Source organism: Hydra vulgaris, chromosome 08 (assembly GCF_038396675.1).
Source record: "Hydra vulgaris chromosome 08, alternate assembly HydraT2T_AEP".
NCBI lineage: Eukaryota > Metazoa > Cnidaria > Hydrozoa > Anthoathecata > Hydridae > Hydra > Hydra vulgaris.
Window position 1 is genome coordinate 25,141,939 of NC_088927.1, and position 72,089 is coordinate 25,214,027.

Sequence of the window (72,089 nt, forward strand, 5' to 3'; positions counted from 1 at the left end):
TAAAACAAGCAAATAAGATTTTTATGGTAATACTTACCGTCGGTAAATTGATTAAGATCGAAAAAAATAAATCAATTGAAATTTAGAGTATAAACTTTTACTTTTATTTTCAACGTTTACTGTTGTTAAGGTTTTCCTTCACAGTTACTTAACTTCAACGATGATATTAAATGCGAAAGTGAAGATTTAACGTAAATTAAACAAAAAAAATCTCAACGGCAAAGAGTGTATATATTAACTTAAATTATCAAGGGAGTAATAATAAAAGAAGTGGAGTCGTTAAAAAGTCTTTTAAAAAAATCGTTAAAAAAAGTTGAGAATCGCGGTTCTTACGATTTCTTGAGAATCGGTGGAATCGGGAGAATCGAAATCGGAATCGGCCCATCTCTAATATTGTACTTACAAAGGAGAGTCAATACGCATTATTGTGTTACATTAAAAAGTGCCTTTAAAAGCTTTTTCATTAATAACTTAAGATATAAAATAGTATAGAATTATTTATTTTGTTTAAGAAAAATCTTAATTTACATTTTGTGGAAAAAGGCTAAAACCATTAAATATTATTTAATTTTCTTTAAAGAAAAGTATTACATTTACATTTTGTGGAATGAGGATAAAAATCATTAAAAATTATTAAATACACTTTTTTTTTTTTATTATACTTTAACAAAAATCTTACTTTCACATTTTGTGAAATATTGCCAAATCAAAGACACCATAGAAACTTCTACGTGTAATGGTAAAGTAGTTGCAATTATTACAGATGGAAATAAAGTTAACCAAAGCTTCTTTTCTAAATTCATAACAGTAGAGGGAAAACCTTGGTTATGTCAAAATGGTTCTTATATTTTATATGACTATGTTCATCTTTTGAAGTCCATAAGAAACAATTGGCTAACAGAAAAAGTCAGTTGCAGTTTATTCATAATGAAATAACTCAAATTGCAATTGGAGAGATTTAATTAACTTATATACACTTGAAAAAACCAGTTAATAAAGTTATCCAGATTGACTGAAACATCAATAAATCCTAAACCAATAGGACGACAAAAAGTAAGCACTTGTTTACAAATATTTAGTGAAGAGACAGTTGCAGCTCTAAAAACTCATCCTAAAATAGAACAAGAAAGTGTCAAGGGTACTATTATTTTTTTGGAGTTAATTATAGAATTTTGGAAAATAGTGAATGTTAAATGTCCAGGTGCCAATGCTAGATTTAGGGATGAGTCGCGTAATGTAATCAGATCTTCAGATGACATTAATTTAAAAAAGTTGCTCGTTATTGCAACAATGGCTGAAAATATGAAACCAACATCCGGTAAACGTGTTCGCCAGCTTATGAGAGATACAAGCAATGCTCTTTGACATACTTGTCGTGGCCTAGTTGATTTGTCATCTTTTATTAAGTGGAAATGAATATGTTATTTTAGGTTGGTTTTCTAGTGATCCAATTGAAAAATGCTTTGTAAAACTAAGGCAAGGCTCTGGTGGTACTTACTTTATAACAGCTAAATCAGTTATCGAAAAGTACGTATTCAACATGCTAAGCTGGTGCTACAACTGAATTATTGATGTAAAAGGAAATGATGGCCATGACTGTCTTTTATGTCTTGAAGATTTAAATGATAGGGAAGTTGATATAATTTACAATTTAGCAGATCTAGAAGATACTATAAATATAGACATTTTATATGCTATTGCCTATATTGCTGGTTATGTTCAAAAGTGTTTTACTGAAGAAAATGATGAAGATACAACTACATATTATGAAAAATATGGAACTTATTTGAATACTTTAAATAGAGGAGGATTAACTATTCCATCAGATATTCTATCTCAGTGGTCCTTATTTTGCTACATATTTTTTTCTTTATTAGATAAAAGAGTTTGCCGAACATTTCTTATACGACAGTTTGCATTTATTACAGAGTTGTACAGTTTTTCTATTGCAAAGAAACAATGCCAAACACTGGCAAACATTTTTTTAAAGAACTTTGCATTACTTCACACTCCCAAAAGTAATAAAGAAACCAAACTAAAAGAAATCAAGCTTATGTAAAAAATTTTTTTCATGTTTAGTAAAAAAATAATTTGGTTTTTTATTGGTGTATTTTTCTCATTACTTATTATTTCTTATATATTATATATATAAAATTTTGATTTAAAATGTTTTTATTCATTTTAATAAACAATTTAAGCTTATAAAAAAATTGTTAATTTAACGTCAAAAAACTAATTTTATAATAATGCATCAAAAAAATGCAAGTAGAATGTTTACTAATTATATATTTAGTCTTAGCAAAACTATACAACATTTTTCTATTTTACTAAACCGCCATATTTTTTTTAAATCGGCCTTCAGTCAAAAAAAATTGCGCACGGTGTCGAGGCCTTCTATAAAGAAGGCCATTAAGGTGGTTCTAAAAACAACTTTTTTGAAAAAAATCTGCTCCCACCCCTTAAATGTGTTCTATATAATTCGAAAACACTAGGTTTAAATTTTTTTTGAAAAAAACATATTTATAGAGGTCCCCCAAGACCCTTTAATATTTAACGGGTCCCTAATATTTTCAAAAAAAAAGTTTCTCAAAAATAAGTCAACCTGGTACTCAAATGAAGCGCAATTATATAAAAATTTCAAAAATAATATTCATTTTGAAAAATAAATTTGAAGTTTAAACTTATTTATCACAATTATCATGAAAAATTCACTTATTTCATTTTTTGCTAAAAAACAAGATTTTTACGTAGTAAATCCTAAAATAACTATATTATTTCAAAATGAATGTTATTTTTGAAATTTTTATATAATTTCGCTTCATTTGAGTACCAGGTTGACCTATTTTCGAGAAACTTTTTTTTTTAAATATTAGGGACCCGTTAAATATTAAAGGGTTTTGGGGGACCTCTAAAAATATTTTTTATTCAACAAAATTTTAAACCTAGTGTTTTTGTATTATATAGAACACATTTAAAGGGTGGGAGCAGATTTTTTTTGAAAAAATTGTTTTTAGGGACACCCTAAAGGCCATGGCTAAAACTTTGAAAAATTTTAAAAATTTATTGATATTATAAACTACACGTTCGACGTCGTAGCGATGTAAGAGACTCGGCATGAAACAGAAAGTCCGATTGAATCAAGCTCTAATTATAGCTTGCCAAATTTCAAAAAAGTTAGCCAAACACGAGGAAATCTTAAAAAAGGTGGAACACTAGGAGTTTACATACTTGAAAAATGTATATTTAAGATAAAAAAAACAACTATCCTTAGTAAATAAAAACTATAAATATCTTTTTATAATTAGTAATCAATACTACTCTACTCTACTACTCTACCCACTACTCGGGGAGATAAAACCTCAAAAACTGCAATTCATAATATACTGATAAACAGTTACTTTGAAACGGCATTTCAGTCAGGCATTTTTAAATTAGATAAAAGCAATCATTTCCCGATATAGATTACCATAAACAAAATAATTAAGGATATTCAGCCAAAGTTTACAAACTTAAAAAAACGTAACTTTCCCATTACTAATACAAATGAACTATCGAATAAATTAAATATAAAAAATTGGAGTGATGTCTATAATTGTCATAATACAAAGGAAGCTTTTAGTATTTTTTTTAACTAAATATTTAGCGATATTCGACAATAATATATCTTTTTTGTTCTCTATTTGTATTTTTAAATATGACATCTTCTTTTTTACTTTTTTTTGGCCTAATTTTCTACTTGATTTATTTACCATATTTTACTATTATTGTTATGATCTGTAGGGGCTCTATGAAAAGATTAGGTTGGTATTTTGTCATCCATATCTTTTTTTAGCCCCTGTCTGTTTATTATCTATATTTGTAGTTAAACTTTTTTTTTGTAAAAAGGAATTGTAGTTTATATAAACTGCAAAAAAATTAAAAATTAAAAAAAATTAAAAAAAAGTTATATAGTTTGTGATTTGGATTATTTATTAACCTCAGTTGTTTAAATCAATATCGATTCCCAGGCAGCAAGCTTAAATTGGCCCAACGTTTTAACATTGGTAAATTTATTCCGTTGGGTCAACATTTAGCCAATGTTTTTTTTCGGCGTAATATTTTAATTATCCAAATCCGTTTTTTCGCAAATGTTGGGCCAACATTTAGCCAATGTAGTATCGGCTCAATATTTTGCTATAAAAATCTGTTCTTACACTAATGCCGTTAGTGCTGTTGAGCCAATATTCGGCCAATGTAGTTGAGGATCATTTTACTGGTATATTTTAAAAACTTGTTGTACAACATTTTTATAAAATGGTATCGTTTTACAAAATAAAGAAAGGTTTTAATACTATTTTTCCATTTTTTATAGTTATAAATTAAGAAAATAGGCTATATTTATTAATCTTCTAAAAATCTTAGAAGGTTACCTCATAAGAAGTTAACTTCAAGAGGTTCTTGAGGTTCTTCAAGAGGTTCTTTATTCACCGCGTGGTTCTCGTTAAAGATGGCTGCTGATATAAAAGCTCGGTTCCTGCCAGTTATCTAACCTTTTTTAATATCATTAGTTCATCCTTATTTGTGAAATTTATAGTATTATTTTTAACTCTGGAAAAGATCATGAGCATCACGAAAAGTAGACTCGTTGGTTTTTAAACCTACGCAAAAATAAAATTATCCAAAGTTTCGAAAACAGACTCGAAGATTTAACAACTAAAAGATACCTAAAACACCCTTATTACTTATGATATGGCAGTAAACAATGAAAATGAAAATCTTCCTTTCAAAAATCAACTTATCTCATATCAAAAAGAATATCTTTCTTTAAAAAAAACGAATGAGAACATTAAATCAACTTAGGCAATTATTGAGCATAAAAGTGACGATCAAACTAAACGAAATATGAGAAATACTCTTTTATTTCGAGGTATGAAAGATGAAAATAATGGAAACTGGTCAACTGCAGAAAATAAACTTATAACAGTCCTCGATGATCACATTAAAATACATCCAGATAAATCAACTAGAACGGTTGAGCGAGCACATAGAGGGAAAAACAACAACAACAACTCTCCTGCTCACATTTATGCGAAGTTCTATGACTGGAAAGATGCCCAACATGTTATTCATACTTTCAAAAATCTACATAATTCTATGTTTATGGGTATGAGTATTTATGTTAATCAAATGTACTCTCCCTTATTGACCACTCGACGTAATAAAGCTTTGTTGGCTCGGAAACAACTCAAAGCAAACAACGAAATAACATCTGGTTTTATGGCGCCAATTTACATCTCTACCCCCCTATTTTTATTTTTGATTATGATAGAAAACTTTATCCTGATTAAGAATCGTATAAAAACATAGACCTGAAAATCAAAGGAAAGTTTTCTAATTTGATGTCGAAGTGTCAAAAAAGTATACCAAAAACGCTAATATTTGCCATCTTTTTTCATAACACTTTAAAATTTCACTATTTAATTAGGCCGCCTGGTTTCTGTAGTTTGAAAGTAATTAAAATCCTCATGAAAATTCAGAAAGTATTCATGAAAATTCCAATGCAAAAAATTTGCAAAAAACAAATATGTAATTATAAAAGACTCTCTCTAAAAGAAATGCTTTGTATTTCTGAATTATTGGAAATGTGGATACACTAAAATTCTTTTTAACAAATTCAAAATACTCAATGTATTTCAAATTAATCTATATCATATTTTTATATTTATGTTCAAAGTGGATAATAAAATGGCATCCATTTTATTTAACTAACTTTTTGAAAAAATAAATCATTTATACCCAACATGATTTTCAAATAACAATTATATTCAACCAAAAGCATATTATTCTGCGACTAAGTTCTCGATTGCAATCAGAGGACCAAAATCATGGAACACGCTATTGAATGCGTTAAAAAAATTTCTTCCCTTGATCAATTTAAAAATGAAATAAAAAATTAACTTTTGATAATTGACAATTTAATTATTCTGAAACTTTTAAATAGGGGTAATTACTTGTTTTTTTACTTGTTATTTACTTTATTTTTGCTTATATTTATTTTTGATTTTATTCTGAATCTTTACCTTTCTTTGATATTCATTTTTTTATCGCATTTTTATTTATTTTTAAATTCGAAATCCTAATAAATAAAAGTTTAAAAAAAAAATTATGTATATATACATAAAGTATTTTTATGCTTGCATTTATATATGTACTATACAGGCCCGTAGCAACCGGGTGGGCAGAATGGCATTTGCCCCGCCAATAATTTTTCAAATGAATAAATTTGAAGGAATTGACTGAAAAAATGACTAAAAATAAAAAAAAAAGGTCCTTAATACTATTTCGGAGTAGTAATGCCCCCCCCCCCCCCCCCCAATATACCGGTTTTTACATCCATTTAAAACAAACATGACATCCATTTAAAACAACCATGACATTCATTTAAAACATCGTGCCAATCAATTTAAACAATCGTGATTTTCAATTAAAACATTTAACGCATGTGCAATCTCAACATTCTATATTATTCAAAAAAAAAGTTTTTATTTATATATTTTTATTCATATATTTTTTATATATTATTTATATTATACATTATATTATATATTATATTATATTATATTATATTATGTTATATTATATTATATATTATATATTATATTATATTATATATTATACTATATTATATATTATATTATATTATATATTATATCATATTATATATTATATTATATTATATATTATATATTATTTATATATTATTTATATATTTTTATATATTTTTATTTTTTTTATTCAATTTTTGAAAATTCTTTAAAAATTTTTTTTAATATAAAATAAAATTTTTATTTTCCAATTTTTCTGACTTAAGACACGCTTTTTTGAAGCGGTCTTAGGTCAGATGACATACCTCGACAGTAATTGGAAAATAAACATTTAATTTTAAATAAAAAATAAATTTAAAAATTAAATAATTTTCAAAAATTGAATTAAAAAAATAAATATATAAATTAAAATAAAACCTTTTTTTTGAATAATATAGAATATTGAGATGGCGCATGCGTTAAATGTTTTATTTGAAAATCACGATTGTTTTAATTGATTGGCACGAAAAACCGGTAATTTTTGTTCCTACGGCCCTGCTATATGCATATATTACATTGTGATAACGGTAATTTTTTTTTTTGTTATTTATATTCTTGTTTTGAAAGGGCTTGGCGATAAGACTGAATTTGTCTTCTTCTTGCCCCAGTCGTGTATGTACATTTTATTCAAGTCTAATTTTGTAAATATTTTCTTTATGGCGAAATACATAATATTAATTACAAACTAGATACAGTACAAACTAGATAATAGTACAAACTAGATTTGGATCCACTTTTCCAACCTCTTTTTGTACAAATAAAATACTTATATTTTGTATAAAAGATGAAAATAATTTTAATTTACCTAATTCAAAATTTTTAAACCCTCCAACCTAAGTTTTTTTTTAGAAACCTTAATAACCTTTTTTCGTATGTGTTTCTCAGTTTTTATAATTTTTTTTTGGGAGCTTTGAGCAAATAGAAAATAGAGATATAATATTTTATTTATGTTTCATTTTTAATTTATGGTCACTTTTGCTACCGCAGAAAATTTGATCATTGATCAATTGTGTATTTTTAGTTGTATATGATTTTGAGTTGTATTGAATGGCAACAGGAGTTACAAAAGAATCGCAAAAAAAGGCATTATTATTGCATTTAGCGTGGCATTAAGCGAAAAATGTAAAAGAAATTTACAAAACTCTTAAAGAAAAAGATAACAATCAATACAATGCCATTTGTGAAGAAGTTGTTCAATTTTTCTAAGAAAGAATATCACGTATGAACTTTATATTTTTACGAGCAAAAAACAAAAATAAGAAGAAATTACTGTAAGTTTTGTACAAAAGTACTGTAAGTTTTTATACTAGATTACAAAAAAAGGTTAATACCCAGTGAACATTGAATAGTTGGTAAGTAGTTGGCCCGATCCTAATAATTAACTGTTAGCTACAGCTAGGCCAACGGTCTGCTATTTAGTTGGTACCGTGAAAAAAACATAACGCTTTTACCAACACTTAGCCTATTTTTTTATAAACTGTTGGTACCAATAACGGCCCAACACTAATAAAACAGTTGGCTAACAGTTGGTACCATAACCGGCCCAACTATATGATTTTTTTGGCGATTTTTTAAATTCGCTTTTGCACTTTAATTGAAAGTGCAAATGTTATAAATGTTTACAACTATCTTTACAACTTGACGTGATGGTGAAAAATGAGTTGCATATTTGAAATCATAATGAGAAATGCTATACAAAAAACAAATTGTTTGCTCGGCACCAGAAAATTTTTTTTTTGTTTTTTTGTTTTTGTTGTGTAACAATACAGTAATAATAATTGTAATAATAACTGTAGCAATAACAATTACAACTACAATTATAATAATAGCAGTAGAAATTTACAACAGTATAATAATAATAAAAAACTAGCAGTAAACAATCCCTAATACCCGTATTAGAGATTGCTTACTGCTAGTTTTTGATTTTTACTGTTGGAGCCATTCTCAAAGGACATCATACAAATAGGGAGGAGAAAGGGAGGGGTCCAGATTAAAAGGAAAAAAAGGACAAGGGGGAGGGGGTCATCAGAAAAGGACGTCAATTTTATAATTTTTTTTTTTATGTAAACATGTGTTTTTATGAAGTTAACGTAAGGGAATGTTATGCTTTTATTTATCGTAATATAGGAAAGAAATTCATGTTGATATTTTTATAAATTTTTTTTTTGTATATATAAATGTATTAAATATATATCAATTAATTATATATTGCTCAATCTTTGGTAGTTTCTCGTATCATATATATCATGAGTTGATCGTCATGGGTTTTTGTGCTAATACTTTCTGCGAAATTCGTCCCCAAGGACTTAGTGTTGATACCATTTATGATTTTTAAATAGAGTTTTACAAATATTTGTCCAAAGGGACTTGCATGTGAAGCAATTAATAATGATTGTCTAAAGCGAATATTACAAATGATTGTCCAAAGGAAATTGATTGTGCATCAATCATAAAGCATATTTTTTTTATTGTTTTTTCAATGTGTTGCAAAAGTGTCAAAGATCATTGTTGTCTGTATATTAAAAGATGGATAAAAATAGTCTTCTAAATTCGCTTATAAAATCTTACAATAATGCTCATCCGTTAATACAAATTTATCTATAAATACTACTTTAACTTTGACTCCCTATCAGCAAAGTCATTGCTTATAGTTAATGACATTAAGACCGCATTAAAATCTGTTAAGTTCTTTTAAAATCTGTCACAACACAGGTACCAGAAAAAGAAAGTCAAGTAAACCCTGCCAATACCTAAAAAAAGAAATGAAAAAAAAAAATTACAATTCTTAATTAAAAAAGTATTATTTGCATTTTATTGTTAGTAGAATTAGGATAATAATATAACATAAAATTATCATAAAACAGATTATCATAAAACAGAAAATATAAAGAATAAAAAAATAGTTATAACAGCCTAGGTCTACTAACACAAAACACAGTAACAATAGCGCATAGCATAAAATATTTGTAAGCACACATTACTGTGTCTCCAGAGTAATTAAAAAAGAAAAGATTTTAAAAAGGCTAGACAAACACAAAGTTTTATGAATTCTCCCTCTCATCTAAGAGAGAGAGGGAGAGAAAGAAAGTGTTTCCAAAGCAGCATGTTAAAAATAGTAAAAAAAACACGCAATAAATAGTAGTAACTGGTTTTATTATGTTACCTGTAAACAAAATTATTTTTACCTTGACTTAATTTCTTATTTAAGCTCCAGCTTCTCTTAACTGTTGACTAATGATTAATTTGAGTAAATTTCACATCATATTAAATTAACAAAATTAAAACCATGTTTCAACAGTAAGCAAACTAATCGAGTGATGACTAAGACAACTAAAAAAAAAAAAAAAGAACATAATTATGTTTGAAATTAAAAATAAAATTTAAAATCATTTAAATTTAAAACTGTTATTAATTGTTACTATAAATAGTAAAATTCATACTTTGCTTTGTTCTAAATTGTCTAGAGTAAAATCAAATTAACAGACATTAACCATAGTCATAAAAAGAATAGCCTGGAAACGCAGGCCATTTTTATTGTTCAAGTTGAAAATCGGGTGGTCCGCGTAAATAAGGTGCAAAACAAACTTTAATGATGGTTGAGAGTTCAGAAGTTTTGAATCATTTTGAGCCCATTTTTGAGTTGCATCAAGACAAGCTTGATTCTATTTTTACTGTTATTGACCAGGATTTGTTAAATGTTATTGCTGAAAAACAACATACTTTAGATATACCATAAATAACATATTTCTTTATACTTATTATATTGTCACATCAGGTGTTCAGATATTTATAAGGAAGAATACTATCAACAGTATATATCTATTTTACTTGTTGCTCAATATCAAGAAAGCAATGATTTGCCTGAGCACAAACTTGTTAACACGCATAACAGATCAGGCTTGTGGAAAATGAAAATTGAGACAATATGTATTTTTATTAGTGCTGAAACAATCTTTAAAAATATGGTTAGTAAGTCTATCAATAAAATTGACAGAAAAGATATTCTACCCTCACTTCTTGAAGATACAAATGTTTTATCAAATTTTTCAAAGATTAAAAGTGAAACTGATACTTTTGTTAATAAAGAGGTTTGTTTAAATGTTCTTGAAGACATCTTGAACTTGTATGTGAAAGCAAGGACATTTTCCTATGTCAAAGATAATCTACAGGCTTACAAAATTAAAGTTCAACAACACAAGTCCAAATCACTGCGAACATCACTAAAAAAGAAGAGTACTTATTAATAAGTATATCTATATAAGATCAATGATATGTTAATTTTGCATCACAATCGGAAACAATTATGTGATATTATCTTAATTTTTAAAACAGCTATTTCATAGCTACAAATGGACAAAAGCATTTTTGTGGTATCGGAGTATATAATACTAGTTTTTTATTAAATTGTTTTCTTTTCATTAGAAAAAGTTTTCTACAATCTAATTTATCAAATAAGTATTATGCTTAAAATTTGAATATTTGGGAGTTGAAATCAAAAGATAACTATATAAAATTTAGAAACACTTCATTTTGTGGGGATTGGAAACTTTACATAGTTAATAGTTTTTGATAGTGTTTTAAAATTTTTTTTGGCTAACATTTTAAAGTTTTTATTACCATATTCAAATTTTTTTGGAAACCTTCCCTTTATTCTGAGCTTATTGAGTCTGTTTATTAAATTTTTTTATTTAATAAAATTATTAAATTAAAAAATCTGTTTAATAAATTTTACTTGTTATCAACAAGGAAATTATATCTTAATAAAATTAATAAACAAGAGCATTTATTTGACACCTCAGATGATTTTTGATGATTATATATTTTTGAGAATATATAAAATAAGCAATTATCAGGGAGGGTTAAGGTTTAGTTTTCTCAAAAATCTTTTTGAGAAAACTAAACCTTAACCCTCCCTGATTTTTTTTTGTTTTGTTTGCTTTTTAACTTATATTTATTAACTTGAAATTTAACTACAAATTGCATATTTAAAACTCTAAATCTTTATGAATTAAAAAATTGAAAAAATTAGATAGTAAAATATTTTACATGAGTATTGAGCTTTTCTATAAATTAATGTCACACTTAAGCATGCAAATCTACTTCATCATTTTTTGAATTTTGTAATCAAGTCTAATCATTCAGTAGACTCACTCTAACTTCAATTATCAATTAAAATTCTAAATCAATTATTTAGATACAAATATAGATCAAAGGCGGATCCAGCATTTTTTGATCTTAGAAATAGCTAACTTCAAACATGGAGCAAATTCCAAACATTTGTTTATACTTATGTCAAATAAGGATGCTTTGCAAAAAATTGTGATGATTAGAGCCTGAGAACAAAAAATTCACAAAATTTTCATATCTCTGCCTCAATAATAAGAGCAACAAGTTGGTAAAATATTTTTTATACTATTCTCAACTAGATTTATATTAATGGATAAATTTTAAATTTCATAATAAAATATTTTAGCATTCAAAAATTCAGACTTTATAAAGTTTGAACCTCCCTCAATTTAAGGGGGTTACAAATTTTATGCAGTCATTTATATTATACTATGAAACTTGAAATTTATTGATGAATATAAGTCTAGTTGAGAATAGTACAAAAAATATTTTGTCAACTTCTTGCTCTTACATTTGGGACAGGGGAAGAAAATTTTGGAGCTTTTTTGTTCCTAGGCTCCAATCATTGCTATTTTTTGCAAAGCATCCTTATTTGACGTAAGTATAAACATATAAAAGTTTGGAGTTTGCTTCATGTCTGGAAGTTAGCTATCTCAAAGACCAAAAAAGGCTAGATCTGCCCCTGAATTAGATAGAAAGAGTTTTTCAGTATAGTCTATATTTTATGAAAACAGCCAAAAAAATTCAATGTTTGCTTTCAAAATAATGCTTAACAAGGGACCTTTTTTTAGACAAATATTTTGTTTTAACTAAATATTTTAAGCAACTATATAAATAAAACTGTGGCTATTATCTGTTAAAATTTTTTAACTTTGTTAATAATTATGATTTAAATATTTGAAAAATATAATGATAAACTATTTTTAATAGTTAATAATTATCAAATTTTAGCCTTAAATTGTATAATACACTAGTAGTGGCCCTGCTATAATGTCAATCTATTCAAGCAAGAAAAGAAAAAAATTTTTATATAATTACAACCTAGTAAAATGTTACTAAAATGAGTTCATCTTTTGTTGATCAAATCAATCAATATTAGGTCATAAAGTATCTGCTCATTTAACCAATAACGTGTTTTAACAATTTGTAGCTATGGAAATAGCCATTTAAATAGGTATATTATAAAGACGTTTTTATTTGCTTTCTGCATGGTACTGGTTCTTCATTAATCTCAAAGTGAATATCTTCTTGGGAATTACCATCTTTCATAGGTCGGAAAACATTTTGATTTCAAATGGTATTATCATCATAGCCAAAATCACAGATAGATGTATTATCCTTGCGATAACTAATTTGGTGTTGATGTCCAAAATAATTTTCAAGTGGATCTTGACAGAATCTTTCTGTTAATACATAAGACACATCATTAGAAAGTAAAAACTTTATAAATTCAACAGTAGAATTAACAGTAATTTTAATTGCTTCGTAGGTTTGCCATGATATAAACATTTTACTTCTATCGTTTAGAGTAAAAATACCTTGACAGCTATTGATGGAATTTAACCACTTTTCAAAATATGGCAAAAATTCAGTAAAATGGGACTAAGAATGGCTTTGACTTTTAAATTTATTTCATATATTAATATTCATAATATCAAAAAAAAATGTCAATCATTGAACCTAAGTTAGCTGTCAATCATTGAACCTAGCTGTCAATCATATATTAAGAAGGACTTTACTAACAGTAAAGTCCTTCTTAATATATGCTTAGAACTTGAGCTGCCAATTTGACATTCATAGTAGAATATGATTACTTAATATCTTCATATGATAATTTTGGAAGTAGATGTAAACCACATGTTTGGTCTTCTTAAAAATGTCTGTCATATGGCTCAGTTTCTTGTTGTTTTTAAATATGAAGGGTAAGATATAAAGTAAATATACCTTTCAGGACAATGTAGATTAACAGTTTTATGTGGCATCTGCATCCTTTTTATCATTAGAATTAGATAAGAGCATTTAATTAGAGCATTTAATTAGAGCATTTAATAAAAATTTTGGTTAGGAGCAGCACCATCACAAGTTGTTGCTATTACATTTAACTTGCATTCCAGTTCACATATACCAACAACAAATTTGGGCTGATGATATTCCAAGTGTTGCAAAATTAGCTAGTGTCAACTTAAAAGGATTCACTATACTGCATATCATAAATACAAGAACATGAGTTGCTATGGCAATTTTTTGTAAAGTAGCATAGTTTAAGTCAAATCACCAAAGTTGACAAATCTCTTTCCTTAAGGCCATGGATAGAGTACTGAAAGTCTTAATATAAAGTTAAGTAAACTCTCGATATAAAAACGGAATTTGTTAGTAATTTAAACTATTTATGAAAAATTGTTTGTTTTGTGTCTTAAAGTAGGTTGGGTACAAGAACTAACATCAACGCAAAAACTATTGTTTCCAGGCCGTGTTTCCAGACTGTTCAATTCTTATGACTATGCATTAACGCTGCTTGACACTGAATTCTAGCAAGTAAATTTTCTGCTTGCTGAGCAGCATTTCTCACATTTCAACAACGATTAATTTCATCTTGCCTAGACCAATCTCTTTTACTTGACAACAACTATTTTCAAGTTGCCTATAAGCATTTACATTACTAACTTCTTTGAGCCCAATATTATCCACTTCCATTTCGCTATTATTATTTAACATATTACCAGTAATATTATTATTGTTACACCTGAATAATTAAAAATATAAAAGAATCTTACAAATTGTAATCTTTTCTAATCAGAGACAATATTTAAACTTAAGATTTATTGAAATCCATATCTTTTTATGTTTATATACATGAGTCGTTTATCAAAAATACTAAACAATATTTATTTACATTAATTATTTTTAATTTAACAAAGAATCTAGACTACAATGCACAAAATTATTTAAGTAAGTGATCAACAAATTACTGCATGTAATTTGTTGATCACTTAATATCACTTATAATTAATGTTGATTACATAAAATATATAACTAATATAAAATAAATCCAATATAAAATTAAAAAAAAATAGTAAACTTACTCAAATCAGTACCAGTTATACTGTGTGAAGTGACTAAAAAACACTTCAGTTCTTTCCAATTGCACTAAAAAATAGCTTTCAGCTCTTTCCAATTGCACTAAAAAATAAAACAAAACTTGCTTAGCTAAGTTGCCTAGTTCTTAAGAATCTGAAAACAAATAAGTAAAAAGCCAAAAACAAACAAACATTTATTTATTAAAACTACTATATTTAAACAAATTAAATTAAACAAGAACAACATCAATTCTCCTTAAAGGCTAAGAAAAATTTTTCAGCTCAAATTTGCTTGCAGACCTTGCTTGTAAAACCATGTGAATAAGAAACACATTCAGAAAAGCCTAGAAACTACTTAAAGATGACATATGCAACATGGAAGTTTAGACGTTGACTGGACTAACTATTAGATGCTTTTAAAAAATTCATAAAAATTTACAATACTCTGCTCTTCTATATCACATAAATCCATCATATGATAAATCTGAAATGAAAAAATGTAACAAATAAGTAAATACAAAGAAAAACATCATATATGAATCGAAAACCAATGTATCGATAGATTATTGTCAATTACAATAAGGGCATAGAAGTAGTCATTTAAGGAAGTGCTAAAAAAAATACCATACAAGCTATACCTACATTTATAGATTCTGTCATTCGCAAACCAAAATCCATACATATAAATTATTATATTATAACATATATATATATATATATATATATTTATATATATTTATATATATATTTATATATATATATATATATATATATATATATATATATATATATATATATATATGTATATATATATGTATATATATATATATATATAAGTTTGTTGAAAAGTTGTAATGGTATGAACTTGTTTTGCTCTGTTATTTTTTAGAAATATGTATCAACATAGATATTTTTTGAATACTAGTATTATGGAACCTTAATTTTGCATGGATTTCTTCAAGTTAAAATTTTATTTATTATGAATTTATTGTTGTTAAAAAATTGCTTGTTTTTTGGACATCAAGCATATATCGAAGGAATGCTGGTTCATTTTGCTAATATATTCTCTCAACTTCTCTTCTCATTCTGCAGCTGATTTGCTAACAGTAATAACCAATAGGTTTTATCGTGCATTAGATAAAAGTGGAGAGGTTAAGGCCATCGCTCTTGACATTTCTAAAGATTTTGATAAAGTTTGGCATGCTGGTCTTCTCCATAAGCTTTGTTCTTATAGTGTATATATCTGGTAATATCTTTCAGATTATTGAATCCTTCCTTTCCAATTGTAGTATAAAAGTTGTTCTCTATGGACAGCACTTTTCTTCTTATTCTGTACCTTCAGGGGTTCCTCAAGGTTCTATCCTTGGCCCTATACTCTTTTTAATTTACATTAATGATCTTCCAGATATTCTCACATCTAAGGTGGCATTGTTCGCTGATATACCATTTATTCTTGTCACGATAAGAAGCCAACACTCTCTGATTGTTTGGAGGGGGCATTTGAGCTTGAGATGGATCTCACTTCTGCTACAGCATGGGGCTCACAGTGGCTGGTGAACTTTAATTCAGATAAAACTCAATTTTTTTCAGCCAACTGTTATTGCAATAATTTAGATCTTCCTATATTTATGAACGGTAATGCACTCGATGAGTCATCTACCCTTCATCTTCTAGGATTAACTCTTACTTCCAATCTTTCTTGGAAACCATATATCAAATCTGTTACATAATTAGCATCCGCTATGGTTGCATCTCTTTATCCAGCTCGACACTTTCTTTCTTTGGATTCTATTCTCCATATCTATAAATCTAAGATCCAGCCTTGTATGGAATACTGTTGCCATATCTGGGGCGGATCTTTTAATGATGCTCTTTCTTTTTTAGACGAGGTGCAAAAATGCATTGTAAACATAGTTGCACCTGCTCTTGCAGCTAACCTCCAACCATTATCATATCACTGTAATGTTGCTTCTCTTTCTCTTTTCTACAAATACTCTAATGGGCACTGCTCAAAAGAGCTAGCATCTCTTGTGCCATTTACTAAAATTCATTCTCGTGTTACTCATCATTCAATTAAGTCTCATCCTTTTTCTGTGACTGTTCCTAAGTGCTCCAAAAACTCATATTTGTCTAGTTTTTTTGCTTGAACATCAATTCTTTGGAATTCTCTTCCTTCATCTTGCTTTCCTGATTCATATAATTTGCAATCCTTCAAGTCGTCTGTCAACCATTGTCTTGCTCTACAATCTTCATCTTTTCTCTTCCAGTAACTTCCAACTTTAGTTAGTGCTTGCAGCCTTGTTGGAAGCGAAGATGTTAAAAAAAAACAAAAAAAAAAACAACTTTGAAAACCTTTTTTCTTACTGCCTGCCAAATTTCATTGAAAAAAAAGCATACTCAGGCACCTTAATACTATACTCCAATTAGGTAAAAATTTGTTGTTGTTTGGACATCAAGTATATATCAAAGGAATGCTGGTTCATTTTTCTAATATATTCTCTCAACTTTAAAAACCTTTTTTCTTTCTACCTGCCAAATTTCATTAAAAAAAAGCATACTCAGACTTGATACTATACTCCAATTAGATAACTGTTTTAAGCTTCAATAATGGGATACACTTGCAGTGGGGAGGGGTAGAATGTACTATTAATAACAATAATGATGTTGGATATAGATTATTTAATAGTGCTAAATATTTGTAATGTAGTTAGCAATTGTAATGTCATTATATTTACCATTATTTAAATATGTTATTTTTTTGTTTATAAAAATTAAAATTTTTTTTTTTAGATATCATGGGGCCAAAAAGGAATTTGTGTTTTATGGTGAATGCAAAAAGTATTTAACTACTAATTTTGAATTGTCACAAATAGACATTGAGTGTAATACATACAGAGTGTAATACAGTTTGTAGAAATGGACATATTTTTCTATTATTTTCAAAAAATAAAGATTCGTTTCTCAAAACATCTCAACAATTCACTAAACATTTTAAGATAGAAACATGTAAAAATTAGGCTAGGAGTCTCATAAATAAATCATTGAATTGGGCTAGAAATTTTAACAGGGGCTGAGGACAGTAAGCATTTTTTTGACTTTTGCAATAAACTTTTTTTAAGCTATATATCAAGTTTGCCTAACATTGTATTATCATTGCCTAACATTGTATTATCCTCAGATATTTCATATATGAATATGAATGTTTTATCACCTTTAACTAGTGGACCGTCAACATCTGCAGGTTATTGCGAACGAGACGTAACTAAACAAATACTTAGAGAGAAATTAAGCCTTATAAAACAAAAACTAAAAGGTAAGCTATCTTACTTGTCTTCTCGGTTAGCTAACTTTTACAAAGAACGTTGGAGCAAGATAGCACTATTAAAAGCTGAATTAAACAGCATGCCAAATCAATTACGTGTTTTAAAACAAAATGTTAAACAAAAAAAAAAAAAATTAAATCTTTAAGGGCAGAAATACGAAATCTGAAATAACTCGCACACAAAAAAATTACAGTGATCAGATTCATCACTTTAAAGCTGAAATTATATGAAAAGCATAAGTTAAGACAACTCAAAACTAAGCATAATGCCGCTGTTTTGACAAGTAACAGGGTAGTTGCTAGTTTGGAGAATGATTTGGTCCAGATTGAGGAGGAAAGAAATGTAACTATGCCAGATGATAAAAAAACATATTCATCACAAATAAGAATGATAATTTATAATATGTTGTTGTGTAATGTACCAACAGGTAACATATATTTTATGAGCAAAATAGGGCATTATATGGGTGTTATTTTTAATAATATTCCTTATTGAAGTACTGTTGAGCAAATGGCTAGTGAACTTGGCAGTATTTCAGATTTGCAAGCAGCAGAGTGGGCTATGCATAATAATAATCTTACTCTTGGGTTTGATGCTACAACACAAGAAGGTGTCCACATTAATAGCATTAACTTAACATTCAAAGATAAATGTCTTGTTATTGCTCTAGATCAGTTACTAGGAGGAACAGCATTTGATTATGAAAGTCATATATGCACTTCAATTTATTATATGGCATTTGTTTATTTAGATTTTTAAAAAAGTAGCTTTAATGAATGTCGTAATTCGATTATAGAAAATATATCTAACACAATGTCAGACAGAGCTGCAGTCAACCATCTTACTATAAGCAAAGTTTGTGCAACCCGGGGCAAGAATTTGAATGAGCTGAACTGCCATTTGCACCCTCTTGACACAATTGCAGTTTCATATTGCTCAGTGTTACAGTCTCTTGAGAGTGAGAGTTACCAATTATTTGGAAATGATTGTATGGCAGTTAAAATTGTTTTAGCCATGAACAAAATAAGCTTTATAGTCATCAAAGTTATGTACAGTTTTTTTTTTGATTTTGCATTGGCATTGACATTGATTTGGCATTTTTGTGTAAATTTGATCATATTTTCAAGTACATGTACATATTGAAAAATTTTGTTTTGAGAAAATGCAAAAATGAAAGCAAAAATAACTAACAAGTTACAAAAACTCAAATTCCTTTACTCGACTAACCCTTTCTGCTTTTAGGATTTTCCCTCATTTTAAATTTTGAGTAAAAACTTTGCTTGAGGTATTTTTGTTTACAGACACCAAAAATAGTTAAAGATGCATCAATGAATTCAATGAAATAAGACAAAACTGCACAAACTCAAACATAGGTGTTTTATATTGATCCATGTAGTAAAATGTAAATGTAATGTAAACTGTAGTAAAATGTAAATGTAAACTTTGCTAACAAATCCATGAAGTAAAATTAATTTTTTAAGTAATAATCAATATTTTTATCTGCATTCCACAATTTTATACAATTCACAGTTCTCTGACAAAACCTGAATACTATTTTATTACTGTTATGAGGTTTTACAACTCTATTCAATGATGAATGGTCTTTTCAAATTTTTCCATTTCTTTTAGCAGCACAAGCCATAAATAAAACTGCAACAGCTTCATATGCTTTAGAAGTGTTTATTTGGTGGCAGGAGATCAACATACAACATGTTTGTACTATAAATTCGGTTAGTGGTTTAAAATTTAAAGAGTTGTGAATAAAAATACATACTCCTCCACCTATTGTCTCAGTATTTCTGACTTGACGATTAACTTCATAGTTTTGTAGTTGAAAATTTGAATCTTTTTCAACTTGTTTATCTCAACACCAGGCCTCTGTCAGACAAATAATTTTAAAATTAATCTTAACACTATATAAAAAAATCTTTAAATTTATAAAAATATTTTTGAAAGCTCCTAATATTTAGGTGTAAAATAGAGAACTCATTAATACCGATATTATTATATATTACCGAAAGATTAGAAATATCGGAATTATAATAAGAAGGGCATATGTTGCAAATTATTTCATCAGTGTTAAAAAAATTAACGTCTGAATCTGAATGATTCTCTAAAAGTATATTTTTATTTGTCTGAAATGCTCTAAAGCTTAATTCACGAAAATTCATACCTTCCATAATAACAAGAAAGGTTATACTAACAAAATATTTAAAGTATAAAATAAAATAATTAAAGTTTAGAAGGTAATTTCCTGAATTCTTTTACTATTAATATATCGTAAATTACAACCGAAAACATACTTACAACCAAAAACATACTTACAACCGAAAACATACAATTGTTACAATTGAAAACATACAAAGGTTACAAAAGAAAACATACAATTGTTACAATTGAAAACATACAAAGGTTACAAAAGAAAACATACAAAGGTTACAAAAGAAAACAAAAGTTACAATTGAACATGTATCGTTTGCATTTAAAAAGGTCACAAGCTATTTTTATATTAATTTATTATATAATTATAATTATTACATTTCACCATGCCACGTTTTATTAGTTCAATTTTAACAATTCTTTAGATTCATATTGTAATAAAGTAATAACTTACCCAGTAAAAATTGAAAAGCGTACGTAATTTTTCAAGGCTTAATTGCTTTTTATTTTTATTGATTTAATATTTAGAGAAAACTTATAACTTTTTTCATAAATAGAACAATTTAATAACTCTTTAGAATTGGTTATTAGTTCAGAAGGGAGTGATTTAAGTAAAAGCTGCGTGATTAAAAATAATGACGGCATGCTCTAAAGCAGTTGTATTAAAGCAACTAATAATTTTGTTTGTTAATCTGAGTATCCACAACATACTTCAATTAAATAAATGCTAACATTTAAAAAAGTATACTTGATATATAGGTCATGGAATACTTAATAGCTTACGACATTTAAAACCCGTTAATGCTATATTGGGAATATACGAGGAGTTAGGTGGAAGCAAACTATACGATTATTCGCTTCAAGATACTCTCGTAGGTTGCCTCAGTGATGAAATTGTTTATGTTTACTTGAGTTTAATTGCAAAAAATCAGCAGGTAATAATTCTTTCAACATTTTTAAACATTTAAATTTATAATACAAATGACATTTAGAAATAATATAAACATCAATATAATTTAAAGCGATATTTAGAACATTTGATCTGTAGGGCTGTTCAAATAACACATTTTAACAAATTTAAATTTTTATCACAGCGGAGTTAGTAAACTTTTAGCAAAAAACTAAAAACTTGGAGAGACTTTGCTTAAAAATGTCACATCGCACAAGACAAGGGGAGGGGTTGACAAAAATGTCCTATGAGGAGTCTAAAAAGGGCCAAAAAGTGTCACATTATTTGCACAGCCCCTTTCGATACTACATATATATATATATATATATATATTAACATAAAACAGCATTCAAATAAAATGTAATCAGTTTCTAAAAAATAACTTAACAAATATTCGTTTCAGGGTGAAAAAAATATTGAAGTATTGGCACCAGCCGGATTTCTATCACAGAAAGAGATACCGCTCAAAACAAATTTGATTCGAAAACAACATTTGGTACTGAAGAGTCATTCTTCTAATGACAAATACTAAAAAGAAAATAATTATCACTTTAATTTTACACTAATATTTTATATATTTATATATAACACATTTATATTATATGATATATTTGATACATTATTATATGATACTTATATTTACTTATAGGATGAGCTATTTAAAATTGATGCAATAATATACTGCATGGTTGCAATTTTCCATTGGACACTGACAGTATTTTTTTAACTATTCATTTTTTAATAGTTAAAAATAATAAAAAATCATAAAAAATAAAAAATAATAAAAAATCACAATGACATTAAATTCAAAAGGAAATTTGTTTTTTTATATACCTTATAATAATATCTTTTGTCTCAGATTATTAAACCAAAGGAAAAAATTATGTATCATGTTAATCCTCTTGGTGAGCTAGATACGAATGTCAAAAATGAAGAAATAAAATGGAAGTATGAATGTATTGAATAAGTATTTACTCTGTGTTTTTTTTGAGTAATTCATATTTACTTGATTTTTCAATATAAATATAGTAGCTACTTGAAACAAAGATATGAAGTTTTGGAAAAATTTAAAATATTAAAATTGCCACATGCATTGCAAGATGACAGCATATCGTGTGGAGTCTTTTGCATTAAGGTAAATTCATTGAAGTTGTAGTAAAATGAAATTGGACAATTTATTTTTTTAACTTTTGTGTACAAACTGTTTTACATTTTGATACAAAATGTTAAAAAAGAATTTAAAATGTTGCAGTTTGCTGAAAACTTTATAAACGAGGAAGGGTTGTTACAGTCTTTTTCACTAAAAGAACTAGACAAGTACCGAAAAGAAGTTGTACATTTTTTGTTGGATAAGGGAGGTTTGTTTATAAAATTTGAAATATTTTTAACTTAAAATTTGAATTTTACATAAAATTTCAAATTATTCAAGAATTTTTTGTTATAGGTCAAGAACATTGGAACAAAACAGTATGTAGAATCTGTGGTCAACCGGAAGGACCTAAAAAAAACAAAAATCAAAGGATTGATAAATGGGTATAAGATTTTAACATTTATCAATGATTGATTTGTATAAATATTTAGTAAAAAATAGTTTCATAAAGTACTATTAATGCCATCAATAGATTAAATGCGATATTTGCAAACCAGTTAGATGGTTTCACCAAGCATGTATTTTGTATGTGAAAGAGAAAAAAAAATTTGTTTATATGCTCAAAGATTTCTATTTAAAAGAATAGGTAATATATTTTTTGTACCTTTTCATATAGATTAAATTCAAATAGCAAAAAGACAATGTTTTTTTCATTTGAATTTTAAACCTATTTTAATTTAAATTTTAAACCAGTTTTTTTAAAAATTTATATTCATATTTGTGATATTGTAATTTAGAAGTTAAAAGAAAGATGCAATAAGAAAATCGAAAGAAAAAATAAAAACATATTTGTTTTTGTAAATAATTTTTGAATTGATTTAAAATAATTTATTTGTAAATAAAATATATTAGAATAAATAAATCAAAGTTAGTTAAAAATTATTTATTGAATTATTGCTTACCATTAAGTTTTCAAACCTGAAATATTCAATGATCAAAATTATTATACAAAATCCGTAATAATGGAATGTAATCAACTTCAAAATAAATTAAAACCTTACCTTTTTGTAACATTTTTGAAACAGCTATTTTATTAACGGTGTAAAATGATTTGTAAATAAGTTTATAAAGCTATAGATGTTGTCAACTAGTAACATTCTTTTATATTATTTATGGTCGCTCTTGTTAATATTGCAAGCTTGTGAACCATACAGTATTTAAGTTTTATGTATAAATTTTCTACTTAAAAATAATTATACGTAATACATCTTTATTTTCTAGTAAATACATCACTATTATTGTTAAATAAACGTTCTTTTCCTTTATTCAGTACTCTGAAGACTGTACCGATTTCAAATATGATATAAAAATATTGTAAACACAGATATTATAAAACATGCATTATATATAACAAACACTTATTGTGTGTTTTTGATAATCATGTATGTATGGCAAAAATTCGTCTTTCGTAATGTCTTAATATAAATATTCGGACTCAAAGGAACATTTCTAAATATAATATATTAAAAACGCATCCTCGTTTTGAGTTTTACGGCAGTGGATCTAATATTTCATGGGATCTAATTTTCTACCACAGAACCCCATTAACAGATAATAGTAATTAGCCTCGCGTTAAACTAATGCCCATTTGTTTGACCTACAAGATGGCGTCGGAATAACAATGTTTACATCGTGACGTCAATAGAACACCATCCATAAAAGCGTTTAAAAGAAAAAAAATGCTTCAAATTAAATTCTTTTCACTTAGACCACGCGACTAAACGTTAACAAAAATATAATTATAAATACATTTGTAAAACTTAGGGGAAATTTTTACAATTCAAAAACACGCGGTATACAGTCGGTTAATGGTTGGCACAGAATGCCAACAGTTAGCTAACTATAGCCAATATAGGCCCGTCAGTTGGACCAACTAAAGCATGTTTACTGGGTATTATGTTTTTTCAGATGTCGCAGAGGCAGTTTAAGATCAATTTCTATTAGCATGTCACTCCATAAAGATAAAACAAAAACTACCTTCCCATATGAAGCAATCTTTAAAAACTAAAGATAGAGACATGAACCTAAAAAATTGGTTGAAATTCGTCGCAACGTGAAAACATCAAAACAACAAGCAAAAGAAATGTCCGAAAAAAAAAATTTTCAGAAGATATCGACTAGGTTGACCATTAAAAAAAATTACCCATTCCAAAGAAATAAAAACAAACAATAGATTTGAAGTCATGAGCTAACCAAAATGAAGGTGATCATGACCCCTTGCCTTGTATTGCCTCGTTCCCACTCGGCATTTTTAGGTGATCGCGACATTATTTTTTCCTATATTATTAGCCCCAGGCTTTAAAATATTTTAATTCGTCCTTGGCTGACGTGTTATCATTTTTTTTAATTTATTATAAAGTGCTTCAAGAAGACCTATCGGTCTTGTCACAGAGCACCACGAAGCAGCACTTAACCAGGAAGTTCATGCCTATTTCCTTACCAATGTCTCTTATTAAACTAGTCCCGGCGTCGAACCACAAATCTCTTGGTTTTGAGTCAGAACTCATTGCACCACTGCTGCTCATTATAGTTACATAATGTAAATTTAAATGTAAAAATAGTTGCATTAATTTATTAGGTAGTAATAGTTATAAACTATTTTTTATATAGCACTGTTGCGACTCGTCTTGGTCTCTATTTGGGAGGACCGAGGCTAGTTGCAACCGGGCTATTTGATTCTAATCAACTGTTGTACAACATGTTCTTTTGTTCTGATTTGATGGTATCAAATTTGCCTTGCTGTTGGTTATTCGTATTTATTTTAGCATCTGTACAAAGACCAATCATAATTTGCAATTGACTCAGCAATAATATTAAATTGTAGATTAAAATTGTTACTAATAATATCACGTGAGACTTATAACGTTAAATGCAAATATTAGTTCTTAAAAAGTTTATAACTTAGTTTATAAAAGAATTTTTCTTTAGAATTTAAAAGAATTTCCTAGAATTTAGGCTTTCTAAGATTTCCACGAACTTTCAGCGTTTTGTGAGATAAAAATATTAAAATCTTAAACCATGTTACTTTAATTAAATGAGCCTGAGTAAATAAGGAATAGCTGCTAGAACAACATTGGCTTTATTCTTACAAATTGCGCTTTACTTCTAAATTGATGATTTGTATATGAAATGAAACATTGATGATTTGTATAGTTATCGCAGATTCACGCTTCACTTTATTATAAGTAAAATTGCGACGGTAGAATAAATATTATAAATCTTTATTTTTGGTTTTTATTATTTGTTAACCTTTTATATTTTATATTTAGCATTTTGTTAAACAACAACTGTAACTGTATTTACAAGATGCGTAATAGATTTTTTTTTCTAAAAAAAAAAGAATTTTTCTACAAACTTTGGGATTTTTCTTCAAAAGTTTGTTTTAAAAATAGTTTTGTGACCATATGTATTCCAAGACTTTATTGCAGTTTAAAAAATTATTGATATTTTAGCCATACGAATTTATGAAATTCAAGTTTATTTTTTATTTACTTATCATTATTTTTTTAAATAGAGAAAACATTATGTTTATGATATTAATTCTGATATATTTAAATATCTAAATAACTTATAATTTATTATTACTACGTTGATATTTTTGCGAAAAAAATAAAAACTTGTTTAGTCGTGCGTAAAGGACGTCATTATTATTTAGGGAATTTTTGACCCCTCTCCCACCTTTGTTACCAGTTGCCCTTATTTCCCATACTCCTCCCCCCCTCCACCAGTTAAATTTGTTTCAGTAAATTATATATGTATGTATATAAATTATGTATATATATATATAAATATATATATATATATATATATATATATATATATATATATATATATATATATATATATATATATAAAATTTATTTTGATAAAGATTTGATATTAAAAATGAGTTTATGAGAGTTTAGATGAGTTCCATAGTAATCTTAAGGAAGGATCAGTCTCCAAATCTAGCTTTTCTTGGATCCATGTTTTATGAACTTTACTTTGACAATCGGCTTTTTTCTTAGTCGTATGAGCGTGGTTATAAGATTTTATAAGCGAATTACAAAAATTTTTTTTATCCATCTTTTGGCATGGACATTAAACATATAACGTGCAAATGAAAGTTGCAGCAGACAACAATGATGACACTGTTGTCACACTTCGAAAGATAAAATAAAAAATATTCTCTGTAGAGCATTTCCAAAAGATATGCGAATTTTCAAAACATCTTAAGTGTTGATAAAAACTTGCCAAAAGTTTTCTATAACTATTTAAAAACTATTTTAAACAGCTTTTTTTATTTTTTATATAGAAAAAAAGTAAGTATAAAGTTTACAATAAGTTCTAACATAACCAGAGATTTGGCTAACTATGCTCATCATTACAAATATTTACAAACTGCACAAATCGAAAACTCTTTTTTCGAAGGACTTAGTAATTTTAAACAACTTAATTAAAAAATAAAAGATCAATTATTTGTTCAAGATCTTTATAACTTTAGTTAATTAAACATTTGTCATGCTAAGATAAAAGAATAATAAACACATAATATTAAAAACTAATAGAAAAAATCTTCTTATTTTTTGTTGGCAATTTCATTTTAACAAAAATTAAAGATTTTTTTTTTAATAAAAAACTAACAAATACACTTAATGAGCCTCAACAAAAGTCTACTTTTGAACTGAGGTACTTTTCAAAGTACCTCAGTTCAAAAAAAAGTAACTGAGGTACTTTTCAAAGTTCCCTAATTTTAGAAATTTTGGGGGGGTTCTCTGATGTGAAACAAAATACTATCTTGTTCATAGAAATCTTGTTCATAGAAAAAATCTTGTTCATAGAAAAAATCTGCGTGTGTGTCTGCGTGTGACCGCTTCCATGCTTTTAATGTTTTAACTATTGGCATTAAGCACTATTTTTCTTCGCAATTTTAATCTGTCCAGGTAAGAGTTCACCTTTATAAGTAGACACAATAATCTCATTTCCCTTGTTTTGCACAATAGTTAGAACAAATAAAGTTCGCAAACAATAGAATAACAAACAATAGAACAACAAACAATAAAACAACAAACTAATATTAAATTAAAAAAGGAGTAAGACATTAATGATATTAAAAACAATCAATTCAGAGGCAATTGTGAGGCACAAAAAATTGATATTAAAAAACAAAAATTGAATTGCTTTAATTTTAAAATAATTTATCAAAGTATAAAAAGTTAAAAGTCTAATTCAAAAATAGCTTTATTAGATTAAAAAAGATTAAAAAATAGTTTTTTAAAAAATTACTTCTTTTTAGATTATGCTTTTTTTTTAGCTCATAGTTTAAAATAACATTTGTGAGCATATATATACACGTTGTTTTTTTAAATTTTAGAAACCAAAAGACTCATAGTTAATATATATTTTAAGAATTCTTTTTTCCAATCTAGTACTTAACGTTTCTTAAAAGTTTCTTAAAAAATGTGAAGAAACTAAGAAACCAAGCAAATGTGCAAGTAATAATTTTAGGATCCTGTTTTTATAAAATACTAAAAGTTTCCTAAAAGTTTCTTAAAAAACTCCTAAATGTTAAAATGATATGTTGTTGAAAAACTAGATAAAATTCCTCTAACTCTTAATAAAATTCTTATTAAAAAGTAACTTTTTACTAAAAGTTTCTTAAGATTTTAGCGCTTCTAGTAAAGTTTCTAAGTTTCTTATAAACAAGTTTCTTATAAATAAAAAAAAAAAAGTTTGGTAATATTTCATCATGCTTCAAACAAATATTTTTTATAAATGATATTTTTTTTTTAGAGAGAGATTTGGTATGATTTAATAAAACTACTAAAATTATAAAGAAGATGGAAACAGTTGACGGTAATAATTAATATTTCATTTTAAAGAATAACGAGATGGTTTAACAATTGAAGAATAATAATAATAAATGATAATTAAGAATTAAGAATATTAATGAATCATAAATAATTTTCTTGCAGAAAACAGTAGATGCTTTATTTGTAGGGAAGAGCGGGGCATATAGGGACACTTCAGACACAAATGCTTGTTGCGGATAAAATAATCATAGTTAACACTGTTTTTTATAAATTTCCTAAAATTCATTGATATAAGAAAATGAAACAAAAAAAAAATAAGTTACGACAACCAAAGTAACGAAACTCTAGACTAGCAAAACTTTTATATTTTATATAAGTGGGTGGTGGTGGGTGGTGGTGGGTGGGGCAAAACGGGACCGTTAAAAAGCAGCAGTTATTCGTCAAATGTAAAGCTTTAAAAATAATAAAAAATGAAGGCTATCTATTGCCTAAATATGCTCAGACTTTAAACTCTCAAAAAAGTAACATACCCATAGAAACTACACGCCCATACACCCATATACAATAAAAATGAAATAACAGCCAAAACAAACTTTTTGTGTGTGTGTGTTTTATTATAAAATACCTCCGCTCTACTACAACCTATATATTATTAAATTGGTAACTGCTACTAAATTTTAAATTAAACAAAAAATTTTATGGATCACATAAATCATACAAAAAATATCCTGACACACTTCGGCGACATTTTTGATGAGCTGGCTTATTAGCAATATGTCAATGTAGAGCAGTCTATATGTATCAGCAGCTTTTCTAATTCTAAGCTCCTTTTTACTCACATCTAAAACTGCATTTCATCCCGTTTTGGATGATTCATTTTTCTTATATAATTTCTTACCTTCTTTGTTTACATTAAACACTATTAATAATCAAAGTTAAGTTATAAAATTAAGAATTTCTTTGAATATATTACTTAAACTAATTTTCTAAATAAAATAAAAAATATTTTTGATTAAAAATAAAATCATCAAACTGCAAACAGCATCACGAAATGGTAGTAATATACTCAATTATATAAATAACTTGTTGTCCCGTTATGCCCCACAAAAGTCATTTTACTGAAAATAACACTATTCAAAAAACTCAATTCCAAATATTTTTTTAAAACCAGATTCTAAAAGAGGATAAAAAATTCTGTCTGAAAATTGTAAACTTTTTATAAATAAATCAAATTGACTAAAGTCCAAAATAAATCTTTTGTCACTGTATCGCTAAAAAAAAATACGCAAATTTTGATTTTCGCAAACTAACTGATGCATTTCGGTACTTTCATTGCATTTTGGTACATGCATTTCGGTACTTTCATTGCATTTTGGTACATGCATTTCGGTACTTTCATTGCATTTTGGTACATGCATTTCGGTACTTTCATTGCATTTTGGTATATGCATTTCGGTACTTTCATTGCGTTTTCTAAAATTAAATTTTTTTTACAATAATGAGTTACAATAGTTTAAAATGTTTTACCAAAAAATATATTTGAAAAAAAATAATTTTTTAGCTGAGATATAAGGCTTTAAGCATAACTGCCCCGTTATGCCCCGCTGCCCCAATATGCCCCGCTCTACCCTACTTCTATTTCTGCACACTCTTACTAAACATCCTCTTTTTTTTGTTTCACGGTATTCACCTTCGCAAAGCCATAGGCGCCGCTACAGTCGAGGAAACTACTTTTAAGGTTGTTTTTTTTTATTATCAGTTGTTACAAACTTTGCGTAGCTTTTTTACTCCGAAATACGTTATTCTGTGAAGAATAACGCCGCTGCGCCGAGAAACAAGTTATTTGCTTTCAGAATTAAGAAGATTGTTTTTTTATTAAATTAAATAGCTTTTTTATTTTTTATTGTTTACAAATTAACCTAGTATCCTTAGGATGATCTACCCTCAGGATACATGGTTTTTTTGCAAACAGAAGAAAATTGCTATAACATATTTACTTTTTGTTTTAATCACAAGTTTTAGATTCTAGTTTTATTGGAAAAATTGAAGAGTTTTTACGTTTAAAAGATGCTGACGAAAAGCTTAGAGATATGGGTAGCTCGCTTGTGAATAAAATATTATCGAGAAGTGTATGTAGATGCCAACCAAACGCACTGCAAAATATTATTATGAGCGGCAGTATTTCTGAGGGAGCAACAACTTCTCGTTTTTTTAAACATAACAATAACTTTGATGATGGGATAAACAGAGAACTTGAGTTTGATATAGAATTTACTTTAGTAGAAATAAAAAGTGATTTTAAACATTATGTAGAAGATATTCCCGAAAAACACGGTTATGTAAGAGTGCTCGCTGATGCCAATATGTTAATTGATGCAAATGCTGGATGGGATATCACCGATGAAGGTTTTAAAGAGTTATTACAAAATTTTTCTAAAAATGGGTACATTCAGCCATTTAAACTTAAAAATTTAACTCTTCAAAAAGCTCTACTTGACAATGATGTTGAAAACCAAAAGTATCTTGAAATTCTATTTGCAGCCGCATATAATGAAAAAATTTCTGATATTTCTATCAAAAAAGCTGAAAGAGTTACAAATGCTTCGGCTGCCTTCGAGTTCTATTTTCAAGTTAAAGAAAAAAATATGTTAGTTGCTGCCTATGATTTAGTTCCTTTAGCTCAAATTTTCTGGTGGCCAGATATTGCGTTAGAATGGAAACACAGAGAAAGAAATTGGCCCGACAAACAATTTATTGATGATCTTACTAAAACATGTTTCATCATAGCTAAACCGTTAGTTATAGAAAAGGGTGACGAAGAATCGTACAGCTGGCGGTATTCTTTTTCACATATTGAACGTAAGCTAATTAGCATGCGTACTCCACAGCAAAACTTGATATACCTTATCTTTAAATCAATATTTTATAAATGGATTAAACCTATCAATGCCACGCAAATTCATTCTTTTATTGCAAAAAATATTATGTTAAAAGCATGCGAAGAATTTCCACCAGATCATCAAATGTGGATAGAAAGTTGCTACGCAACTAAAGAAGCAATCCTTTATTTGTTACTTCAGACTCAAAAAGCGTTTGAAAATGAATACCTCGCTTATTTTTTTATCAACAAAATCGACGTCATTGAATATATAGAGCCTGCAGTAAAAGAAGATGTAAAATTAAAAATATTGTTAATTTCAAAAGATATTGACAAGTATATTCCATCAAATGTTACTCAGGTTATCGCTGTATGTGATGATTTACTGGAAAAATTAAAAAACTTAGATAATATTTTAGCAAATACGAATAGTAACAATTATTCTGATTTTATAAATTTAAAATTTCTTGTTCAAAACTTAGATTTTCTATTCGACGAACCTGCTTTAAATTTGTACAAAGAACTATTAGAAAAATACGATGTTAAAAATAAAGCTATTAAAGAAGTTGAAAGATTTAAAGATATTTTTAAAAATGAAATAACAAACTTTACTGAAAGACTGGATACAGACGAAGTGTCACGTGTTCAAAATGAGCTCAGAAGATTCACTGAGAGAATTGAGAACGAGGTTGATAGGGCTAAAAACTGTGTTCTTAAGTTTCTTCGTTAAACTTGCGTTTTTTATAATTGTTACTATTGGGGAAAAAAGTTATAGAACAAATAAACGGTGCGTAGCGCAACGCACTGCCACATTGCAGTGCATTACTTAAGCGTTTTGTTACATTTTTATTTTTGCCACCGGAAATTAATATTTTTAGAATTAAAAAAAAAACTTTTAAAAGACTTATTTATCGCAATGATTCATTTGTATATAAGATAACACTTTTGATCATATAATAAAAATTTTGCAGGTGTTAATTTAAAAAATTATTATTTATCATTATTATTATTATTGTTGTTATTATTACATATTAATTAATAAAGTTAGTACGTTTACATCAATGACATTATATCTAGATATTTTGTGTTTGTCATCAACGTCTTTTATAAAAGTCTAAAATAAATTAAAACACTTCCTCTAAGGTGGTCTTAGAACTTTAGCAAAAGACAGTTCAAATTTCTCTTAATTATCTTTAATTCTCCGCCAAATTTTTCTTTCGAAGTAATCAGAAATAAAGAACTTTTGCACGCTGCGTTGTCAATATTGAAGAAAACCTTTAATATAAGAAGCTTACAAATAAAATAAAAAAAGAAATATTAATAAGCTAAAATATCAAGTATGGATAAACTTAAATATAAATAAACTAAATTATGAATAATGTAAACATGTAAATAAGTTTTCTAAAAAGATTGTTATCATTTAGTTATATTAAAAAGGTAGGTTTTAATTGAAAAAAGAAATTTGTGTGAAAACTTGATTTAATTAACGACAACATTTTGATTACTATTGTTATTTATTACAAAATAACGTCAACGTCAACGGCTTGGAAAAGCACCCATTTTTTAACTAGAAAAAAGCACTCGCAGCAGCCCATTTCAACAGGCAAAAGTTGCAACGTATAACACAAGACTGTTTTCCCACAATCAACAAGTCGACTTCACTCACCTCACAAAGTAGTGTTTTCAAATCCTCACTAAACTTCTTCAACACTAATGTCACATTTCTTCACCCTCATTATGTTATGATAAGAAGTAATAGTTATATATATAATTTTAAAGTTAAAGCATTAAATAATTAAAACATTGCTCCGCTTGACATGCCTCCAGATACGAAAATCGCAAACGCTTTCATCTTAAAATGGGCAACAATTGCCTCGTTTGATTCAACTTTTTCAACAACCCTGTTGCTCATCCATGGAACGCACTACCTAACAAAGTTGTTAGTGCTATTAGTAATGCTTCAAAGCAAAATTCGATCAGCTAATTCAATAAGAACCACAACACATCATCTTCCTTGTAATCATGCACGAGCTATCCCGACTAGCTGTTGATGAGCCTATGGAACACGCCGGTTACGTGTAATCTAATTTAATTAACTAAAAAAGATCAATATGCTTTAAAAACAATTTATAATCGATCTGATTAATATATAATTACAATGCAGATTTTAATGTTATTATATAATAACATTAAAATGTGTATTGCTAAACTTTCAAGAAACAGGTGGAAAAGATGTTTTCTGTTTTTATTTTCGTCAGGCATTTTTGTCGAAAGTAACACCTTTGGATTGGTTTAATACAAAGGTGAATAAGCATTAGAAATATATAAGTGACGATTTTTTTTTTTTTAGGTGCTCCCAGAAGTCCTTACGGTCTTATCACGGAGCACCGCAGGAGAGCATTTAACTAGAAGTTCACGCCTCCTTCCTTACCAATGTCGCTTATTGGGCTGGAGCCGGCGTCGAACCCGGGACCTCTAGATTCTGAGCCAGAACTCTAACCACTGCGCCACGGTTGCTCTAATAGTTTTCAATAGTTGTAGTTGCGACTAAGCTAATATACGCGAATGACTGCAATTTTTGTTTTGCTATCATCTTATGTTTAGCTTTAACTTGCTTTGTTAAAAGCAACGGAAGAATCTTTTTTGAAACAATACTAGGTTTTTGTTAAGTTTGATGCTAAACAGTTTTTCTTTCTTTTTTTCTCTATATTGATATCACAACAAGTTAAATAGTGCTAATTTGTAAAAATGAAACTGTGAAATAACAAAAACATATCTAAAGTGTCAACAAACTATTTGCGAGGTTAGAATTATCTTGTTCTATCTCTACATTTTTGAGTTTTGAGATAAAACGATTTAAAAAACATTAACTTTAGGAGACGGGATATAAGAAGATTTTTATTACTTATAAAGTATATGACGCAATCAATAACTCGATTTTTTTCAAGAAGTGGAGATAAAACAGAGTAATTCTAACCTCGAGTGTTTACGTATTTATTTTAGATATTTAAAGTTGAAGGTTTTTTTATTAATACATCCGAAGATTCTTTCCTTAACTGCTTCAAAGAGATATTAGGCAGTATTCTTTTTCTCATAAAATCTTGAAACTTATTAAATATATATATATATATATATATATATATATATATATATATATATATATATATATATATATATATATATATATATATATTACAGGGTATATATATATATATATATATATATATATATTTTGTTACAGGGTACATATATATATATATATATATATATATATATATATATATATATATATATATATATATATATATATATATATATATTTTGTAATTTTTATCTTCCGTAAAATGGCTCAACGTACAGATGTAACCACTCAGCAGTTTTTCGTTCGATTACATAAATAAAGATAAAGATAAAGAAATTAAACATCAAATTGAGCTTAGTACAAACATTTCAAAACTTCGTAAATACAGTTTTCAAAATCCTAAAAAAACTTTACAAGATTTGTTAACTACTGCAAAAACATTCGAACTGATGGACAATCAAATAGAAGAACTGGAGAAAGAAACGAATAAACAAAGCGAAGTAAATACAGTCAAGAAAACAAACTTACCAATAATTAGTTAAAAACCACATGAGATTATAAATAATTTGCTGAAAAAAATTTGTTATCGATGCGGAACTGAACTCCCGCACACTGATGCATGTTTAGCTTTAGGGAAAATTGCTACTCCTGCGGGAAAATTGGACATTTTGCAACAGTCTGTAAAAGTAAGAAACAAAAAGAACAGAATACAACAACACATCGAGAGAAATACCATAGAGATGAACAAATCTATACGAAACCAATAAATACAATTTACAATAAATACAATTTACAAAAATCAATGAATCCGAAAATCCTCGCGCAAAGTTAAATCAATAAGACTTGTACTCTATAAATGCTAACAAGATAAATACTGACGCAGTTGAAAACTTCGAGGTAACGATTAATATAGAAAATAAACCAGTAACCATTTTATTAGATACCGGAGCTTCTATCAATATTTTAAACTTTAAAACATTTGAAAAGATAAATAGTTTAATCAAAAGACCGCTTCGCCTATATAAATCTAAAACACAGATTATTACTTACGGGGATAACAATCCAAAACTTTAAATTGAAGGGCAAATCAATGCCGTGATAGAAAGTCAAAAGAAATTCCTTCAGTCCACATTCCACGTGATTAAAAAGCACCACAAAAATCTATTATCTGGAAGCGACACAAAGTTACTCGTTTTAATACAATTGAATAAAGCTCTAGTACATACTGATGTCAATGAGAAACTTTTAAACAAACAAAAGACAATACAAAATAATTATGGCAACAGTAAACAAAAAATTTGCCATTCCATGCAGAACATTAGCAAATTAAACAATACCCTCCTTCTAAACGTTCCAAAACGATTACAACCACTTATAAACTCATACAAAAATTCTGTTTTTAGCGGGAAAATAGGAAAACTTTTTAACTACCAAGTTAAGTTGAAAATAAATGAAAGTATACCAACAGCCTCACAAAGAGAAAGAAGAATCCTTTTGCACTAAGAGAAAAAGTTAAAGATGAACTTACAAAGCTTGAAGCTGAATGAATAATTGAAACGGTAACGGACGACACTCTGGATAAGTCCAATGGTAATTGTTCCAAAAAATGACGGTAACCTAAGGATTTGCGTAGACATGCGAGCCGCTGAAAAAGCTATTGGAAGAACGCGTTTCCCAACTCCAACCCTAAACAATGTTATTATAAAACTTAAACACTCAGCCGTTTTCTCAAAACTAGATTTAATGAAGGCATTTCACCAGCTCGAACTTGCGCCGGAATCGAGATCAATTACTACTTTTCAATCCGAAACTCAAATTAAACGTTTTAAATTTTATTCAAATTAAAGCGCAGGAGGAACTACAAAACGCTTCACGAGAAGTTTTGAAAGATATAGAAGGAACTCTTAATATTGCTAACGATGTTTTAATATACGCTTTAAATGCAAAACAACACGATTCAATATTACACAAAGTGTTAGAAAGATTCAAACAGAGAGGTTTAACTCTAAACTTTGAAAAATGCTTATTTGGAAAAGAAAAAGTCAACTTTTTTGGATTTATATTTTCAAAAGAAGGAATGCAAACAGATCCTGAAAAACTTAATAATATCAAAAACATGCCTATACCAGAAAACACTAAAGCTCTCCAAAGCTTTCTCGGGCTTATGAACTATTTTAAGCGTTTCTTTCTACACTACAGTTCAATTACTTATCCTCTACGAAACCTTCTTCATAAAGATTCTTCATGGAAATGGAACTTTGAGTGCCAGAGTGCTTCGATAAACTGAAAAACGCTATGACATCAGACTCATGCTTTGAGTACTTCGATCCCAACAAAGAAACTACAGTCTTCACCGATGCAAGTCTTATAGGCATATCGGCAATCATTGTACAAAACACGCCAAATAAACAAGACTTTAAACTCATATCTTATAATTCAAAAGCGCTGTCACCTATACAACAACGCTACTCTACGCTGGAAAGAGAATGTTTAGTTATAGTGTACGCCTGCGAACACAACAAGACATACCTGTTTGGATACCCTTTTAAATTGTACAGCGATCACGAAGCTATTGTGAAGGTTTTAAACAACCTAAATGCTACAGTACCACCTCGCATTGAGCGTATGACTTTACAATTACAGGGATATTCTTTTGATTTACACTACGTCTAAGGAAAACATAATATATCTGATTATCCAAGTCGACACCCTGTATACCCTTGTGACAACAAAAGGCTAAAAAAATATGCCAGCTTTACTGCTGAATACGCATGTCTGAATACGCATGTCTCTTTGAATATCTAGAACTGAAAGCCCTTTCAGTACTAGATACTCAAAAAGAAACCAAAGCCGATCTTATTTTATGAATACTTACAGAGTTAGTCGCCACTAATACCTGGTATAAACTAACACATCCGACTTGTCCTCCAAAAATAAGAAGTTTCAAAAAGAGTTACTTGCTTACCGTAAGATTAGCCAAGAACTTACAGTAAATCAAACATCAGACATTATTCTAAAAGCAAATCGAATTATAATTCCACGATCACTAGAGATTACTGTTATACAACTGGCGCATAATAGTCACATGGGACTTTAGAAAACCAAAGCACTACTTAGACAGAAAGTTTACTTTCTTGGCCTAGACACTAAAGTAGAACAATATATAAAACAATGTGCAATTTGTCAAGCACTTGGTAAACAAAACCCACCAGCCAAACTATTAATCACACCAACACCATCGGAAGTTTGGGACACACTTAACATAGATTACCTTGGTTCATTACCTAACGGATTTTATTTGGTAGTTCTCATAGACCAAACATCAAAATTTCCGATTGCCGATGTTATAAATAATACATCCGCTGACCTTCATATTGATTTTCTACAGAAAACGATCGCAGTACATGGATACCGAAAAAAATTATCAGCGATAATGGACCACTTTTTACTTCATTCAAAATAAAGATGTTTTTAAACAAACTGAATATTGAACATAAACGAATAACGCTGATTTGGCCGCAAGCTAACTAACAAGCCGAATCATTCATGAAACCACTGATGAAAACAATACTAGCAGCACACATTGAATTAAAGAGACTGGAAAAAGCAGTTATACAACTTCCTGTTCTCCTACCGTACCACTCCCCATTGAACAACTCAGATACCACCATCTACACTCATATTTAATCGCCTTACAGGTTTCACAATACCCTCATTTCAGACAAAGGTTGATACAAATATTAATGATCAAGCCAAGAAGAGACAAGAAAATGCTAAGTTATACAGAAAGAAATACCACAATTCAAAATACCACGCAAAAAATCCAAATTTAAATATTGGAGATATAGCACTGATAAAAAAAAAAAGGTATAACAAAACTAAGGTACCGTTTGAGTTTAAACTCTACACCAATACGGCAAAGAACGGTATATTGGTTACTGCTAAATCTCCCTTTGATAACTCGCAAAAAACTCGGAATGCTTCACACATGAAGAAAATACCAATGATATACAATTCAATCCGACACCAATTAAAGAAAAAGGAGACGAGAAATACTCTCAGAACGAATCAGTTTCACCAGAAAAGGAAATAACAACTACTACGCCAATGCAACAAAGCCATATATTATTAGACTTTAAAGTTTGGCAATTTTTTCAGAAATATTGACGAAATGGTATCGAAAACATTTAGCTTTAAAGATTATTGTTTGTGGGCTAGTTTAGAACTAAAAATATTTAAAAAGGAAAAATAAAAATTTCAGTCTGTCTAAATATCATGTTTCAAAAGTACGCAAATATTGTTTTTTTGTGATTTTTAACTTTCATTTTTACTAAAAGCCGCAAGTACCCAACTATTTTTTTAAATATAATAAATCTTGGTCTAGTATAGGATCTAAAAATACAAACGTACTTAAAATAAATTAAGGTGTTAAAACAAAATAACAGATTTAAAATATATAACTTATTTTAATTAAGAGCTGCCATCTGTAAAAATCAGCAGAGCTCATTTAGCCTCTGCTTGATTTTCATTAGGCCTCTTTAAAACTATAATTTTTTTTTAAATACTGTTGCTTAAATCTTTTATTTTTTTTTTTTTTTTTTTTTTTTTTGACTATTAGCGTATATTTGTACTTTTAATTAAATATATATATTTTTTTCACTATTTTTAAATAGTGTATCTTTATTTTTAATTTTTAAGTATTGTATTTTTTTTTTTTTTTTCACTGTTTGTGAATTTATTGGTGTTTTAGTTGAATATTTTTTAGTTATTTTTTTTACTTGATTTATATATACCATATTTTACTATTATTCTTATGATCTGTTGGGGCTCTATGAAAAAATAGGTTGGCATTTTGCCGTCCATATCTTCTTTAAGTCCCTGTTTGTTTATTATTTGTAAATAAATTTTATTTTTTTCTGTAAAACGAAATTGTAGTTTATATATAAACACAAAAATAAAATAAATTAAAAAAAAAAAAAAGAGTTATTAAACAAATAGTGTCAAACTCGTTTTCAAGCTTGAAAATTTAACAGTGTCCATACTTTCCATTGGTTGTCTAAAAACATGCTTTAAAAGTACGCAAAATTTTATTTTTTGTTGATTTTAATTTTCATTTACATCCTTCACAATTCTGTAATTTTTTAAAAATCTTGGATATCTTCAGCTACTAAAGTAGAGGAGAGTTGCTTTATTGGAACAGGGCCGTAATTGGAACATTTGCATTTATTTTTGAAAAAAATGAATGTATTTGTTTTATTTAAATTATGCCTGTATTTTGCATTTTTCTAGTAAAACGTCTCATTTTCTACATTTTTACAGATTTTGAAAGTTATCCCTCAAAATATCCATGTGCACCATTTGATTAAAGCTTTTTTGCTTCATTTTTTTTGGAGATCTAATTTTGTGTACACACTATATTGATTGCGCTGGGTAAACTATACTGGCTATTTAGGTTATACAGTTTTTTTTTGTTTAATGCGATAGGATTTAAAATGCAAACAATAATACAAACTTATCTTAAAAGTTGCTGCAAGCATGATATTGCAGTGATATAACAAAATAGTTTATAGGTTTCCTTGATTGGAACAATAAAGTTTTTCTTACTTAACCAGTATTAAAATAAAAGGGTTGTAGAAATAGTTCAGGCGATTTAAAAATACTTAGTAACAATCATAAACCTTAAAAATAATACTTTGTTTAGTGATTTTTAATCAATAAATTAAGTGAACGTCATAACAGTAGAAGCTTTTATTCAATTTTTTGTTTGTAGAATTTCAATTTGCCAGGGTAATATTAATCCTTTATAGGTTATAAATGAACTGTTTAAATTTTCGCTTTAAAGATAAAAATCGTTTTTAATCAATTTTTGTTGATTTTACTGAGTTTTTTTTAAAAGAAAGAACTTGTTACGATCAAAGTGTTCCAATTTAGAGAACTAGTTGCCTTGATTATAACAAAATGATACCTTTGCAAAAACAAATTTATTTCTAATAACAGTGCAATCAACTAAGTCAAATTATGGTTAAAAGTTTAGTAGGGTTGTCTGTTTGATCTAATCAAATCATAAATGTTTTCATAGTTAAGCCATCTTTCGTTAATATATATTTATTCCTTAAGTGCTCCAATTAAGTTAATTCTCCCTTACCTTAATATATAAAAGTATCCATAATGCTTATACAGAAGATAACTCTTAGAAGCTGTTCATAAACTACGTAACATTGTACAATAATTAGATGGGAAAGGGGGGAGGGGATGTTCTGACCTTCAAAATTATAAAAAAATTGAGACATTAGCGCAGCGTGTAAAGATGGCAAATAATCTTTCAGAACGGCTGTAAAACTAGTTAAAGACTATTTCACTTGTGTTTCTAATGATGAAGCACATCAATAATTTTTATTGCAAGTTATTGAATATCACAACAACCAATTTTCAAATTTTTAAAGGAGGCATTAAAATAATTAACTTATTTTTATTAAGTTTACTGTTGTACAAACTACATTATTATCATACACTTCACAGCTAATTTGTACGTCATCTTTTCTTTTTAATCAACTGCATTGCATTACAAGTATTTTTTCCTCAATTTTAATGTAAAAAATCAAGGTTTATTCAGTAAACCAAATTTTTTTTTTTTTTTACGTTTATTTTGCTGTTTAACAATAAATAATCAACATATATATATACAAGAGAGAAAATATATGTCCGCCGAAAAAAGAAGACAGTAAAATCTTGTCAACAAGCACTGTTTCGTATATACAATAAAAAATAAAAACCCTTCTTTTACAATGACACGGCGATTTTTTTGCCTTTAAAATTCTTAAAGCTTTTTTTGAAGAAATACGAAATTTGGCCCAAATTTCCGCAATTTTTTAATTTTTATGAAAAGTTGAAAAAATTTACCATCTTTAGCATTAAATTAGGGCTATAAATATAAGTTTATGTATTCTTTTTTTAATTTTTATTAAAGTGTAAATACATATCATGCGTTTTTTTATAAAATCTGCTCTTTAAAAGTTATATAGATATTAAAATTCAATTTATTTAAACAACTAGAAATAATCAGCTGGATAGACTAAATGACGGTTTCCTTAACTAACAATGTTATTACTTATAAAGATAAATTTCATTTGGATCTCAAATTCCAGTTTACAACTATATGTTTAAATTACAGTTAAATAGTAGTTTTAAGCAAAATAGACATAAAAATCACTGTTTTTTGATGAAATACATATATATTTACGACATTAGTCATCAGAAGGTATATGTTGTAAACTGAAATCTTAGATATACACATTATGAACCCATGTGTGAATTTTTAGATTATCTGATGCATCATGGATTGAGTCTATCTACGAGTTTGATACTAGGTTACTTTATCGGTAAAAAGATGGTTCAGAAACCATTTTGAATTTTTACTTAGAGAAAATTTATTTACGTGGCGCGTAAAAATAAAGAAACTGTTTTCGTTACATCCGTATCCGAAAATCTTGTAAATCATAGCAAGTGGGAGAAAATCAATCAAAAAAAATCGCCGTGTGATCTTTATGAAATAAAGAATTAAACAGACAGGGGCTCAAAGAAGATGAAAATGACAATACGTCATCGCAATCTTTTCATAGAGCTCCTTTATATATTTTCAATAAATATAGATATTAAATTAAAAACCCTAATGGGCATAAAACTGCTGCGCTAATCAGTAAATCAAAAAAAGATCAAATAAATTAAATACAAAAATAACTAAAATTACTTGGCGATCTCTTTAAGCACAACTAATTCTCAAATTTTAAAAATTTCATTTTTTATTAGAAACTTAAATGAACTTAATGACTTTGCCATACATTTGAGTCTTTTTTGATAACTATTCCATATATTTGGTCCACGATATGCAATGCTATATTCAGCATATTTATTAAAGTTTTGAGGCAGTTTATATGAGTTACTAATATTTGCTTTTAGATAATAGTTTTCATTTATGTTTATTTCAAACTTGTTATTAAGTTTTGCAGGTGAGAGATTATTGAATCGATACATAAAAATTAAATGTTGATAGATATTTATTTCATAAACATCCATCATTTTTATATCTTCCGTTATAGGTTTGGCGTGTTCACGCCTATTTTTAGAGTAAATGATTCTGCTAGCATGTTTTTGTAGACTATAAATTTTTTTGAGTTTTGATGGTTGCGTACTCGCCCATGTTACGTTTGCATAGCTGATGAAGCAATGAATTAGTCCAAAGTATATTAATTTGAGACTTTGTTTATTGATATATGAGCGAACTCGATTCATCATCTCAATTATATTAGTGATTTTAGATTGAATATATCTTATTTGAGGAAGCCAGCATAAATTCTCATCAACAAAAACTCCTAAGAATCTAATACTGGCTTGTTTTTTAATTAAGTTAAAATTTAAGATAAGGTCTAGCAACTTAAGAGGAAGGTTTTGTGTTTTTTAATGCAATAATATAAAGTTTGTTTTCTCTGAGTTAAGTGAGAGTTTGTTAGCCCTAAACCAATTATTTACTTTATTTAGTTCAATATTCATATCTAATTATAATTACTTGATATCATTGTTAGTAAGAAATAGATTTGTATCATCAGCAAACATGACTGAATTAAGTTTCAAAGATGCATCGCAAAAGTCATTTATATAAATTAAAAATTGTCCAAAGATAGATCCTTGAGGGACTCTACATAAAACATTTAAAACTACAAATCGTATATTACACACGTATTGTTTTCTATTGGTAAGATAACTCTTAATCCAATTTTAGGTTTTATTAATTACACCACAGTGCTTTAGTTTATCTAATAGGATGCAATGGTCAACTGTGTCAAAAGCTTTTGATAAGTCAATAAATACACTTAGAGTAAATTTGTTTTGTTTAACTAATTCAATGATTGCATGCTCTGTTAAGAGGTTTTTTGAAATGCAAACTAGTTTGGGTAAAATAATTTGTTTTTAGTGAGGTAATTATAGATTCTATTATAAACTATACGTTCACAAAGTTTTGAAAATACAGAAAGTATTGATATAGGTCTATAATTGGTTATGTCTGAATGTTCATTACATTTAAAAATAGGAATTACTTTTGCTAATTTAAGTACATCAGGGAAAATCCCCGATGATATTGAGAGCTTAGACTAATTTTTTTGAAGATAACTAAATCGCTAGTTATTTCATCAAACACTGGTTCTTTCTTTTTTTTTAAAGAGGAAAAGGCTTCTTCGAATTCTTTATAGTTGAATTCATTATGATATATGATAGCGTTGTTTGTGGGTTTTAGGTAGTTTTTAAATGAATCAGATGTTGTACTTATTTTATTAGCGAGATTAGGACCAATATTTATAACATACTTGTTAAATTCTTCCGAGATTTGTTTTTAACAGAATATGTCAATGTTGTTATTAATAATTCTTTTTAATAAAGAAGTTGAATTAATTTTTTTCCTTCCCATTATCTAATTAATGATGGACCACGTTTTCTTATTATCAGATTTGCATTTAATGATTTGATTACTGTAGTATTTATTTTTAGCCTTTTTGAAAGGATTTTGGTAAAAATATTTATAATTTGTGTAATTTATCTAATTTCAGTGTTTTTTATTTTTTTTAAATTTATTATAGAGTTTATGGTTCATTTTTGAGCATTTTATCAGTGATTTATCCATCCACGGATTGGCAACTGCTTTTGTCTTAATTTGTATGTTCTCTTGAGGACAGGTTTCATTAAAGCAATCTAGGAATATATCTAAAAAATTATTGAAAGCTTCGTTAGTGTCATGACATCTATACACGTTAGACCACGTTTCTTGTTTTAGTCTAATTGATAATTCATTAGTATTACTTGTTTTATGATTGCGTTTTTTCAAATTTATAACTTTTGGTTCACAATCAGACATGGTTTTAAAATTTCTTGCTTTTATAAATATCGGAAAGTGATCGCTAACATCAGTCATAAATATCCCGGTTTCCACAATAGATAATATTTTAATTAATAATTACCTGGAAATTCCATTTCCAGGTAATTATTAATTAAAATATTATCTATTGCCGTTGCCGAGGTTTTTGACACTCGTGTTGGCTTGTTAATTGCTGACAAGACATTAAATTGAAGAAGCATATCAAAAAAAGATTTTGTTTTCGGAAACTTTGAATAAGTTAAAGCATCAAGGTTCATGTCTCTTTATAACGTATAAAGTCTTATTTTCTTTCTTTATTTTTTCAATTGTATTTTTAATAAAAGTTTCAAATGATTTGATTTTATCATGCCAAGTCTCTGAAAGAGCTATGACGTCGAACGTGTAATTTATAATATTTAAAAATTCTTTTAGTTTCTCTAAATTTTGCTGCATGCTTCTAATGTTTATATGCAAAACTGAAAAAGAACAATGATCGTTTGTCATTTTAAAATGAAAAGGATCAATATATGGTGTGTCAATTAAGTTCATTTGGGTTTCTTGAAAAGTATTTATATTTTCTTCAGACAGGTTATTTAAAAAGTTACCCTCAAAAGATTTTAAATTTTCAAAATGCGTAGCCATTTTTAACGAATAATTAAAAAGATCATAAAATATATACATAGATTAAAAAAAATGAATTAGGGGTCGTCCATAAATAACGTCACGCAATTTTGGACCGTTTTTGACCTCCCCCCTCCTTGTCACAAAGTTGTTACACTTAAGTGTAACAACTTTGTGGGTTATTGGTTTTGTGATAAATCATACAAAACTTGCTTCTTAAGTACTTTAAGAAGCAAGTTTTGTATGATTCGTCACAAAACCAATACCCCCCACCCCTTATAGCGTGACGTAATTTATGGACGACTCCTTAAATGAATTTAAAAAAATCTTATTCGTTTCTGTGCGTCAAACAATCAGTTGCGCTGTGGTCAATTTCTTCATTTCTGTGCGTCGAATTAACAATTTGTGGATGTTTTCTTTAAATTCATGAACAATAAGTTTATTGTACAGCGCTGGCCAGAATTTTAGACGCGAGAGCCGCATTAAACAATAACGTGTGCCTAAGTGCCGCAATAAATGTTGCTTTGCCAACTTCATCTTTAAAAAAAATAATTGGCGAATGTTAATTTAGATTTTTTATACATCACTATTTTGATTTTTTAAATGGAAATTGTACTTTTATAAATAAACTTAGTATGTACACAATTTATATTTAGTTTCTTTTACAATAAAGAAAGTAAAAAGCTATTCTTTAAATGTAAACTTGGCTACATAAAATCTGATTCCTTTTTATTTACACTAGAAAACCATTTGTAGAAAAAATTGAGAAAGCATCTCTAAATCATAATTTTTTTTTGAATTAACACTATTACAGCAACCATAAATTTCCTTATAAAAGTAATTGTAAGCAAGATATAAAAATCTAAAGATAAAAAGGTTTCATTGAGAAAAAAAATTAATTTAATGTATTTGAATTAAACTTGTTTTTATTCGAATTGAACTTGCTTATAATCACTTATTAGCATAAGTTACTAAAAACTGCAAAATATCAAATAAATAAACGACTACACAAAAAAAAAATTCAATTAAGTTCAAATTACTTTTATTTCTTATTTTATTACATTCAGCAAAAAATTAGACATAACAAAGAGAATTCTTTTTATAACATCAATAATTTTTTGTAAAAGACCATAAGAAAACTCCTCTTGTATAATAACCTGCATAATTTACTATAAATTTATTAGGCACTAAGATTTTCAACACTACTGGTAAGTTTTTAAAAATCTGTTTTCAAGCTTGTAGTTGATATTCTAAGCAACTGTAACAAATGTTCACTAGTTAGATTGGCACGATACTTTGATTTAATAAATTTCATAGTCGAAAATAAAGATTCACATGTACACGTTGAACCAAAAAATGAAATAAGTTTTATACTAATCCTTTTTAGTTGAAGATACTTAACTTCAGGAACCATTTGCCAGAAATCTAATAAAGCTAGTATTTTATGCAGCACTTGAAGATTTTGATCTTCTTGGAGATCTAGTAATTCTATATCAAATTGAGATGTTTCTTCAAGTATATTTTCTGGTATTGGACAACCATCACTAATAATATCATTTAAAAAAGGGTTAACTAAAAATGCCATTGATGATTTAAGAGCATACAAATCTTTAAACCTGCTTTGAAAGTCTTCGAATAAATTCTGTAGTTTTTCCCAGTATGATTCAATCTTATGATCATCATACTGAATTGTAGGATTGGGATTATGAATCATCTTCTTCATTTGATTAAAATGATTAAAAGTTTTTAAGGTAAGATCTTTCTGAAATAGAGCAATTTTTTTTGAAAACTAAATATAGTCTGAGCGAGATCATATATACTATTTTTAAACTATCTGTGATTTTTTGCATTAGATCGAATATAATTTACAGTCTTCACCACTGATTTAAAAACAATTGGAAAATTAAAATGTTTTGCTGCTAAATGTTCTTGATGAATCACACAATGAACTGGTATAAACTCTGGATACGTAGGATCACTATTTAGTAAACCCATAAGCCCAATGTGTTTTCCGACCATTGCTATTGCACCATCTGTAGAAACACTAATAAGCATGTTTTTAGGAGCATCGGATTTTACCAGAACAGTGTCAAGGGCTTTCTTTAAATCAATTCCACGAGTTGTGTCTTTTAGCTCTACTAAATCTAGCAACTCTTCTTTCACAAGTACATCTGATGCTACATATCTAACAAATACTGCCATTTGAGGTTTATCTTAAATATCTGTTGATTCATCCAATGCTAAACTGAATGCTTCACAATTTCTCAAGTCATTTAACAAATGCTGTTCAACTTCGACACTAATCTCAGATATTCTTCTTTCAGTTGTATGTCGAGAAACAGAAATATTTTAAATTAACCTTTGAATTTTGCTATTATTTAGGATCTAAAACTGAGATCACATCAAATAGATTTTGTTTTACAAACTCTATTTGATGTGAACATTGCAAAAAGTAAACATCGGTGTAAGGATGTTTACTTTTTGCAATGTTCCAAGCTATAATAAAACTTGCTTCTGTTGTAATATTTGATTCTTTGCTGGAAGATAAAACATTAATTTGTCGATTTTTAAATATTGTTTTAAGCAACTCGATTTAATTTTTTCTCTGACATGAATTTTTTGGGTATTCTTCAGAAAAACACATATGATTTGTTTCATAGTGACGTTTAACATTACATGTCTTATTATGAGCTAGTTCAGTATCGCAAATTAAACACATAGGTTTATTTTCTTTTTCAATAAATGCGTATTTTTCTGTCCAATCGCCATGAAATGATCTGTTCTTATCTTCAATTTTTCTTTTCTTACTTTCATTGTGAAGTGCTTTATTGTCACCTTTTGCTATATCCATTTTTCAAACAATATGTCTTCCGGCAATGTATAATTCAAGTTTTTATTAGGGTAGGTACAATCGGCTGAGCAGAGCAGATTGGCTGAGCAGATCATAAATAGTGCGGACGGCAAGGAACAGTATTTTTAATAAAAAGTAGTATTTTTAGTGTCAAGCGTGAGCGTATTATGGCGATACTAGTACTTACAAATGTTTCAACTCATTTAAATTATTATTTTTGTCTTATATCTTCAAGTGTAAGTGTATTATGTAATGGCGATACCAATACTTACAAATATTCTGTCTCATTTAAAAATAGAAGTTATTGCTGAACTTATTACCAAAAGCGACATTAATACAAGGTCAACACTGCTCAACAAGCCGAAGTCAGGAGAAGTGTATGTCGCTCAAGTGAACAATGGGATAGGTCATAAACACCTAAGATTTTTTTGTAATTAAATAAACTTTAATAAAGCTAATAACGATAATATAAATAATGATACTTTATACACTTTCTTAAATCGTTTATAAGCAACTCTCAATAAGCCAGGTTTAACTAGGATGTGCTTCTTTACAGACTTACAGATTATCTATATAGCAAATTTGATCATACCTGGATTACTTCAGCATTGTTGCCAACAATGCTGAAGTAATCCAGTGGCATTATTCCAACAATGTTGGTATAATGCCAAATAATAAAAAGGTAAACAACCAGATAATAAAAGAAAAAAACTTTATAAGTATACTTAATAAGTTGTTTATGTTTTCCTAGACTTCAACCAGTAAGTTGAAAGTGTATAATGAGTATATTTGCACTTATAATATAAAAGTTAATTGTAAATATAAGTGTTTAAAAATACTCATGTAATAATTTATAAAGTAGTTATGTAACTCCATAGCTTTTTAGTTTCTGCTCATAAAAGTTACTTTATTAGAGAAATTGCATAGCTTGAATCCTCATTCCCACTTTTAATACTTTTTGCCTAGGAGCCGGGGAAAGGGAATGGTCAAAATGTCCAATATAAATTAGCTGCACAATAGCTTTAGCTTTATAGCTATAACGAAGATGCACAATAGCTCTAGATGGTTATTTAAGGACCATGAAATGCATCTAAAAAGCAATGTTTCAACCACATTTGCATTTAACAAATGTTTTGGTGTTGCATATCATATTTACATTTTAAGTTTAGTCTATAGTAATTGGATATTTAAGAAAATGTAAGATGATATAGTAGCATTTTATTTTTTTAATATTAGTTTGGGTGATCAAGGTTTTCAACTCTTGTCCTCCTTTTCCTACACATAATAAAATAAAGATTTTGAATAATTTTTTTCCTTCTCTTTCATCCTTAGGGCTAAGGCTACTCACCTACCTTATTTTATGTAATTATTTGTTCTGTTTGTTTTGAAAAACTTTTTTAATTTCATTTATTAGATGACTGGCGCGCTGATGGATATAGATGGAAACAAACTGGATGCTGTAAAATTCCACGTGGTTCGCCAGTTTATTCAAAGCTCCACTATGCCACAGTGACATCTACTGGAACATCAACTGTATTTCAGAAGTTTGTTTATAAAGATTTGTGTCAAAAAGATGTTGTTGTTATTCATTATATGGGAAACCATCACCTTGCTGTCCTTATGCCACATGGTAATCTTTTCAAATATTATTTAATAACAGTTCTATCTTATGTTTGTTTAAAAGATATTTTTCATAAATTTCTAATATCTAATTAAATTATATTTTATTGCATTTTAGGAAACTCTTAAAAAGCTATTAATTTCCTAACAACAGCTTCATCAGTGCGAAGTGCTATTGTTGAATCAAAGAATTACAAAGAAATGCTTATTGATGTCAAAGATGAGCCCATACAGTTTCAACCTAGAAATCCTAGACAATTCAAGTATATAAGGAGTGTTGAATCAGCAGGAAAAAGACTTGGAGTTGATTCTTTTGTTACTCTTCACGAACTAGTTTATATGATGCCTGGATTTGTGTGGACAATCTCTACTTACCCGGACTTGGCTGTATCATTTGGAATACAAAAATCCATAGAACAACTTGTGATGTGTTCTCAAGTATTTCTTTCTTATGATACAACTTTTAATTTAGGGGATTTTTATTTATCTATTTTAGTGGCACAAATGAGTTATTTTGTGGAAAAACCATGTATGCCTATAGCCTTTTTATTACACGATCGAAAATTTGATATAGTCCATAAATTTTTTTTCAAAACTCTCAAACTGAAACTCCCAATTTTAAATAATGTTGTAATAGTAACAGATGGAGAGAGTGGTCTAAGCAAGGCTATTGAAAAAGCATTACCAAAATGGAATCTTGTAACTTGCTCTAACCATATTTTGTCAGATATTGAGATATGGTTGAAGAAGCATAATGCTGGAAAACAAGAAATAAGTGTATACAAATCTCAAGTCCAGGAACTTTTACAGTGTGAAAGTGAAAGCCAGCTCCAAATGAAGATTGATACATTGAAGCTTTCTTGGAGTGAAGCCTTTGTTGTTTATTTTGAAAACCACTTGAGCGCTCGTATTTCTATAGCTTTTATTGGCTATTTGAGATCTGTTGGATTAATTGAAGGTTTAGTTACAAACAATATATCTGAATCTTTAAACGCTCTAATAAAGAGATTTCAGGAATGGGAGGAGGCACCAGTTGATGCTATGCTTATAGCAATGCACCGTTTACAAACTTTTTATCTCACCGAAATTAAACGCAGCTTCAGTGGCTTTGGACCATACACTCTCAATGAAAATACTCACCTGTCTAGTATGTATTTAAATCATGTTTTAAACTTATTTATGATTTTTGTGGTCACTTATTGTTGCTATTTTTGCAGTCGTTTTTCTATCGTGCAATAGCACATTACATTCATCATCATAATCTATACAACATATCAGGTGTGTAATTTTATGTCTTACATGAGTCGCCCACTATAATAATCAACAGTGCTGTAATTTATTGTCTATTTTAATTAAAATCCGCTGCTTTTTATAATGTTTAGTAAAATTAAATAGTGCACTGTAGTGTATTTAATTTTAAACCTAGTATTTTTTTTAAAAAGATTTAATTATTTTTTAAAGGTTTCTTTTAAATAATCACAAGTAATGAAATCATTAAGGTATTAGATGACCATGAAGGTACACCCCTGCATATTCATTACCTTAAATTATTCTCTGTTTCAGTTAACATCGATGAAGTACCTAAATTGGAAGATCCTGAGCTCGTTATTGCAGAGCTGCAAGCAGCAGCCAATGTATCATTGAAACAGCTTGTACTACCATCGATTAGTGTCCTTTCTAACATGCTGACAGTAGTTCATAATCCAAGCATCAAAGTCTTTACAGTCTCTGGACCAGATGGCAATGCACATGTGGTGAAATTATTTCCAAAAGAAAGTTGCACACGCCCTTCTTCAACAATGTGCTGTCATGTACTGGCAGTCAAACGTAGCATAGGTGTTGAGTGTAGTGAAAGGCGAGTTTTGAATTTGACCAAGTTGCGAGGCAATTCACGGTAATTTTACTAATTTCTGTAGCAAGTTTATTTAATTTTTGTTTGATTACATTCTAGTTAGACTTTTTTTCTCTCTAAAATCTATTAAATTCGTAAAATAACTCTTTTTTTTTTAGAAAAAAAGGTGACAAAAAATCGGGAAGGAAGAAACCAAGACCAGGAGATATTAACTTTATCCCTGCACCTGATGCAATTGGTGCAATTAATAATTTGGACTTGAGTAGTTTTGATGACTTTTCCTTAATACAAAATAATGACGCAAAAGTGTCTCCAACTTTAGTTGGTATTGATTATTTACACGCATGATAATATTGCTACAGCAATCCCATTAGCGAAATCTAAAATGTATTTTTTGGTTTTGTATTTTTACATTTACAATTGTCTCATTCTTTTTTTTAATATTCAAGTGTTGTTCTTATTTTTAAAGTTTCTTTTTAAACATATATATTGTTTTTCTGTTAAATATGTTATTGTTTTTAAGGAAGCAAAAACAATTAAAATTGGTTGATGCATATGTACCAAAGAAAAGACAACCCTCTGCCTCTTTAGTTTCATCTGATTTTCAGTCGTTACTTTATTCAGATGTGATACCAATTGTTAATGTTGAATTGGAGTGTATTGTAAGTGATGCAATTCTATTTATTCATTTTTCAGATTCTAAGTATATCTGTGTTTATTTTCATCAGCTAGCAAGGCACTAGTTTAAATTAACTATGTGCTTAATTGCACATTGGGTTTGTGTGTTGCTTACTAAGCAACACACAAACTGTGTGCAATGTTTACAAAGTATGTGTGTTTAACAGATATCAAGCGTTTACACCAAGCGGCAGCAGGGTATGAAGTTTTTGTCACAGCATAATAATTTTTACAAAATTCTGTTGTTGTTAACTAAGTTGTTTATAACAGCTATACTATTGTTCTTAACAAATGTTGGTTGTTATAACAAGTTTTATCAAGAAGTGCACCAAATAAGAATTCAAATTGAAGTGTTCTTCAATTTGAAACTTGTATGTATAATTGAAATCTATAAATGGTTAAAAAATCAATATATTTCTAAAATAGTTATTACACTTCATGAAGATATCATGATATCTAATCAGTTTATAACATGGTATATAATCCGTTTGCTAATTATACTAAGAATGTCATTATGAATTATAATATTAAATATTAATAATAACATTCATACTAAGCTACATACTAATGTCACTAAACTTATGTCACTAGACTAAGCAATCACACTAAGCATTGTTAATCATAAGTAAATATTTTGCTGGAGGTAAAAATAGCATTAGTAGTATCAAATAGTTACAATAATAGAGCTGACATTGGTTTGCTAAACGTATTCTCAATGTGTTTTTCAGTTTTAATAATATAAACCAATAATATTTTGTTTTCTAGGTTCCAGTTGATGTAGACGATTGGCTTCAATTTAATACAACGAGTGTTAGCATTGCTGATCGTAATCTAATCACAAGTCCAGATGGCCTTCTCAATGATAAGGTTATTTATGCTGCAATGATTTTGTGTAAACAACAGTTCCCCGATGTTGACGGTTTAGAGGACCCAATTCTGTGTTTTGCAGATCAGTGTAATAGTGTTCCGCTTTCAAAACGTGGTTATGTTCAAATTTTTAATGATGAAACCAAAGGACATTGGATAACTGTTGCCAACCAGCATTGCAAAGATGGTAAAATAAACATCTATTGCAGTTTACAGTTAATTCCTAGCAAAGAGTGTACACATTCAATTTCAAAATTTGCTCGTATACAGTGTGCAGTGATGGAGCTCCATATTAACAATGTATCCCGTCAAAGAGAAATGTTATGTGGATTTTATGCAATTGCAAATTGTGTTTCTTTGTGCCTAGGCAAAGATCCCTGCAATTTTACATACAGAGAGTCAGTAATGCGCCAATATTTATTGGCATGTCTTGAAAATAAGTATATTACTCAGTTTCCTGTTGAGAGTTTTAGAACTGTGAGGAAGAGTGTAATTCGAATTTCAAGAAACACCTTGTATTGTGTTTGTCGCACTATTTTTATGTCTTCTGGCTCGATGGTCCAGTGTAAATTGTGCAATGAGTGGTTTCATTCATCTTGCATAGGTTTATCCGAGGAACTTTTTATTGAGTACAAGAGAGATATACAGAAAATTTACAAATGTGCTAAATGTATATAAAAAATATTTTCTAAACATTCTTGATTTTAATTTTTGTTTGTGATTATTTTATTTATTTTTAATACATTTTTAGTAATTAAAAATATTTTCACTTTTTGTATTATAACACATTTGCGGTTTTACGGTTTTACGAGATTTATGTACTTAGCATATTACAAATGGAATTATTTAATTTCGGCTGATTGCCAAATCGGTTAATTGCTTTTTAAGTTTGTAGTGTATTTTACTATTATATATATATATATATATATATATATATATATATATATATATATATATATATATATATATATATATATATATATATATATATATATATATATATATATATATTATGCGGTAGTGGTGTAGTGGTAAGAGCGCTCGCTTTGCGTGCGAGAGGTTCGGAGTTCGACTCCCACCACGTCCCTGGAAGTACCGCGCTCAACTTAGTTTATCCGCGCAGCGGACTTGCTTGTCAAGGTTCGTGTTTCGGATTAAAGAGTTGCGAGAGGGTTGCACCACGAATAAAAAAAAAAGTAACCTCCCCGATTGTAGTGGCCCCCTCGGGCCTTAAGGAAGTTGAATTATCGAAAAAAAATATATATACCCTTTTTTTTAAAGTTTCGGTTCGTTAATATCTAATGTTGGAGTTCGGTTTGGTCTTCAAGCACAGTGCGGGTTCGGTTCGGTTCGATATCAACAAACCTGTTTTTTTGTTAGTTACAAAGCTTTACATTTACAATAATGAAACACAAATAAATTTAAGTAATATTAAGTAGTTAAAGCATTTCAAATTATTTCAAATAGTCTTTCACTAATGCAACTTTAACTAAAAAACAAAGTATCAGTTGCAAAAATAGCCAACAACTTTCTAGCAAACAATGCTATCGTCGGCAGCGTTTGTTCACGGTCATTGTCTTTTCAGAATTGTAATACATATATATCACATAATATTCGGCTGATCATTATTCGGCTGATCACACATATATCACATAACATTCGGCTGATCACACATATATCACATAATATTTGGCTGATCACACATATATCACATAATATTCATCTGATCACACATATATCACATAATATTCGGCTGATCATTATTCGGCTGATCACACATATATCACATAATATTCGGCTGATCACACATATATCACATAATATTCGGCTGATCACACATATATCACATAGTATTCGGCTGATCACACATATATCACATAACATTCGGCTGATCACACATATATCACATAATATTTGGCTGATCACACATATATCACATAATATTCGGCTGATCACACATATATCACATAATATTCGGCTGATCATTATTCGGCTGATCACACATATATCACATAATATTCGGCTGATCACACATATATCACATTATATTCGGCTGATCATTATTCGGCTGATCACAAATATATCACATAATATTCGGCTGATCACACATATATCACATAATATTCGGCTGATCACACATATATCACATAATATTCGGCTGATCACACATATATCACATAATATTCGGCTGATCATTATTCGGCTGATCACACATATATCACATAACATTCGGCTGATCACACATATATCACATAATAGTCAGCTGATCACACAAAGTTCGGCTGATTAATTTAATAATCTGCTCAGCCCAGTTTGTACCATATGAATGATCTGCTCAGCCAATCTGCTCTGCTCAGCCGATTGTACCTACCCTTTTATTAACAGTAAATCGATAAAACTTTTGAAAAGAGCCGCATGCGGCTCGCGAGCCGGTATTTGGCCATCCCTCCCTTAGAACAATTGTTCGAGCTCGTTCTACCTTAGCGAGTCCCACTCGATGGGCTCGTTCACTTTTAATATCTTTCTCTACTCCAAGTTGTACGTTAAAAAGTTTCTTTATTTTTTCTTTTGTTTTATCCCAATCTTTTTCTTTGTTTGTTTCAACTACCCCATCGATTTTTAAGTTATTTCGCCTGTTTCTATCTTCATTATCTGCGCTCTTTAGTTTTAGTTCGGTATTGTCCGAAGATATTTTTCCCTGCATTTTTCTGACATTTGTTAAATCTTCACAAACCTTATTTATTTTTTCTCCTACTGCTTTAACTTTGTCTTCATATACGCCACCAATAAAATTCAATCCTGATTTTATTTCGTCTAGTTCACGACGAACATCTTGAAAACTTGTTTGAAAATTATCAAACTTTTGATTCATGCTTGAAATAGCTTCACGAAAAAAAGATAAAATTGTTTCTTTTTGTAGATTCAGCATTTCCCTCATCATAACAATGGAAACAAATTCGTCCGATTTAGCCATTAGATAAATAATATTTCGTAAAAACAATATCCACGAAACTTTTTTTTATCGCTCCAAAAAAAAAAACGCGTCCGTTCACCACGATGCTCAATATGCGTATTGGGTTGCTCAATATGGGTTGGGTGGGAGTTAAAGCATTATCAAATAATCTGAAACTTAACACGCATTAATACTTTTCAAAGGGAACGGGATAGGAAGGGTGCACTATGTAATTAAAAAACAATAATTCCAATCATATTTTTTGCAAGTCTTTTTAACATATTGATGATCGCTTGCTAACATGCCTATCGTTATAATCTTCGGTTAATTGCTTTTTAAGTTTGTAGTGTATTTTACTATTATATATATATATATATATATATATATATATATATATATATATATATATATATATATATATATATATATATATATATATATATATATATATATATATTATGCGGTAGTGGTGTAGTGGTAAGAGCGCTCGCTTTGCGTGCGAGAGGTTCGGAGTTCGACTCCCACCACGTCCCTGGAAGTACCGCGCTCAACTTAGTTTATCCGCGCAGCGGACTTGCTTGTCAAGGTTCGTGTTTCGGATTAAAGAGTTGCGAGAGGGTTGCACCACGAATAAAAAAAAAAGTAACCTCCCCGATTGTAGTGGCCCCCTCGGGCCTTAAGGAAGTTGAATTATCGAAAAAAAATATATATACCCTTTTTTTTAAAGTTTCGGTTCGTTAATATCTAATGTTGGAGTTCGGTTTGGTCTTCAAGCACAGTGCGGGTTCGGTTCGGTTCGATATCAACAAACCTGTTTTTTTGTTAGTTACAAAGCTTTACATTTACAATAATGAAACACAAATAAATTTAAGTAATATTAAGTAGTTAAAGCATTTCAAATTATTTCAAATAGTCTTTCACTAATGCAACTTTAACTAAAAAACAAAGTATCAGTTGCAAAAATAGCCAACAACTTTCTAGCAAACAATGCTATCGTCGGCAGCGTTTGTTCACGGTCATTGTCTTTTCAGAATTGTAATACATATATATCACATAATATTCGGCTGATCACACATATATCACATAACATTCGGCTGATCACACATATATCACATAATATTTGGCTGATCACACATATATCACATAATATTCGGCTGATCACACATATATCACATAATATTCGGCTGATCATTATTCGGCTGATCACACATATATCACATAATATTCGGCTGATCACACATATATCACATTATATTCGGCTGATCATTATTCGGCTGATCACAAATATATCACATAATATTCGGCTGATCACACATATATCACATAATATTCGGCTGATCACACATATATCACATAATATTCGGCTGATCACACATATATCACATAATATTCGGCTGATCATTATTCGGCTGATCACACATATATCACATAACATTCGGCTGATCACACATATATCACATAATAGTCAGCTGATCACACAAAGTTCGGCTGATTAATTTAATAATCTGCTCAGCCCAGTTTGTACCATATGAATGATCTGCTCAGCCAATCTGCTCTGCTCAGCCGATTGTACCTACCCTTTTATTAACAGTAAATCGATAAAACTTTTGAAAAGAGCCGCATGCGGCTCGCGAGCCGGTATTTGGCCATCCCTCCCTTAGAACAATTGTTCGAGCTCGTTCTACCTTAGCGAGTCCCACTCGATGGGCTCGTTCACTTTTAATATCTTTCTCTACTCCAAGTTGTACGTTAAAAAGTTTCTTTATTTTTTCTTTTGTTTTATCCCAATCTTTTTCTTTGTTTGTTTCAACTACCCCATCGATTTTTAAGTTATTTCGCCTGTTTCTATCTTCATTATCTGCGCTCTTTAGTTTTAGTTCGGTATTGTCCGAAGATATTTTTCCCTGCATTTTTCTGACATTTGTTAAATCTTCACAAACCTTATTTATTTTTTCTCCTACTGCTTTAACTTTGTCTTCATATACGCCACCAATAAAATTCAATCCTGATTTTATTTCGTCTAGTTCACGACGAACATCTTGAAAACTTGTTTGAAAATTATCAAACTTTTGATTCATGCTTGAAATAGCTTCACGAAAAAAAGATAAAATTGTTTCTTTTTGTAGATTCAGCATTTCCCTCATCATAACAATGGAAACAAATTCGTCCGATTTAGCCATTAGATAAATAATATTTCGTAAAAACAATATCCACGAAACTTTTTTTTATCGCTCCAAAAAAAAAAACGCGTCCGTTCACCACGATGCTCAATATGCGTATTGGGTTGCTCAATATGGGTTGGGTGGGAGTTAAAGCATTATCAAATAATCTAAAACTTAACACGCATTAATACTTTTCAAAGGGAACGGGATAGGAAGGGTGCACTATGTAATTAAAAAACAATAATTCCAATCATATTTTTTGCAAGTCTTTTTAACATATTGATGATCGCTTGCTAACATGCCTATCGTTATAATCTTCAATTTATGAAGCACTGGGCCAATAAAGTGCAATACCGAAGATAACACAAATAGATTTGATAATATATATATTTTTATAGAATGTTTTCTTGATATAACTTTTTTGTTTACTTTTTTTTAATGACTTTACCTCGAAAATTTAAAATTTCCATTTGAAATTCGAGTTGAGCATTAAAATCAAATTAAACTTAAGCTTCAAACATATTTTTAATATTATCCAATTAAATATCATTTATATTATTGACCTGATGGATATCAATTTATATACTATATATATTTATATGCATTTGAATGGAAATAAAAAATACATAAAGTAATATGAACATAAAGTTCTCAAAGGAATTGATTGATAATAAAAAAAAAAGAAAAAAAAAAAAGTATAAAACAATAACTATTCTATGTTTAAAAAGAGAGAAAAAAACGCCATCGAATTTTTATGCAAGTTATTTATTATTAGCATGCTTATATTATTTTTACACCAAATTCACTGATATGTGATGATGTAAAGGCAATCAACTTTTTGTTACATGCATTGGACTCTAAAAAGGCACAACATTTGATTATATCTTATCTTAAAATAATATTGTAATTAATAATATTTTTTATAACAATTCTTTCTTTTCTGGGGCAACAGAGGAAAAAACTCGTTGGTTTTTTTTTTCTGCTAAGCTTTCAAATTTGTAATTATGGAATAATTACAAATTTGAAAGCTTAGCAGAAAAAAAAAATTAGATTATTGAAATTTAAAATAGCTTAAATAAAAATATCAAATATAAATAAACTGTTTCCTTCAAAGAAATTTATTTAAACATCAATTATTAATAAAAAATCTTGGTGGTATCAAAAGTTATAAGTTTTGTTTAAGATAAACTCATTATTTCTACTGTTTAATACAAAATTCACTGTTACAATTTTTATTTACAATTATATTTATAAATAAATTTAATATTATAAATAAAATTTCTACAAATAAAACACATAGACACTAGAAAGTATGATGCATTAAATATTATAATATTACTGAGCGAAGCATTTAGACAGGATGAAGCCTTAAGAAAAAATTTTTTAAACTTAGCGATAAGATAAAAACTTAGCGATAAGAGTGGAATAAAAATGATTTTTGACATATTGAAAACAATTATTTAATTCGTTACTTATATAATAAAATTTAATTTATTAAATTAGACTTGATACGATTTTTTTGATTCGTTCTCGTAAAACAGTTTAGCTAAATGAAGAAATGGTGTCTCGATGTTATCATTGTCTTTCTAAAAAAAAATAACACAAGATAAAACTTTAAAAAAAAAAAAGCTTTACACTAAACACTAGTTCTTAATTTTTTGGGTCGCAAGCATAAAAAATGTAATTGGCGGACCAAAATTATTTGCCTGAAACTACTTATAAGCATTTTGAAGATTGCTGTTTAAGAATCACTAAATAATTTATTGAAGTGTAATTACCGCTGAGCAATGAAAAATAGGCATATTTAACTTGTGTGACATAAGTTCGCCTTCTTCAGCTGAAACTTCTGATCGATCATTTAAATCTGATTTGTTAGCAATGATTACGCCTGCAAAGAATTGCACATTATATCTTTACAAAGTATATTTATAACTATAACATTCACACTATTTTTATTTATGAAGAAAACTATTTAAAAAGTTTCAAATTAAAATACTTACATACTAATTTAAAATTAATTTTTTAATAACATTAGTTAAACGAGTCAAAGTATTTACTGAACCTTTTTATTGTTAATAGAACATAATATTAATTTTGTTAAACGAGTCAAAGTATATCAAAGTTGTTAGCAGATTCATATTAGTTTTGTAATAATTTGTTAAATGAGTAAAGTATATTAAAGTTGTTAGCAGAATTTCATATTAATTTTGTAATAGTTTTGTTAAATGAGTCAAAGAAGTGAGCTTTAGAGTTGTTAATAAAAATTTTTAACCTACCAATAAAGTTAGGATTTTGTGATTCCACTTTTTTTTCCCAGGAAGGTAAGCTTTCATATGAATCCCGGTTAGTGATATCATAAACGAACGCTACCATACAGACATTTTGAAGCTAAAGTTAATACTAAATTTGTAACATATATGTTAGTTTTAACTAAAAAAAAAAAAAGCCTTAGGGTATAATATTTGTTAAACCATAAACCATAAATACATATCAGGAAATTTGGGAGGGATTTAATTATTTTATTATGTTGGTTTACAATAAGTTTAGACCAGAGTTGTTAGTTCTTAGCTTTGGCCTTGCCTTAAAGCCAAAAATTGAGGCCTTGCCTTAAGGCCAAAAATTGAGGCCTTGGCCTTGAAACTGTTGGCCTTGGCTTTGGTCTTGGCCTTGATTGTTTTAGGCTTGGCCTTATAAAAAACAACATATTTTCTTATTGACATCGTTAAATTCCGTGCATAACCTTGGTCTATTTTTACAAAATATGGTTTTATTGTCACAGCACTTGCGACTTACAGTTTTGTTAATAATTGGCCTTAACATAAGGCAAAAATTGAAGTATTTGGTCTTGAAAATGTTTGCATAGGCCTTGGCCTTGAAACTCTTAATCTTGGCCTTGACCTCAAAATTCTAGGCCTTGACCTTGTCCTTGTAAATTTTTGCCTTGGTATTGGCCTTGCTACTTTTGGCCTTGTTAACAACTCTGGTTTAGACACATTTTTTTTATAAAACTAAAAAGTATAAGTTAAACATTTTTTTATCACCTATACAATTTTTAATCACCAAATTTTGTGTGTTACATTTGTAATAGGTCAATAACAAAAATAAATGCACTTATCTAATAAACTACAAACTACTCCACAATAACAGATCTAATCATGGTGGGGGAGTGGATCTAGTCATGGTGGAGAAGTGGATCTACTCATAGTGGGGAGTGGAGTTGCAGCAATCACAAGTCTGGATGGGATCTTGATAAAACTGATTTATTCTCCATAATATGGGATTTTTACTTTCCAAAAAAATATATAGCAAACTTAATCAAAAATAGTTTTTATAATCTACGATTATAAAGCAGTACGAAAAGAGGTAAAAAGAGTTGGCCTTGCTACTTTTGGCAAAAAAACTGTATTAGATTATGAGAAATATATTGTACACGACAAGTCGAATAAAAAGCGTATATATGGTTATGAAACTGAAGCAAACAGCATCGAAGTCAATAAACTCAATGACTAATGCTGATGGCATTTAACTCTGGACCAGACATGAGCAACATTCTTAATGATTATTTTAAATATTTGTTGAGGAATCAAATGAAGTTTTGGCTCCACATTTTGAGACTTGCATATTAGCTAATGTTAGGTTAATGTAAAGATATAAGTAAACCTCTACTAAGCTTAGAAACTCTTGGGTTTGTCAATGCATGTCATTTAAAGTTTTCTAAGCCACTATCTATGACACATTTAAGCTCTATGCATTTTTAACTTTTAGTAGTAAATGCTTCCCAGTTTCATAGCAATATATTATGAAAATAAAAAAAAAATCTAAAAGATGTATAACAAACATTATATATATGCATATTAAACATATATATATATATATATATATATATATATATATATATATATATATATATATATATATATATATATATATTGATATTTAAGGCTATTTTGTATTATAATAATAAAACAAAACTCATAGTCGTAAAAGAGTGCTCAATATTAAAAAGATACTTCAAATAGAGCGATATACATATATATTAACGAAGAAAAAACAACGTTGTCTATGGTACTTTAAGTTTCATGCCTATACGGCAATCATCGGCCATTGAATACAAATTCAAAAACAAAAACAAAAAAACGCTAAAATTACAAAATACTGTGTAGTGGGATCTTAACGTCGCTAAGGAATTTATTCTTGTGTCTGCATTTTGAAATCAACTCATTTCGTTTATTGTTTACCAATTATTATTTACCAATATATTGTTTACCAATTGTTGTAACTGTGCAAGCCGGTTTCCGGCAAAATTTGGATGTACAATGTGTCAGCTATTATTCCAATACGGTCCGGAGTGTGAAGAGAAAAAAACGTGTACTTGTTATGATTTTGATGGACATATATTTTATGGTTGTTACAGCTGATTATAGTTCTTGTATCCGTAGTTAATTTAATTGAGTTTTTTCCTAAAGCAGTAGTTTTCTTCTTTAACGTATTTATAACAATTGGCGACGAAGTGAAAATGATGCATTTGGCTAATATATCGAGTTTTGATTTAGAAAAGGATGATTTTATCGAATACATAGAACGGTTTGAAAATTATTTACTGGCCAATGACATTAAAGATGCAGAAATACAAAAAGCAGTGTTTTTATCAACTGTCGGAGGATCTGCATACAAACTTATTCGTAGTTTGTGCGAAAATGACACTAAAAATAAAACTTTTACTCAGATAATAATGCTAATGAGGAATCACTTAAAACCTACCCCAAACTTCATTGCACAACGATTTCAATTTTATAAAAGAGACAGGAAAGAGGCAGAATCAATAAATGAATATATCATGGAGTTACGCAGACTATCAGAGTATTGTGAATTTAGTGAGAAATTAAACGATTATTTAAGAGATAGGTTTGTATGTGGATTAAACAATGAAAATGTTCAGCAAAAGTTATTAACTATAAAAAATTTAACATTGGAGACAGCACTAGACACAGCAAGAGCATATGAAGCAGCATATAGAGATGCTAAGGCTATTCATGGTACTAGAGAAGGCCCTATAGAACAAGATGGAGTACACAAGATAGATACTTGGAAAAAAATTGATGAAAATAGAGAATGTTTTAGATGTGGCTACACAGGTCACCTGGCAAATAATTGCCATTTTCGCAACTCAAAGTGCCACATATGTGGCACAATTGGACACATTAAAAGAAAATGTCGATCAGAAAAAAAAGAATTTGATGGTAGGAAGGAAAAGAAATTAGGAGTGAAACAAATTGGAATTTGTGAAGGATCAACTAAAGGAAGCCCTGCTGATGCAGATGAAAACAAAAGTGATTTTTTAGCCTTGTATTCAATAGGTGAGGAATCTGCGAGGGTGAATGAACCAGTTATTATTAATGTAAAAATCAATGGTAAAGAGGTTGGAATGGAAGTTGACACAGGGGCTGCTGTTTCCGTAATGGGTGTTTCTTCTTATAGAAGAATAAAAGGAAATAAGGAAAAGCTAAGAAAGTCTGAAGTGGTGTTAAAGACTTATACAGGAGAACTTGTTAGACCAGAAGGAATAGGGCTTGTTGAAGTAGATTATAAAGGACAATCTTGCACTTTACCTATAACTGTAGTTAAGGGAAATGTGCCTACATTAATGGGAAGAGATTGGATTCAGATACTGAACCTAGAATGGATGGAATTGTGTAAAGGGATGAGAAATGTCAATGTTTGCAATGCGTTTGATTTGAGGGTAGAAGCATTAGTGGCGAAATTTCCAGAGGTGTTTAGTGATAATTTAGGATGTCTAAAAGATTTTAAATGTCACATACCCATACGTGAGGATGCACAACCAAAGTTTTTTAAACCAAGACCAGTACCGTATGCTTTGAGAGCTAGGATTGAACAAGAGCTTGATCGTTTGGAAGACCAAGGGGTTTGGAGACGAGTCCAGTATTCAAAATGGGCTGCACCCATAGTGCCTGTTCTAAAGAATTCAAAAGATCCTTTGGGTCCGTTGCGTATATGTGGGGATTATAAAGTTACAATAAATCAAGCTGCCCCTCTGGATACCTATCCAATACCAAACACCACTGATCAGTTAGCCACTATCGCAGGAGGACAGAAATACACCAAGCTCGACTTGTCTCAGGCATATCAGCAACTTCAGTTAGATGAAGCCTCACAAGAATTTCTAACAATAAATACGCATCAAGGCTTATATCAGCCGACTCGTCTTCAGTTTGGTGTTCATAGTGCAACTGACATCTTTCAAAGAGAACTGGATAGGAGGTTGGGTAGGTTACCATTTGTGAAAGTACGAGTGGATGATATACTCATTTCTGGAAAAACCAATAAAGAGCATTTAATCAATTTAGAATCTGTATTAAGAGTATTAAAGGAATCTGGATTAACTCTTAAAGCATCTAAGTGTTCTTTCATGCAACCTGAAGTGGTTTTATAATCAGCCAAGAAGGTTGCAGGCCAACAACACAAAATGTGGAAGCAGTCAAGGATGTTCCTCGACCCACTAATGTCAGAGAGTTAAGAGCATTTTTAGGCATGGCTAACTATTACAATGCCTACTTACCTAGAATGGCTTCCATTACAGAACCACTCCATAATTTGTTGAGGAAGAATGTATTTTGGAAATGGAGTAAAAATAGCGAGGAAGCTTTTCAAAAAGTTAAAACATTGTTATCCAATGCACCATTGTTAGCTCACTTTGATCCATCGAAAAAAATCATAGTTCACTGTGATGCCAGTCCACATGGTGTGGGAGCAGTTCTGAGCCAAGAGCAGGATGATGGTAGTGAAAAACCTGTTAGTTTTGCTTCAAGAACATTAAGTATGGCTGAACGAAATTATGCCCAAATTGAAAAGGAAGGGTTAGCATTAGTTTTTGCAGTAAAAAAATTTCATCAGTTTTTATATGGGCACAAGTTTACTTTGTACACTGATCATAAACCTCTGCTGGTGCTATTTTCAGAAAATAAGGAGCTTCCTGCAAGAGCTGCTGCAAGAGTATTACGCTGGGCCCTGCTACTGTCAGCATATGATTATAAACTACTGTATTGTCCTGGTGAAAAGAATGGAGCTGCAGATGGTTTAAGCCGTTTACCATTAGATGCATCGAGGGAAAAGTCACGCTTAAAAACCATGGATGTGGCTATGATGGAGCTAGTAAACACCCCTGTTACAGAGAAACAGTTGAGGATAGCCACATACAATGATCCCATATTAGGAGTGGTTCTAAATAAAGTGTTAGATGGGGGATTAATGATAGAAGATAATAAAATGGAACTGAAACCATACACATCCAGGTTTTCTGAGTTGTCAACAGAAGGAGGTTGTTTGTTGTGGGGGCGAAGAGTAGTGGTGCCTAGAGTGTTACAAGAAGCAGTATTGGATGAGTTACATGATGTTCATCCAGGAGTGAGTAAAATGAAAGCTTTAGCTAGAAGTTATGTTTGGTGGCCGGGAATCGATTCCGAAATCGAGAACAAAGTAAAAAATTGTGAGACCTGTCAAAGAAATCAGAAGTGTCCATTAACTGAGTCTCATCCGTGGGAATATCCAAGTAAACCATGGGAGAGATTACACATTGATCATGCAGGTCCAATAAATGGAAAAATATTCCTAGTAGTAGTTGACAGTTTCTCAAAATGGATCGAAGTGGAAGTTGTAAAAAGCACTGATGCCAAAACAACAATTAGGGTACTCAGGAGTTTGTTTTCAACCCATGGTATACCTAGAGTTATTGTTAGTGATAATGGATCTGGGTTTTCAAGTGAAGAATATAAACAGTTTTTGGCTTCAAATAATATCAAACCAGTCTATGCAGCACCGTATCATCCAGCCTCAAATGGTCAAGCAGAACGAATGGTGCAAACATTTAAGAATTCTTTAAAAACTTTTCAAGGGAATGATGTTGAGATGCAATTGTGTCGCTTCCTTTTTAAATATCGTTTAACACCACATTCTACAACTGGAGTTTCTCCGGCTGAACTTTTATTAGGTAGAAGATTAAGAAATTCCTTGTCGATGCTTCTTCCTGAGGCCATCACTAAAATCAAAGAAAAGCAGCTTCCAAGTATTTTTAGTAATAAAAGCCGATTCTTTCAACCTAAAGACCTTGTTTATGTAAGGAATTATATTGGGGGTGAGAAGTGGATCTCAGCCATTATTGTATCAGCAGTTGGAAATGTTAACTATAAAGTGTTGACATCGGATGGTCGTATCCAGATTAGACATATAGATCAGATTGTAAAACGTCACATGGAAGATTGCATTAAACCTTTAGTTAAAACAGCAGATGGCATAAATAATCCTTTGTTAAACAATCAAATACCTGAAACATCAGTTCCAAGTGATAACATATATGATGAATGCGAACCGATTAAAAAGGATGTTAATCCCAACAGAGTATGTGAACAGTTTGAAAGTAAAAATGTGGGTCCCGAGAGACCTTGTGAACAACCTGAGTCGTTTTCTGAGTCCATTTCTACAAAAATCCGAAGGTCAGGTAGAACCTGTCGTAAACCAGCATATTTAGAACAGTATGAATGATTTATGGGTGGAGGATTGTTGTAACTGTGCAAGCCGGTTTCCGGCAAAATTTGGATGTACAATGTGTCAGCTATTATTCCAATACGGTCCGGAGTGTGAAGAGAAAAAAACGTGTACTTGTTATGATTTTGATGGACATATATTTTATGGTTGTTACAGCTGATTATAGTTCTTGTATCCGTAGTTAATTTAATTGAGTTTTTTCCTAAAGCAGTAGTTTTCTTCTTTAACGTATTTATAACACCAATATATTGTTTATTTTGTAATTTTAGCGTTTCTTTTGAATTTGTATTCAATGGCTGATGATTGCCGTATAGGCATGAAACTTAAAGTACCATAGAAAAAGTTGTTTTTTCTTCGTTAATATATATATATATATATATATATATATATATATATATATATATATATATATATATATATATATATATATATATATATATATATATATAAGTAAAAACACTAATTTAACTTTTATCTTCAACATAATGTTTCTCCATCAGTATGTTCATCAGGAAGAATGACTAAACATCAAAAGGTTCAAATTATAGAAAAATTATTTCAAAGGAAGTTGGGAATTGTTATAATTAATTATGTAATAATTGTAGTGTTTTGCAACCAGGAAGTTACATCAACTACATTAGATAATTAAAAAATAATGAAAAGAATTCTTTAGAATTAGGATAATTTTAGACTGGCCATTTTTTTTTATAATTTTTTAAAATAAACTTATTTTCACGTCTGCATTTAGAAATTAATTCTGATTTTTTATTCAGTAAATTTTCTTGATCTAAATGAGTAATAATTTCAAATTTTTCTTGTAAACATAGTATACATTTTTTGGAAATGTTATTATAGGCAGGTGCAGTTTTTAGGATAGACCAGTTTAATTTAAAACTAATTTTTTTTTTTTCAGTGGTCAAATATATTTTGATAGCATAGTCTCTTTTGAGTATTTTTTATGTTTAAAAGATTGTTTGTGGTTGGCATAACATTTTTTCCATTAGCCCTTGGCTAAACCAATATATTGTTCATCAGGGTTGTTTTGCGAGGAAACAATGCATTTGTAAATAATATTTTTTGATAAGCCATTCATAGGGCAGTCAATTTTTTTTAAAAGTTAAAAATGCATATCTTTAGTAAAAGTTAAAAATGCATAGAGCTTAAATGTGTCATAGATAATGGCTTAGAAAATGGCTTAGACTTTAAATGACATGCATTTAGTACCCAAGAGTTTCTAAGCTTAGTAGAGGTTTACTTATATCTTTACATTAACCTAACATTAACTAATATGCAAGTCTCAAAATGTGGAGCCAAAACTTCATTTGATTCCTCAACAAATATTTAAAATAATCATTAAGAATGTTGCTCATGTCTGGTCCAGAGTTAAATGCCATCAGCATTAGTCATTGAGTTTATTAACTTCGATGCTGTTTGCTTCAGTTTCATAACCATATATACGCTTTTTATTCGACTTGTTGTGTACAATATATTTCTCATAATCTAATACAGATTTTTTTAAAACTCTTTTTACCTCTTTTCGTACTGCTTTATAATCGTAGATAATAAAAACTCTTTTTGATTAGGTTTTCTATACTAATATCCAGAGTAGTTTCTTTTTTTTTTATCAAGTATATTAGAGATCTGTTCGTTCAAGCTGGTTGTATTTTAAGATTATTACAGTATTGCTTTGGTGTATAAATGTTTATCATCGGGTTATACTCATTCAAGAAAGTATTACAACAGTCATTTATGTTTGTTTTTTTTCAAAATAGATAATCCCAGTCAACTTTAATTAGTTCCAAACAAAGTTATGAGTAGTTACCATTTTTAAAATTATAGTTCAATATTATATATATATATATATGTATATATATATATATATATATATATATATATATATATATATATATATATATATATATATATATATATATATATATATATATATATATATATATATATATATATATATATATATATATATATATATAATGGGTCATTCCAGCTTAATTAAATTTATGCTTGGCACCATCCCATTTCAGATTTTGATGATTTTCGGAATACAAGCTCATATTAATGAAAGAATTTTAGTGTCTGACTCCTTATGGTTTCAGAGATATTGATACTCAGTCCCAACCTCTTTTTTGATTATTTTTTCAGCGCCATTTACTTTTTATGCTAACTACATAACACGATTAGCTTTAACTTCTGAAACATTTGCTCAATAGTGTTGAAAATTTGTACCTAACTATTTTTTAGAGAGAGGAACTCAAAAGTGATACCTAAAACACTAAAAAACTAAAGCTTCTTTATGAAAATTCAATTTTAAAATGGTGTAACACTTTTTATAAGTTTGTTGATGCCCCGTACAAAAAAAAGTATATCTTGAGATGCCTAAAAGATATGATTCTGAAATTTTTTCCTATGGTTCTATATATAACAAACTCCTCATTACAAAAAAACTGCAGAGGTTATCTTTTTTGAATCTGATTTATTTGCATTAAAAGTTTTATAAAAAAATTAAAATTGATATTTAATAATGAAATAAAAATATATATACATTAATTTTTGCATTTTAAATGTTTTAAAAAGATTTAAGAATCTCAGGTACAGCTCTGATATATAAACTTGTTTGCATTTCACATTAAAGATCTTAACTTTGTACAACCTTCATGTTTAATGAAGGATTTTCTTTTTATGAATCTTCTTAAAATAATTATTTAAAAAATATTTCTTACAGAACTAAAAAATAATATAAAAATATTAATGATAAAAAAAGATGTTCAATTGGATTAATAAATAAAGAAAATTGTATAATAAAGAAAAGATAAGTCCATAATGTATAATTAAATTGATGTCATTTAAGGATGATGTACCAGGAGAACCGACTAGCAGCCAGATTTATGAAGATGAAGATAATGAACTTCTTAAATCTCAATTCTCTTTTGACGATAATAAACATAAGTTCTCTCAAAATGCATGCTGTGAATAGTCACTCAAGAGTTGCTCTCGATAAAAAGAAATGTTACATGTTCAAAAAACAGTAAAGTTAGGTATCGCAAGATACCTAACTTTACTGATCAATTGAGCTAAGAAGTTTCCTTCAATATATGAGGAAGTTAAATGAAAAGCATGGATATACTTTTAGGAAAAATTAAAGAAAAAATCTTAACTTTCAAATGTAATCAGAAAATTTAATTACTACTGGTTCCAATACCTTGGTCTAACAAATGTATAGAAAAAGAATTTAGTGTTACTAATTATATGGTGCAGATATCACACAAACTGCTGCTGAAAAATGGTGCTTTATCATTCCCTGAAAAAAAAAAGGAAAGGAAATATCTCATCTGTACTTATGTGCATTTACTGTATTTTAAGTTTAAAATCAGTTATCCTGATATAAAGACTTGTTTTTCTCACTGTTGCTCATTCGTCTCTTTGTGTCCAGAAGATTCTATATTAAGATATTATCTTGAAAATGAATTCTACTCTCAAGAAGATATTGATGAAGATCATGGTCATTGTATAGATTACAAACAATGAAAGACAACAGACTGATCTGAGCTAGAAAGTCCAACAGAAATCAAGTAGCTTAATACTTTAATAAATAAGTTACAAAAACTTATTGTTTATTCTTAGATTGCAAAACATTCTATTGCTATTCTATGCTATGAAACATACATGGTTTTTCTTTGCAACAAGTCATGGTAAATCACTCTATGACGGTTATGGTGGGACTGTTAAAAGACTAACTTCAATTGCTAGCCTTCATTGAGCAACAACAAATCATACTTGCAGCATCTGGAATGTTTTTTTCTTTACCAAAATGAAATCATAGAAATTAGTTTTTGATAAGTATCTAAGGAGTCAAACATGATAACTCAAATTGAAATTTTTTTTAAAGATTTTCAACAAAAATGTCATCAAGCACTCGCAGCTATCACAATTTCATTCCAACAAGTAACACAAAAATTGGAACTAAAGTCTGAACAAAAAGATTATTAATTTGTTTTAAATTTTCAAACTATTTCAGATTATTAAAGATTATTAAAGATTGCTTGCCTAATATAAGCATTGAAATATTTGCATGTTTGATTTATAATAACAACCCAAAGATTGGACTCGTGGAGGTTATTGATGTTGAAATTAAAGACTTTAAAGTTAGATTCATGTATCCATTTTACCCTTCAAGGTCATATTGCCGGCTTTCTAGAGATGGTGTTAATGATTAATATTCCAACAACTGTCACAGGAAGACAATACAAAATCAGTGAAATTGATCATCAAAGCATTAAAGAGAGCTGGGTAAACTTTAAACCAGAGACCTAATTTTTTATGAAACTGTTAAAGATTGTTTATTCTTATTGCTTTATTTTAATTTTTATTATTACAATTTAATAATTTCCATGGTTTATTTTGGAATTTCAATATTTTTAGGGTTTAGAAATATAAAACTTTAAATGCATATAAATCTGATTTAAAAAAGATTACCCTTGCAGTTTTTTTGTTTTATGGTATTTGTTATATATAGAACATTAGAAAAAAAATTTATAATCATGTCTTTAAGGCAACTCAAGATAAACCTATTTTGCATGGGGCATCAAAAAACTTTACATTATTTTGAAACTAAATTTTCATATAGAACCTTTAATTTTTTAGTGTTTTAGCCATCATTTTCGAGTCCCTCTCCAAAAATAGAAAATATCTCGTAATAGAAAATCCGTCATTAAACATAAAGATAGTATAAAAAAAGATCTTTAATGTGAAATGCAAACAAGTTTATATATTAAAACTGTACCTGAGATTCTAAAATCTTTTTAAAACAATGCAAAAACTAATGTTTATAATTTCTTTTTCATTATTAAATAATCAATTTTTCTTAATTTTTTTATAAAACTTTCAATGCAAATAAATCAGATTCGAAAAAGAAAACTCCTGCAGTTTTTTTGTAATAAGGAGTTTGTTATATATAGAACCATAGGAAAAAATTTCAGAATCATATCTTTTAGGCGTCTCAAGATATACTTTTTTTTGTACGGGGCATCAAAAAACTTATAAAAAGTGTTACACCATTTTAAAATTGAATTTTCATAAAGAAGCTTTAATTTTTTAGAGTTTTAGGTATCACTTTTGAGTTCCTCTCTCTAAAAAATAGTTAGGTACAAATTTTCAGCACTATTGAGCAAATATTTCAGAAGTTAAAGCTAATCGTGTTATGTAGTTAGCATAAAAAGTAAATGGCGCTGAAAAAAATAATCAAAAAAGAGGTTGGGACTGAGTATCAATATCTCTGAAACCATAAGGAGTCAGACACTAAAATTTGGAGTAAAATTTTCTTTCATTAATATGAGCTTGTATTCCGAAAATCATCAAAATCTGAAATAGCATGGTGCCAAAAACTCTTTTTTTTGGTTGATTTGACATGGAATGACCCATATATATATACATATACATAAATATATATATATATATATATATATATATATATATATATAAAACTTAAATTGCTAGTTTAGATGAGCACTCTGGCGTCACACTGAAATAGCCTGCTGCCGGGGGCTTTAGTACATACATCGAGTGACGAATAGTCTGACTCACAGCGGAGTGCTGCTACATTGACTTAGGGTTTGGGATGGGGCAGCAAACTTTTCTTTCATTATTATTTTTTCTTCTTTTTCTGAAAACGCTGTATGCTATAAAGATAAGCAAAACTAGTGAGCAAATGCTCATCTCAATATGCTATAGAAGATATTTATATATATATGTGTATATATATATATATATATATATATATATATATATATATATATATATATATATATATATATATAAATATATATATAATTTTTTTATTCTATGTT

General features: G+C 28.7%; 6 protein-coding genes and 1 long non-coding RNA gene across 8 annotated transcripts in view; 4 read left to right on the plus strand and 3 right to left on the minus strand.

Annotated features, from left to right (window-relative positions):
- Positions 1 to 21,684: 21,684 nt before the first annotated feature.
- LOC136084249 (uncharacterized) lies at positions 21,685 to 23,654 on the minus strand. The gene is made up of 3 exons (XR_010640424.1): positions 23,411 to 23,654; positions 23,312 to 23,327; positions 21,685 to 21,787 (listed from the first exon to the last, which is right to left on the minus strand). It is a non-coding gene; the product is annotated as an uncharacterized LOC136084249 (long non-coding RNA).
- On the plus strand, positions 21,935 to 23,181 carry LOC136084248 (uncharacterized). The gene is made up of 6 exons (XM_065804337.1): positions 21,935 to 22,207; positions 22,289 to 22,394; positions 22,512 to 22,617; positions 22,704 to 22,792; positions 22,882 to 22,995; positions 23,147 to 23,181. The coding sequence occupies exons 1-5, from the start codon at positions 22,143 to 22,145 to the stop codon at positions 22,993 to 22,995; spliced, it is 480 nt and encodes a 159-aa protein (XP_065660409.1). The 5' UTR covers positions 21,935 to 22,142; the 3' UTR covers positions 23,147 to 23,181.
- A 1,708-nt stretch (positions 23,655 to 25,362) lies between the features above and the next one.
- Positions 25,363 to 32,085, plus strand: LOC105844173 (uncharacterized). Of its 2 annotated transcripts, none has more exons than XM_065803303.1 (3): positions 25,363 to 25,608; positions 28,182 to 28,244; positions 30,218 to 32,085. In XM_065803303.1, exons 2-3 carry the CDS (start codon positions 28,229 to 28,231, stop codon positions 31,807 to 31,809), a joined length of 1,608 nt encoding a protein of 535 aa, XP_065659375.1. In that variant the 5' UTR covers positions 25,363 to 25,608; positions 28,182 to 28,228; the 3' UTR covers positions 31,810 to 32,085. The 2 variants fall into 2 exon arrangements, with proteins under 2 accessions (XP_065659375.1, XP_065659376.1); XM_065803304.1 differs by having other exon boundaries at positions 25,397 to 25,608; positions 30,224 to 32,085.
- A 13,817-nt stretch (positions 32,086 to 45,902) lies between these two features.
- LOC136083159 (EPM2A-interacting protein 1-like) lies at positions 45,903 to 46,400 on the minus strand. Its single transcript, XM_065802565.1, has one exon. The coding sequence runs from the start codon at positions 46,398 to 46,400 to the stop codon at positions 45,903 to 45,905; it is 498 nt and encodes a 165-aa protein (XP_065658637.1).
- A 1,283-nt stretch (positions 46,401 to 47,683) lies between these two features.
- Positions 47,684 to 51,853, plus strand: LOC136083701 (uncharacterized). The gene is made up of 6 exons (XM_065803305.1): positions 47,684 to 47,773; positions 48,952 to 49,167; positions 49,276 to 50,304; positions 50,721 to 51,051; positions 51,168 to 51,396; positions 51,533 to 51,853. The coding sequence occupies exons 3-5, from the start codon at positions 49,359 to 49,361 to the stop codon at positions 51,355 to 51,357; spliced, it is 1,467 nt and encodes a 488-aa protein (XP_065659377.1). The 5' UTR covers positions 47,684 to 47,773; positions 48,952 to 49,167; positions 49,276 to 49,358; the 3' UTR covers positions 51,358 to 51,396; positions 51,533 to 51,853.
- On the plus strand, positions 51,420 to 53,422 carry LOC136083702 (uncharacterized). The gene is made up of 2 exons (XM_065803306.1): positions 51,420 to 51,671; positions 52,453 to 53,422. The coding sequence occupies exons 1-2, from the start codon at positions 51,516 to 51,518 to the stop codon at positions 53,230 to 53,232; spliced, it is 936 nt and encodes a 311-aa protein (XP_065659378.1). The 5' UTR covers positions 51,420 to 51,515; the 3' UTR covers positions 53,233 to 53,422.
- A 5,349-nt stretch (positions 53,423 to 58,771) lies between these two features.
- The window catches only part of LOC100215589 (intraflagellar transport protein 27 homolog), a 17,275-nt gene continuing 3,957 nt past the window's right edge, over positions 58,772 to 72,089 (minus strand). The window contains exons 4-6 of the mRNA XM_065803307.1: positions 59,946 to 60,057; positions 59,448 to 59,557; positions 58,772 to 59,255 (exon numbers count right to left, since the gene is read on the minus strand). Coding sequence (XP_065659379.1) covers positions 59,169 to 59,255; positions 59,448 to 59,557; positions 59,946 to 60,057 — 309 coding nt within the window. The 3' untranslated portion in view covers positions 58,772 to 59,168. The remainder of the gene's footprint in view (positions 59,256 to 59,447; positions 59,558 to 59,945; positions 60,058 to 72,089) is intronic.

Bases quoted from the DNA above. Each gene is read 5' to 3' on its own strand.
- LOC136084248 (XM_065804337.1), top strand. From the start codon at position 22,143: ATGTATCATGTTAATCCTCTTGGTGAGCTAGATACGAATGTCAAAAAT. The intron at 22,208-22,288 runs GTATGAATGTAT...ATATAAATATAG, and splicing joins AATGAAGAAATAAAATGGAA to TAGCTACTTGAAACAAAGAT. The intron at 22,618-22,703 runs GTTTGTTTATAA...TTTTTGTTATAG, and splicing joins TTTTTTGTTGGATAAGGGAG to GTCAAGAACATTGGAACAAA.
- LOC136083159 (XM_065802565.1), bottom strand. From the start codon at position 46,400: ATGATTCATAATCCCAATCCTACAATTCAGTATGATGATCATAAGATT.
- LOC136083701 (XM_065803305.1), top strand. From the start codon at position 49,359: ATGCTTATTGATGTCAAAGATGAGCCCATACAGTTTCAACCTAGAAAT. The intron at 50,305-50,720 runs GTATGTATTTAA...TCTCTGTTTCAG, and splicing joins TGAAAATACTCACCTGTCTA to TTAACATCGATGAAGTACCT. The intron at 51,052-51,167 runs GTAATTTTACTA...TTTTTTTTTTAG, and splicing joins AAGTTGCGAGGCAATTCACG to AAAAAAAGGTGACAAAAAAT.
- LOC136083702 (XM_065803306.1), top strand. From the start codon at position 51,516: ATGTTATTGTTTTTAAGGAAGCAAAAACAATTAAAATTGGTTGATGCA. The intron at 51,672-52,452 runs GTAAGTGATGCA...TTTGTTTTCTAG, and splicing joins ATGTTGAATTGGAGTGTATT to GTTCCAGTTGATGTAGACGA.